At 32.3% G+C, this 72,089-nt stretch overlaps 1 pseudogene; it reads left to right on the forward strand.

Annotated features, from left to right (window-relative positions):
- The first annotated feature begins 31,233 nt into the window (after positions 1-31,233).
- Positions 31,234-60,116, forward strand: LOC126747073 (uncharacterized; annotated as a pseudogene).
- The last annotated feature ends 11,973 nt before the right edge of the window (positions 60,117-72,089 follow it).

Below are 72,089 nucleotides of genomic sequence, written 5' to 3' on the forward strand. Positions count from 1 at the left end.
GAAGCATAACAATGACAATAACTGCCTAGAAAAGGTGACTTTAACTGCGTCAGATAAATAAATTTATTCTATATTGTAGAGATAAAGAATTATTTATATTACCTGAAAAAAAAAATTGACTAGAAATGATGCAAAAGTCTAAAAATTACAAGAACTATTATATAGAGAAAATTACTTCTACTACGACTGACTCAAATAAAAATTAATTATTCCGGAAAGCTGCTTTTAAGACCTAAAAGTGGCTTTAATTACCTGAAAAAAAATTCAACTCATTCACTCTTTAAGGCAATTAAAATCTAATTTTTTAAATTCTTGATTCAACTGCCTTAAAAAAATTAATAATTACTTCAAATGTCTGAAAGAAAAATGAAAAATAGCTATATTTACTTTGAGATGCCTAAAAATGATAATAACTGCCTAGAAAAGGTGACTAATTGTGTCAAATTAAAGAATAAATTATTCCAGGCCGTTGAATTCTGTAGTGATATATGCTTTCAAGAATTACAACATTATTTTATTTGCTTGGAAAAAATTAATTATTGTTTTAACTAAAAGTGACTATCATTGCCCCGAAAAAACTTGACATACTGTTACAAATTAAAGAAAAAAAAAATACACCAAGCAATTGATAACGCACATAAAATTTTCTTTCAAGATCTAGAAAATGGCTTCAACTGCCTGGAAAAAAATTAATAATTACCTGAAATGTAACTGCCTAGAAAAGCTGACTTTAACTACGTTATATTAAAAAATAATTTATTCCAGGCAGTAGAACTCTGATATGATACCTGATTTAAAAAATTAAAAGAATTACTTCAACTGTTTAGAATATGTATAAAATTATTTCAATTGCCTAAAAAAAATGTAAAATCTATAAATGCTCTAGAAAGTCTAAAATTTAGAGTATCCGCTTAGAAGATGAGTTTAAGTACCTTAAATTAAAAAATAAATTATTCTAGGCAGTTGAAAACCCTGATGAGATATCTGCACTCAAGAATTATAAAACTACAAGTACCTGAACAAGATAATGGTATGGACGAGAGGGTTGTTTCAATTACCTGGAAAAATTAATAATTATTTCAACTACTTGGAAGAAAAATTATACATTGACTATAATTGCTCTAGTAAAAAAGTTAGTCTAGATATTGTAGCTTAAAAGTTACAATATCTGCCTAGAATATGACTTTAATTGCTTTAAATTTAAAGAATTAATTATTCCAGGCAGCCGACAGCTTACAGAAAATCTACTTTCAAGACCTAGAAAATAGCTTCAACTGCCTAAAAAATTAATAATTATGGTTCTAATTAAAAAATCTAATAAAAGATTTAAACAATAACGTCAGTTTTGAAAAAATATTAAAAATTGCCATATTTACCTATAAAAATCTAAAATTAGCAGTTATTGCCGAGAAGAGATGACATTACTTTTGTCAAATAAAGAAATAACAAGATATTGTAGGCAATTAAAGTTCCATATATAATTTGCTTATAATATCCAAAAAAGAGCATCAACTGCTTGGAAAAAAATCTATAATTACCTCACTTGCCTGAAAAAAAATAAAAAAATCACTAAACTTGCTCCGAGAACCCTAAAAATGAAAATAACTGCCTATAAAAGTTACCTTTCATTGTTTTAATTAAGAAATCACAGATCATTCCAGGCAGTTAAACTCCGCTTTAAAGACATGGCTTCAACTGCCTATATAAAAAAAAAATTACTAAATTTAAAAGCCTAAAAATAACAATAATTGCCTAGAAAATAGGACCTCAAATTGAAAAATAAAAAAAAATTCCAGGCAATTAAAGTTATCATATAAAATCTGCTTTACTAAGAAATACTAAGAAGTTATCACATCAGTTGAATTCTAATGTGATATCTGCTTTCAAGAATTACAACATCATTTCATTTGCTTGGAAAAAATTATTCTTGCTTCGACTAAAAGTCTCTCAATGATTGTCATTGCCTAGAAAATGACTAACTGTTTCAAATTCGCAAAAAAAATATTTCAAGCAACTGATAATGTACATAAAATTAAAGACCTAGAAAATGGCTTTAATTGCCTGGAAAAAATTAATAATTACCTGAAATGTAGCTGCCTAGAAAAGCTGACTTTAACTACGTTAAACTAAAAAATAATTTATTTCAGGCAGTAGAACTGTGATATGATACCTGCTTTAAAAAATTAAAAAAATTATTTCAACTGTTTAGAAGATGTATAAAATTATTTCAATTACCTAAAAAAAAACATTAAAATCTATAAATGCTCTAGAAAGTCTAAAATTTAGAGTAACTGCTTAGAAGATGAGTTTAAGTACCTTAAATTAAAAAAAAAATTATTCCAGGCAATTGAAAACTCTGATAAGATATCTGCATTCAAGAATTATAAAACTACAAGTGCCTAGACGAGATAATGGCATGGACGAGAGGATTATTTCAATTGCCTGGAAAAATTAATAATTATTTCAACTGCTTGAAAGAAAAATTATACATTGACTATAATTGCTCCAGTAGGCTTAAAAATTACAATATCTGCCTAGAACATGACTTTAATTGCTTCAAGTTTAAATAATTTAATTAGTTATTGCAGGCAGTTGATAGGAAAATGTTCTTTTAAGACCTAGAAAATAGCTTCAACTACCTAAAAAATTATTAATTATGGTTCTATTTATAAAATCATTGATAATTAAAAGCATTTAAATTCAGCTTTGAAGATCTGAACAATGACATAAATTACCTGAAAAAAATTGAAAGTTACCATATTTGAATATAAAATCTCAAAATAGCAGTTATTGTTTGGAAAAGATTACATTAACTTTGTCAAATTGAGGAATAATAAAATATACTTGGCAATTGAAGTTTCATATATAATTTGTTTTTAATACCTAAAAAAAAATTAAAAATCACTAAACTTGCTCTGAGCAACCTTAAAAATAAAAATAACCGCCTATAAAAGTTAACTTTACTTTTCTTAATTGAAAAGTCATCGCTGATTGCAGGCAGTTAAACTCCGCTTTTAAGGCCTGGCTTCAATTGCCTAAATAAAAAATAAAAAATTTGTGAATTTAAAAGAAATAACGATAATTGTCTAAAAAAGAGGACATTCAATTAAAAAATTATAAGATATTCCAAGCAATTAAAGTTCCATATGAAATCTGCTTTCAATACTAAGAAAATGGTTTCAAGTGCCGTAGAAAAATTAATCATTACTTCTAATGCCTGAAAGAAACATGAAAATTAGGTATATTTACTTTAAGATGCTTAAAAATTACTCCAGGCAGTTGAATTCTGATGTGATATATGCTTTCAAAAATTACATTATTTTATTTGCCTGAAAAAAATTAATCATTGTTTTAACTAAAAGTCACAATCATTACCTAGAAAATGATTAAGTGTAACACATTCAAAAGAAAAAACAATATTCCAAGCAACTGATAATGCACATAAAATTAAAAAACTAGAAAATGGCTTTAACTGCCTGAAAAAAATTAATAATTACCTTAAATGTAACTGCCTAGAAAAGCTGACTTTAACTACGTCAAATTAAAAAAAAAATTATTCCAGGTTAAACCTTGATGTAAGATCTGCTTTTAAAAGTTAAAAAAAAATAACTACCTGAAAAAAAACCCTACTTATATTGGCTCCAGAAAGCTAAAAATGACAATAAGTTTTTAAAAACTAACTTCAACTGGGTATAATTACTCTGGAAAACCTAAAAGTTATTATACTGTCTAAAAAAGTTGTCGTTAACTACGTTAAATTAATAAATAAATTATTCTAGGCAATTTAACATTGATATAATATCCGCTTATAAGAATTAAGGAAATGACTACAAGTGCCTGAAAAAAAAATAAAAACTACAATATGTTAGACCTGAGAAGCATAACAATATCTGCATAGAAAAGGTGACCTCAATTGCGTCAAATTAAAAAATAAATTGTTCTATATTGAAAAGATAAAGAATTAATTGAATTGCTTTGAAATGAATTGAAAGTCTATAAATTACAAGAACTGTAAAGAAAATTACTTTTACTATGCCTGAATAAATAAAAATAAATTATTCCAGACAGTTGAAGTATCATGAGAAACTGCTTTTAAGACCTAAAAGTGGCTTTAGTTGCATCGAAAAATTTACAAAGTAGCTATTTTTTATTTTAGATATTTGAAGTAATAATTATTTTCTTCTAGGCAGTTTAAGTTATTTTCTAGACTCTGAATGCAGATTTTATATAACTCATTAGCTATCTGAAATATTTTAATTTTTAATTTAAAGCATCTTCTAGACAGCTTTTAGGTTTTCAATTGAAAATATTCTCTATCTCTTTAAGGCAGTTAAAGTCTTTTTTTTTAATTTTTGATAGTAGATATTTCGTTCTGAGTTCAAATAGAAGAATTATTTTTTTAATTTGACGCAGTTAAAGTTATCTTTTTTACGTAGAGTAAATATAGATTTGTTTTTTCAAGTATATTAAGTAATTATTAATTTTTTCAGGCAGTTGAAGCTATTTTATAGGTCTTAAAAGTCGATCGTCATACTTCAACTACGAGTATCTAGACTAATTTATTTTTTTAGTTTGAGTCAGATGAAGTCATTTTCTTTACTGGAATTATGATTTTTTTACCTTTTTAGCAGTTATAGTAAATTTTAATTTTATTTAATGAATTTAACGACGTTACATTCAAAAATTTATTATTCCAGGCTATTGAAAATTCTGATGTGATATCTGCTTTTAAGAATTATAAAATTACAAAAGCCTGGACGAGATAGAGGATTGTTTCAATTGACTGGAAAAATTAATAATTATTTAAACTACTTGGAAAAAAATTATACATTGACTATAATTGCTCCAGTAGGATTAAAAATTACAATATCTGTCTAAAACATGACTTCAAATCCTATATTCCAGGCAGTTGATTGTTCCAGGAAGCTAAATTTAGATTCACTTCAATTGCCTGAAAAAAATATTAAAAATTGCTATATTTGCATATAAAAGTCTAAAAATAGCAGTAATGGCCTAGAAAAGGTAACATTAACTTTTTAAAATTGAGAAATAATAAAATAATTTAGACAATGAAAGTATCATATACAGTGTGTTTAAGATAAACATGTCAACCTGATAAAACCAACAGTTTTTAACCTTGGCAAGCGGTAAGTTGTCCAAGGATTCTTCCAAATCGCGTTCCAGTAAGTTCCGATACCGCTCCGAGGTAAGGAAATTGTTGTAAAAAAAGGGCCTATTAAATCTGTTCCAAAAATGCCAACCCACATATTAAAACCGAAACGGTGCTGATGTCTAGCCATTCGGTGTACTCGGGGATTACCTCTTGAGCAATAATGGGTGTTCTTCCGGTTAAAAATTTCATTAATTGTAACCATGCTCTTGTCGGACCAGATAATCCTATGGGGAAATGTTTCATCCTCCTGACACTTCCTGGTGTACCATTCACAAACTGTTCTGCGCCTTTCTTCGTCACCAGGTCTGAGGCCTTGACAGATTCTGAATTTAAACGGGTGGTATTCATGTTTTTTCAAAATGAAATGGCTCGTAGATTTTTGTATTCCAGTGGTATTTTCAATTTTTATAATAGATATTCCCGGATTTTCAGTTACAGCTAATACCACATTTTCTTTTTCTTCTTTCCAGGGCTTATTTCTTGACAATACTTCTTAAACGCACCATACTGCTTAAGATTCAAAACCAATCGTCCGAAATCCGTCTTTTGTTGGTTGGTTGTTTTCTGTCTGGATAGTTATTTAAATACATTCGACCAGCTTCAACGGCGTTGCTGTAGCATAGGATATAACATTGTAATATATCAAACTTTTCCTCAGGTAAAAAAGCGTTTTCCATTTTGTAAAAAAAAAAATTAGCAACAAGACGCAAAAACAGAGTTCAAAAACACGTTCTGTATCTTAAGTGAAATAAATAGTTTTAATTATTTGATAAATTTATCAAATAATTAAAACTATTTACTTCACTTAAGATAAAAAGAATAAAAAATAATGGTTATTATAAAAACTACTTTGACATTTAATTTTTATTTAATTTTGACATTTTCTCTACGTCATTATTTCACAGCCACAAAAAATCATTTTTTACAATTTGAGTATTATAGAAACTTATTGTGTCATACATCGTTGTAATCGTAAAAAAATATGCAATTTTATACAGGGTATACTTTTTTTACGCGCCATATAAAAAAATTAAGTTGATGATGGTCGTATGAAAAATCTTGCAATTTTATTTTTTAGAGCTTAAAAAGTGGCCATGAGAAAGTGTCTCTTACACGAAATCGGCAAATTTCGGTTTTTTTTCGAATGACTCCGGAACTACTCAAAATTTTAAAACTTTCTAAACGGCGTATTGTTAGTCTCTAAAAAGCGCAACTTTTCTCTAATTTAATCAACCTCGTATCTCCTATATCTGCCGAGATCCCCATGATAGACATCCTTATCTTGGACGCACTGTATAATTTGCTTTTAGTACCCAAAGAAACGCTTCAATTGCCTGAAAAAAAATTTAAAAATCACTAAACTTGCTCTGAGAATCCTAAAAATAAAAATAAGTGCCTATAAAAGTGAATTTTAATTGTTTTAAATAAAGAATCATAGTTGATTCCAGGCAGTAAAACTTCGCTTTTAAGACCTCTGGCTTCAGCTGCCTATATAAAAAAAATTACTAAATTTAAAAGCCTAAAAATAACGATAATTGCGTAGAAAAGAGGACATCAAATTAAAAAATAATAAGATATTTTAGGCAATTAAAGTTCCATATGAAATCTCTCTTCAATACTCAGAAATTGGTTTCAACTGCCTTCAAAAAAATAATTACTTCAAATGCCTGAAAAATTATTGAAAATTGTCATATTTGCATACAAAAGTCTAAAAATAGCAATAATTGCCTAGAAAAGATGACATTAACTTTTTCAAATTGAGAAATAATAAAATATTTTAGGCAACTAAAGTTCCATATGAAATCTGCTTTCAAGACCTGGAAAATGGCTTTAATTGCCTGGAAAAAAATATTAAAAGCTGATTTTAGCTACGTCAAATTAAGAAATTATTTATTCCAGATTGAACCCTAATGTAAGATGATGTTTTTAAGAATAAAAAAAAATAATTTAACTATCTTAAAAAAAAACCTTACTTATATTTGCTCCAGAAAGCCTAAAATTGACAATAACTTCTAACAACTGACAACTAACTTCAACTGGCTCGAATTAAAAAAAGTAATGCCAGGAAAAAAAATATACAGCTATCCCAATTACTCTGGGAAGCCTAAAAATTATAACTATGAACTGTTTAAAAAAGTTGTGGTTAACTACGTTAAATTAAAAAAATAAATTATTCCAGGCAATTGAACTTTGATAATATCTGCTTTTAAGAATTAGAAAAATTACTTCAAGTGCATGAAAATAAGGGTCTATAAATGCTCTAGAAGGTTTAGAAATTTCAATAACTACCTAGACGATGTGTAACTGCTTAAATTTTAAAAAAAAAATTATTTCGGAAAGTTGATGAGTTACATAAAATCCGCCTTTAAAACCAAGAAAATGGCTTCAACTGCCCAGAAAAAATTAACAATTACTTCAAATGCTCTAAAAAAAATTAAAAGCTACAATATGTTAGATCTGAGAAGCATAACAATGACAATAACTGCCTAGAAAAGGTGACTTTAACTGCGTCAGATTTAAAAATAAATTTATTCTATATTGCAGAGATAAAGAATTATTTAAATTGCCTGAAAAAAAAATTGACTAGAAATGATGCAAAAAAGTCTAAAAATTACAAGAACTATTATATAGAGAAAATTACTTCTACTACGACTGACTCAAATAAAAATTAATTATTCCGGAAAGCTGCTTTTAAGACCTAAAAGTGGCTTTAATTGCCTAAAAAAAATTTCTATCTCTTTAAGGCAATTAAAATCTAATTTTTTTAATTCTTGATTCAACTGCCTTAAAAAAATTAATAATTACTTCAAATGTCTAAAAGAAAAATTAAAAATAGCTATATTTACTTTGAGATGCCTAAAAATGATAATAACTGCCTAGAAAAGGTGACTAATTTTGTCAAATTAAAAAATAAATTATTCCAGGCCGTTGAATTCTGTAGTGATATATGCTTTCAAGAATTACAACATTATTTTATTTGCTTGGAAAAAATTAATTATTGTTTTAACTAAAAGTGACTATCATTGCCCCGAAAAAACTTGACATACTGTTACAAATTAAAGAAAAAAAAAATACACCAAGCAATTGATAACGCACATAAAATTTTCTTTCAAGATCTAGAAAATGGCTTCAACTGCCTGGAAAAAAATTAATAATTACCTGAAATGTAACTGCCTAGAAAAGCTGACTTTAACTACGTTATATTAAAAAATAATTTATTCCAGGCAGTAGAACTCTGATATGATACCTGATTTAAAAAATTAAAAGAATTACTTCAACTGTTTAGAATATGTATAAAATTATTTCAATTGCCTAAAAAAAATGTAAAATCTATAAATGCTCTAGAAAGTCTAAAATTTAGAGTATCCGCTTAGAAGATGAGTTTAAGTACCTTAAATTAAAAAATAAATTATTCTAGGCAGTTGAAAACCCTGATGAGATATCTGCATTCAAGAATTATAAAACTACAAGTACCTGAACAAGATAATGGTATGGACGAGAGGGTTGTTTCAATTACCTGGAAAAATTAATAATTATTTCAACTACTTGGAAGAAAAATTATACATTGACTATAATTGCTCTAGTAAAAAAGATAGTCTAGATATTGTAGCTTAAAAGTTACAATATCTGCCTAGAATATGACTTTAATTGCTTTAAATTTAAATAATTAGTTATTCCAGGCAGTCGACAGGTTACAGAAAATCTACTTTCAAGACCTAGAAAATAGCTTCAACTGCCTAAAAAATTAATAATTATGGTTTTAATTAAAAAATCTAATAAAAGATTTAAACAATAACGTCAGTTGTCTGAAAAAATATTAAAAATTGCCATATTTACTTATACAAATCTAAAATTAGCAGTTATTGCCGAGAAAAGATGACGTTAATTTTGTCAAATAAAGAAATAAAGATATTGTAGGCAATTAAAGTTCCATATATAATTTGCTTATAATATCCAAAAAAGAGCATCAACTGCTTGGAAAAAAATCTATAATTACCTCAATTGCCTGAAAAAAAATAAAAAAATCACTAAACTTGCTCCGAGAACCCTAAAAATGAAAATAACTGCCTATAAAAGTTACCTTTCATTGTTTTAATTAAGAAATCACAGATCATTCCAGGCAGTTAAACTCCGCTTTAAAGACATGGCTTCAACTGCCTATATAAAAAAAAATTACTAAATTTAAAAGCTTAAAAATAACGATAATTGCCTAGAAAATAGGACCTCAAATTGAAAAATAAAAAAAATTCCAGGCAATTAAAGTTATCATATAAAATCTGCTTTACTAAGAAATACTAAGAAGTTTTCACATCAGTTGAATTCTAATGTGATATCTGCTTTCAAGAATTACAACATCATTTCATTTGCTTGGAAAAAATTATTCTTGCTTCGACTAAAAGTCTCTCAATGATTGTCATTGCCTAGAAAATTACTAACTGTTTCAAATTCACAAAAAAAATATTTCAAGCAACTGATAATGTACATAAAATTAAAGACCTAGAAAATGGCTTTAATTGCCTGGAAAAAATTAATAATTACCTGAAATGTAACTGCCTAGAAAAGCTGACTTTAACTACGTTATATTAAAAAATAATTTATTCCAGGCAGTAGAACTCTGATATGATACCTGATATAAAAAATTAAAAGAATTACTTCAACTGTTTAGAAGATGTATAAAATTATTTCAATTACCTAAAAAAAAATATTAAAATCTATAAATGCTCTAGAAAGTCTAAAATTTAGAGTAACTGCTTAGAAGATGAGTTTAAGTACCTTAAATTAAAAAAAAATTATTCCAGGCAATTGAAAACTCTGATGAGATATCTGCATTCAAGAATTATAAAACTACAAGTGCCTGGACGAGATAATGGCATGGACGAGAGGATTGTTTCAATTGCCTGGAAGAATTAATAATTATTTCAACTACTTGAAAGAAAAATGATACATTGACTATAATTGCTCCAGTAGGCTCAAAAATTACAATATCTGCCTAGAACATGACTTTAATTGCTTCAAATTCAATATACCAGGCAGTTGATAGGTCACACAAAATCTACTTTTAAGACCTAGAAAATAGCTTCAACTGCTTAAAAAATTAATATAAATGGTTGTAATTCAAAAATCATTGATTATTTCAGGAAGTTAAATTTAGCTTTAAAGATCTAAACAATGACTTCAATTGCCTGAAAAAATATTGAAAATTGCCATATTTGCATATAAAAGTCTAAAAATAGCAGTAATTACCTCAAAAATATGACATTAACTTTTTCAAATTGAGAAATAATAAAATATTTTAGGCAATTGAAATTTCATATATAATTTTCTTTTAAAACCCAAATAAGAGCTTCAACTGCCTGGAAAAAATCTATAATTACCTCCATTGCTTGAAAAAAGTACACTAAACTTGAGAACACTAAAAATGAAAATAACTACCTGGAAAAGTAAACTATAACTAATTTAATAAAATAATCATAGATGATTCCAGGCAGTTAAACTCCGCTTTTAAGACCTGGCTTCAATTGCCTATAAAAGAGAACATCAAATTGAAAAATAATAAGATATTTCAGGCAATTAAATATCGTTATGATATCTGCTTTCAAGAAAAAATTACTGTAACTGCCTAAAAAAAAACATTGACTATAATTGCTCAAGGCGTACATTGCTTGCTTTTAAAAGTTTAAAATAACAACAATTGGCTAAAAAAGAAAACATTATTTTCGTCAAATTGACAAATAATAAAATTACTACAAAAGTAGACTACAAAAGTAAACTTTAATTGCTTTAAATTGAAGAACCATAAAATATACCAGGCAATTGAACTCAGTTTTAAATGCCTAAACAGTAGCCTCAATTGCTTAAATAAAAAATTTCAAAATTTGTTTCTAAAAGCCTAAAAATAACAACAGTTGCCTTGAAAAGAGGACACTAATTTCCTTAAATTAACAAATCATAAAAATTTTTCAGGCAATTGAAATTCCATATGAAATCTGCTTTTGATACCCAGAAAATGATTGTAACTGCCTGGCAAAAATTTAAAAATTACAATAATTAACTAAGAAAGTTAACTTAAGAAAGTAACATAAGCGTAGAAATTCCTGAAAGACCCTTATAACAGAGAGAGAAAAAGAGGTTAGAAATGATTGGGTCAACTTCCTGCAATTAAAATTTTTTTTTCTCTTTTAGGCAGTTGAATCAGAAAGAGACCCAAGCACAAAAAAATTTAATTATTTAAAGATTCGTTTTCTAGAAAATTCTAGAAGATTAGAAAATTAATTTCGTAGACTGCCCGAAATCAGTAAAATATTATTTATCACTATCTCGTCCAGGAACTTGAATCAGAGAGAGAGAGCAAGAGACATAAATTCAAATAAATAGTCTAAAAGAGAATTTTTTTTGGGAAATTTAATACAGGTTATTCCATCAAGTGCCTGTAATTAACAAAATATTTGTATCCGTTTCAGGCAGTTAAACAAGACAAAGACATAAGCCTAGAAATGCCTGAAAGGCGCCTTTTTAATAAGTAGGATGTAAGAAGTCAAAAAATGATTGTATCAACTTCCTGGAATTAGAATAAAGTTTTTATCTCTTCTAGGCAGTTGAAACAGAAAGAGATCCAAATACAAAGAAGCCTGAAAGACACTTTTTTAATAGGTAGAGTGAAAGAGGTCAAAAAATGATTGTATCAACTTCCTGGAATTAGAATGAAGTTTTTATCTCTTCCAGGCAGTTGAAACAGAAAGAAACCTAAACATAAAAAAATTTAAATAGGATTCGTTTTCTGGAAAATTCCAGGAGATCATAAAATTAATTTCGTAAACTCTCAACTGCCCTAGGAGTAAAATTCTTCCCCTATTCTTGCAGATGAAGGACGAGAAGCTGAGCTATTTGCCACCATATGCGGGCTTACGCAGCTTGTGAAGGAACCTCCTAGAATCCCCGATCGAGACGGCGAGTTCGCGAGTCTCCTAGATCTGGTCTTGGCTTCAGACCCTGAGTTGTACACTGTATCAGTACATGCCCCCCTAGGAACATCGGACCACAAATTGATAACAGTCTCTTGCTAGTTGGAGGTTAAAACGCAGGATCTTCTGAGGAAGGTATGGCACTATAAATCAGCAGAGTGGAACTATCTTCGGAAATTTTATCGCTCATTCCCTTGGAAAGAGGTCTGCTTTAGAACCAATAACATCTCAGAATGTGCAAACCAAATTACAGAGACGATCTTGGCAGGAATGGAAGCTTATATTCCTTTTTCTACTAAATGCGGATCAAGCAACAAGCAATGGTTCAACCTGAATTGCAAAAAGGCAGTAAACACTAAAAACGCAGCTTATCGCAAATGGCGTCAACAGCCTTCCATCGAAAATCGGAGGAACTTTTTAGCCTCCAGAAATAGCTGCAAGCGAATTATTGATGAATGCGAAGAGAGTCACAACAACAGGATCAAAAACAAACTGCTAAACTGCCCAAATGGAACAAGATCTTTCTGGTCGGTATCGAAAGCCGTTAGTCAAGGATTTGCTAAGTCGGCCTTGCCACCCCTAACAGCAGATGATGATTCTATCGCGGTAACAGCAAGGGAAAAAGCCAATTTACTGGGTAAACTCTTCGCGTCCAATTCTACTCTGCACTCGCAAGGCAAAACACCGCCATATTTGCCAAGGGTGAATTCATCGATGGGAGAAATTTCGTTTCCCCAACGAATTATAAAAAAAAATCTTAAAAGTTTAGACACCAACAAAGCTTCTGGACCCGATGGAATTCCAGACCTAATACTAAAACGTTGTGTAGACGAATAGACTCCTCCCTTATGTAGACTGTTCACGGCATCGTATAAACAAGGCCAATTTCCCACAAGCTGGAAAACTGCTCGAGTGCAAGCTGTACCCAAAAAGGGTAAGAAGACGATGCCCTCCAATTACCGCCCTATTGCACTAGTTCCAGTAATATCGAAGATTTTGGAGAAAGCAGTCAACCAACAACTGTTAAGATATCTGGAATCATCTGGACTAATTAGCGATCATCAATACGGCTTCCGAAAGCTTAGATCCACCGGCGATCTTCTGGCTTACGTCACACACTTGTGGACGGAGGCCATGGAGAAGCACGGTGAGTCCCGCTCAGTCGCTCTTGACATTTCCAAGGCATTTGACAGAGTGTGGCATGAGAGACTACTAACCAAGCTCTCCTCAATCGACATACAAAACTCATTATTGAATTGGATCAAAAGTTTTCTTGAATAACGAACAATCAAGTAGCCGTCGATGGATACCTCTCCGACAAATTTAACATTAACGCTGGAGTCCCTCAAGGATGAATTCTATCCCCCACCCTTTTCTCAATATATATCAACGATTTGCTAGAAACCACTGTCAATCCAATCTACAGCTTTGCGGACGATAGCACACTAATTTCCACATTTAAGTCCGCCAAACCAACGACAGCCGCAAGTTCTCAGAATCTTAGGCAACAACAAGTAGCTTCAGTCAACAACGATATTAGAGCAATCTTGAAGTGGGGCGGTAACAATCTGGTCAATTTTAACGCTAAAAAAACGCAGTATTTACGATGAAGACTAACCTTGGTGGCCCGGAGCTGGTTATGGCAGGGAAAACATTACCAATGAAATCATCTTTACATCTTCTAGGAGTCGAGGTCACCAACAGTGTGTCCTGGCATGACCACGTTGCCGAGGTCGCCAGGGCGGCTTCCAAAAAACTCGGAGTGCTTTTCAAAACGAAAAAACTGTATACAGCAGAACAGCTGCTGACTCTTTATAAAGCTTAAATACGCCCTTCTCTCGAGTATTGCTCGCATGTCTGGAGCTCTGCACCCAAGCATAGTTGAGGAGCGATCAAGCAAAACCAGATAAATCCATTTTTTAATAAAAATTATTTTATCATGAATTCCTATTTCATTTCGCCCGATAAATCCAATGGTAAACTCAGATTCGAGCAAAACCGGTTAAATTCCCTTTTAAATGGAGCCCAAATTCAGGTCAATCAAGCAAAACCAGATAAATCCACAAAATGATGTTTTGTTCGAGGTCATAGTTTTCTCCCTGCGGATAGGGTTTTCGGTCGTCTTGAAAAACGTTTACGAAGAAACACAACAATAATAAGCAAAGACGAATATTTAGAAATGTATTCTCAATTTGGAACAGTAAAACAACTTAGCGTTGAATGGTTTCTGTACGACATTAAAAATTTGCAACATTCTCTAAAGAAGATCACAGGTATTGTTGACTACAAGCGAATTTTAATCCTGAAATCTCAAAACAAACAAGGAAAAAATACTGTAAAGGTACAATGTCATAAGAATTTTAAAATGGCATTTTTAGATGAAACGTCCCATCAGATTCTGAAGGCAAAACATGAAGTTCCAAGTGTATTGGATGAAATTAGTTTATCGCGATCTCTACCTGAAAAAAAGAAAAAATCCCTAGCTCACCTGATGACACAACAGTTTGGACCAACCTGGGAAAATGATGAAAGTCTAGTGTGGTAAAAAAATATATTGCTTGAACCAGTCGCTGATGCTAACTTTTATATCATTACGAAGACAAGTAAATTTAAAAACCCTATTTTTTATTATTTTTTCATTTTTATAATAAAAAAATTTGTTTCTTTTTAATAAATTAATTAAAAATACATTATATTTAGCTTAATAAATGTGAATAACTACATACCCACAATAAAACAAGCACTTTTACATTATAAAATATCCAATATGTATTTAACTCAAGCAAAAACAGATAAATCCACTTTTTAATTAGCAATTATTCTTATGTTAATTATTTAATAAGGTCCAAAATATGGTCTACGAGATCTATAATATTAAACCTTTCACGTACACCATAATTTATTTTGATAAGTTCAGGGACACGCTATTGGCACGTTTTTTGCAAATATCTCGGAATGTTATAAATTGGATTTATCTGGTTTTGCTTGATCGCTCCTCAGTTTAAACCTGCTGGATTCTATACAGAAGAGAGCTATTCGTCTTACCGACAAACCAGAACTGACAAAGAGTCTGGATAGTCTGGAGCACAGGAGAAAGGTGGCTGATCTCTGTTTATTCTACCGTTATTATCACGGTAAGTGCTCCTCTGAGCTGGCAGGCCTGATTCCACCCAGGGCTGTTCCGGCAAATAGGACGCGTCTAGCAATTGCGGCTCATCAACATCGGGTCCACCTGCCTACCACCCAAGGACGTCGCTGTATCGAGACTCATTTATCTGGAGAACATCTTCTTTGTGGAACGGGCTTCCACCTCACATATTTCCCGACGCATATAACCTACAGCGATTCAAGATAAACGTCCACAAATATCTTCGCGCAAGCACCACTCCAAGAGTGACATAGGACTTTCCTCTTGTGCTTGTGTTTACCATAAAAAAAAAATATATTATTTACTACTATCTCGTCTAGGAACTTAAATCAGAGCGAGACATTAATCCAAATAAATGGTCTAAGAGAGATAATTTTTTTGTGAAATTTAAAAGTGTTTCCATCAACTGCCTATAGTTAACAAAATTAATAATTATATTTTGTCATATCTACTTTCAAGAACTATAAAAGTATTTCAAATGTATGGAAAAAAAATACAAAATTAAAAAATAACTGCTAATATGATGACGAGTTGCCTCAAACAAAATAAAATGATTCCAAGAAATGCGAAATTTGCTTTCAACAATGCCAAAACAACGAAAAATATTAAAAATAATTCCCGAAACTATTTAATATGTATCTCTGTCTATGATGCAAATAAATTACAAAAAACATAATATTTTCAACTTTAGTCAAATCGTCGATCATTTGCCGGCTGAATCCCGCATTAATGAAATTTTCCAAAAAAAATCTCCCGAATCAAGGTCTACCGCTTGCACGTTGTTCTACAATATAATATGCTGGTGCACCTCGGTACTTTTTTTTCAGCTCATCCTTGTCTAATTGCGCTCTTTATACGAGTTTATTGAAAGAGTTAATGGGACATATTATTGGCACGCGTCTTGAAGGCTCAGTACCCGTATTGCGTTTATTTTAATTCATAAAACTAGGGGCACCTGCTGAATACATTGTTAATTAACACCACAAGGTTGTTGATTTTTCTCATTTGTTTGTTGTAATAGTTGCGATCGATTAATGCGTTTTTTACCATAACCGCAGGTATGTAAGGTGAGGGATAGACGTTGAAATTTTTTGTTGGCTTTAGAATGTCGGGCCTTTGTGGTTTTAAAATAACTCGTCCCATTTTTACTAACTATATATTTTCAGAGCAAATTTGAACAATAATTTTTTAGCTCAGAGCAAATATAGTAATTTTATTCCAGGTAATTGAAGAAATTATTAACAGGCAACTCCAACAATTCTCTCTCTTCCAGTTATTTTTTTAATTCTCAAAAGCAAATGGCACCTCGGATCAGCACACTGGAATTATTGTTTTATTTAATTTGAGGCAGCTTTTTCAATTTTTAGGTTTCTCTCGACAAATATGGTCCAAAGTTTTTTAACTTTTTTCCAAGCAATTGAAGCCTTTTTCTAGATTTTGAAAGCAGATTTTATATGGCACTTTAACGACATGGAAAATTTAGTTGGTTAAATTTATTTTTTAAGCTATTGTTAAAATTTTCAAGCTTTCTATAGCAGTAAATATCAATGTGTATTTTTTGCCAGGCAATTGAAACAGGCTTGGTATAACTTATTTTTTAATTTGACGTAGTTAAAGTTAATTTCCTAGGCAATTATTGTAATTTTTAGGCTTCTCAGTGTAAATATAGTGATTTTTTAAATTTTATTCAGGCAACTAAGGTTAAATCTGATTTTTTCCAGGCAGCTAAGACCTAAGTTAAGCTGCTACTTAGGTTTTAACAGCCAAATTCAACTGCCTGAAATAATTTATAATTTACTGTTAATTCTAGTAGTATAGTATTTTTTATTTTTTCCAGTCAAGTGAGTTATTTATTAACTTTTTTCAAGGAATTAAAGTCATTTTCTAGGTATTAGAGAACAATTACCAGGAACTATTTATTATATTAGAACTTTAAGAAGTTATTGTATTTTGTTAAGCAATTATTATTCTTTTTAGGCTTTCAGAAGCAAATATGGTTATAGATAAACCAAGAAAAATAGCCAAGTCACGGTCTCACAAACATTTATTATCGACGACACGTGTTTCGCGCAAAATACACATCATATTTCTTTTTATGTGATGTGTATTTTGGTGTTTTAGTTTTAGATCTGATGATGCTCTAATAGAACGAAACACGTGTCGTCGATGATAAATGTTTCTGAGACCGTGACTTGGTTGTTTTTCTTCGTTTGTTTATGTCGTACCTGGTCTCTTTGAGAAAATCGATGAAGCCTTTTTGTTGAAATATGGTCATTTTTAATTATTTCAAATAATCAAGGTTATCAATAATTTTTTCCAGGCAACTGAAGTCACACCTCAACTGCCTGGAATAATCTATGCATTTTTAATTTCAATTACAAAAAAATTTTCTAGGCAATTGGTTTTGACTTTAGGCTTGTAATCGAATAAATTTATTATTTTTTTCTTCCATACAATTAAGGTAACTATGGATTTTTTCTAGATATTTATACCAAAGATTTTTCTTTTTTTATATTTTTACTATGTTTTCTCTTTTATGAGAAGATGATCTTAAACCTCTTAAATTGGTTTTAATCATTCAAGATATATCATCCACTAGGCATCTGGCTCGGCATGAAGTTGACCTAGGACAGTTATTTGCATTGCTTCATTGACAAGAACAGCATTTTGAACCTCATGCTTTTTATTTAAGACACTGCCAGATTCCCTAAATTTAGCAACTATTTCTAGAACGTATTTTCTGTTGACTCGTTTTTCTGGATGAAGGTCATTAAATTCTTGTACCGTTCTATTGGCACAATTGTTATGCCGAAAGAAAAACTCTATCATTCTCTCTGCAGTAGAATAAACCATTGCTAACAGTGTTTCAACACGTAAAAGACTGGGTAATAATTTGAAACTATTTAAATAAATGCTGCTTTATGAAAAAAGTACCAATCATATTTAGCAAGCTAAATAAATTCTTCAGATACTTGTGTTTGCATTTTATTTGGTATTTTGTTTTTATTTATGATATGCTGATAAGGTGTAATAACAATAATATTAACAATACTAATAAATTTTTAATCATGTTTTATTGATCCAATAAAAAAAATTGTAAGAAAGGGTTTCAGGCATAAAGGTTTATTTAAAGCATTTTTTCCAGAATTTTATTTGGCTTTCATATCCAGAAGAAATCCATCAGTCACTCAGAAGTCACCATTTAAATTTAAAGTGAAAACGCTTTCAACATAAGGTATAACACGATCCTTCTTTCTGTTTAAGATTTAAGGGGTGCTTTCAACCCCTCGTAAAGGATTCCAAGTATTAGGTGGCCTCTTAATTAATAAGTGACCCCTTCGAAAATAGGATTTCCTTGTTCTTTTAAAAATATTATCCAAAAAAGAGTCCATAATACCTTTTTCATTCTCGCTGTTTCCGCAATTTTGACAAGCTGTTTTATCCAGAGAAATAATTTTAGCCACTTCAAATTTGGCAGTTATATTCAGAATTAAAAGACCTTTAAAATAAGGTATTATACGACCCCTCTTTCTATTTAGGATTTTAGGGGTGATTCCACCCCCTCGAAGGGGGTTGCTGGTATGAGGGTGCCTTGGTAAGGAAAAGTTGTCCCCCTCAAAAATAAAATCGACGTGTCCGAGATTTTTGAAATTTTTTTTTTTTATACCGAAAATAGCTCTGTTTCGTTTTCGCTGGGACACCCTGTATATTATTTGCTTAATCAAGTTAATTTTTAATTTTTGACATCACTTGATTTAAGGAGCTAATAAGCAGCCTCAACTTCCTAGAAAAAATCAGCATTAACCTTATTAATCTGGAGAACATTTTAAAAAATACTATATTTTACCCAAGAAGCCTAAAAATAACAGTAAATTCGTAGAAAAAAGAAATTTAATTGTTTGAAATTAAAAAAATCATAGATTATTCAAGGCAGTTGAACTCAGCTGTCAAGATCTTCTAAGATTTTCAAGATCAAGTAACAGCTTAATTTAGGTTTTAACTGCCTAGAAAAATTGATTTTAGGTGCCTATATACAGGGTGATTCAAAAGTAAGTGGCATTCTTTCAGGGGCGTAATCCTTGTATGAAAATAAGGCAAAAAGTTCATATTAATATGGGTCCGAAATTGCTTCCTAAGGGAGCTACGCCCCTTTGAATAGAACCCGTTGAAGACAATTTTTTCTCTATAACTTTAAAACCCTTTAGAATTATATTTTGAAAATTGGTGTACTGCATAAACATTTCGTTGTGAATAAGATTCTAAATTCAAATTTTTTAAATTTTATTCAGGTGCGTCACATGCGGGAGTTGGTAAGGGTAAAAACATCCCTTTTTCTTTTACTCTTTAGGTCATTGTGATTTTGTTTGAAAATTATAGAATTTTCGAGTCTTATACGTAAAAAAGGTACTCTTAGTTCAATTCGATAGAGCGTACCATTTACGAGAAAAGCGACTTTGAAAATGTTCTGATTGCGTATGTTTATTCATGAAAATTAATTCGCATTACGATCGACAAAAAAGACACTTTTTACTCACATTTTATTTAACAATTTATAGAAAGTGTTCAAAATTATTACCATTCGCGTCACGTCAAGCTCTTAATCTTTTTATTAGATTATGGTGCACACGTGGTAGAATTCTTGGATTGTTTTTAATTGTCTGAAATCCTTCCTCTATTCTTTGCCTGAAAACATCAATATTGGGTATAGGGCGGGAATAAACTAGTTGTTTTAGGTGTCCCCATAAATAAAAATCAAGGGGGCTTAGGTCAGGAGACCGTGGTGGCCATGGCACTGGACCCCCACGACCTATCCAGCGGTTTTGATAGGCATTATTTAAATGTTCTCTAGCGACAATGCTAAAATGTGGGGGAGCACCATCGTGCATAAACCACATTTGTGCTCGTAATTGAAGTGGTAGATTTTCTAATATTTGTGGTAATTCATTCTGTAAAAAAATTGTGTACATTTATCCATTAAGTCGTTGCGGCATAAATACAGGTCCTTTTAAATGCCCATCGATTATTCCCGCCCACACATTTAAACTAAACTGCTGTTAATGTGACTTCTGTACCGTAGCATGGGGATTCTCATCCGTCCATAGGTGGTTGTTGTGGAAATTGAAAATTCCGTTTCTTGTGAAGCCGGCCTCGTCAGTAAATAAAATTTTCTTCTCAAAATTTTCAAAAGCAACGCGGTTTTCTTCTAGCCAATTACAGAAGTATACACGAGGAAGAAAATCTCGCCCTTCCAAAGCCTGAACCCGTTGAATACGATAAGGGTAGAGTAACATATCGTGCAAAATTCTCCATACGGTTGACTGAGAGGACCCTTCTTGATTTGCGATGATGCGAGTGCTCAAAGATGGATCTTCTTCAATACGATCTAGCACGCGTTCTTCTAATGCTAGGGTTCTGGCATTTCTTGGTCGCCCAACAACTTCCTGTCTTTGAAATGTTCCTTAAGCAAAATTTAAGTAGATATTATGCGATATTACTCACATTTTTGAATTTACCTGTTTCCCTTAAATTACGATCTACTCTTGCGAAAACCGTACGGTGTGGCACTCATCGATTAGGAAATGCCTCATGATACAATCGTCTTGCTTCAACACAATTACCAAATACTCTTCCAAACATAATGTGAATATCAGCTTGTTCTTGATACGTAAAATCCATGTTTGCTTTTTAAACTTAGAAACACAAAGTACCAAACTCAACAAAGGCAATGCCCTTCTTATTAATAATAAATAGTAATTTGTAAAACACTCTATGAAACTAATTTTACTTTGACAAAGTAAATTGTATTTTACAATGACATTTATCAGTCATTTAAATGCGAAAAACCAAAAAACAACCGCCAACTTCATTTTAAATGCGTATCCAGTAATTTTATTATGTATTAAACATACGCAATCAGAAAATTTTCAAAGTCGACTTTCTCGTAAATGGTACGCTCTATCGAATTGAACTAAGAGTACCTTTTTTACGTATAAGACTCTTAAATTTTATAATTTTCAAACAAAATCACAATAACCTAAAGAGTAAAAGAAAAAGGGATGTTTTACCCTTACCAACCCCCGCATGTGACGCACCTGAATAAAATTTAAAAAATTTGAATTTAGAATCTTATTCACAACGAAATGTTTATGCAGTACACCAATTTTCAAAATTTAATTCTAAAGGGTTTTAAAGTTATACAGAAAAAATTGTCTTCAAGCGGTCCTATTCAAAGGGGCGTAGCCCTTAGGAAGCAATTTCGGACCCATATTAATATGTACTTTTTGCTTTATTTTCATACAAGGATTACGCCCCTGAAAGGATGCCGCTTACTTTTGAATCACCCTGTATAATTTAAAAGATTACTATATTTACACTAAGAAGCCTAAAAATTACATTTTCTGAAGAAAATTAACTTTAACTACGTCAAATTAAAAAATTAATTATACCAAGCCTGTTTCAATTTCTGTCTGGCAAAAAATATACTGCTATAGAAATCTTGAAAATTTTAATAATTAGTTTAACTGTCAAATTAAAAAACTAAATTTGCTAAACTGCCTGAAATAATGTATAATTTATCAATTTGAGGGAACTAAAAGTACCTTGTCTAGGTAGTTATTGCCATTCTTAGACTCACATCAAATATGGCATTTTTTTCAGGCAACCAAGCTATTTATTAATTTTTTCCAGGTAATCGAAGCCATTTTCTAAGCACTAAACGCAGTTCTATTATGAAACTTCAATTGCCTGGAAGAATTTATCCATTCCCTTTTTAACAATCACTCGTTAAGTCTTTTCTGGCCAACTAATAGTTGGCATTGGAAAAAATTAACATATTTAGGTTTTTGAAGTTTCGATAAGGTCTATATATTCCAAATTTAAATATATAGATATATAAGCTTTGGTTTCGACATATACATTCAACTGCATAGTGCTTAGCAGTCAAATAAGTACCCTGCAAATTAAAGAAACCCTTCATAGCATAGCGAGTAAACTTGCATCCTTAAAAAAAAAAGTGAAACCGGGCCCACGCCCAAAAAAAAACCAGTTATAACCCACCCATAATTATCTTCGCAATAACAAAAAATCCTTCTAAATACCAAAAAACAGCAAAAACTCTCTCTCTCAGCCACTGTGTGCTGCACTACCAAAAATAATTCTCTTCTAGTTTATCGATGGTACTACCAAAAGAGGCAGGGGCGGCTAAAGAGCCAAAAGAGAGAGAAAAAGAGGTGAAGAGAGGAGTAAGAGGGGAGCGACCTCGCAATTTCGGTAGGAAGGCTTGGCCCTGGGTCCCCCGAGGGGCAAGAAGAGCAAGAGGGGGACAAGCCACAAACAAACATGAGGGACAGAGAGAAAGAGAGAGACAAACCAACATTGCATAGTCCGCGAAATAAAAGTGCAACCATGCGTTCCTAGCAGACACCCGAATTGCACCACGAGGTCCATGAACTTCGGTCGGGGCAGCGGGTACCGGGTACCCCCCTCCTCCCTGGTGTCCCCCTTACCGATAAAATAAAAAAAGTTGGAACCGCCTGCGTATATTTGGCGGATGTTGCTTGGGCCCCCCTCGCGTCACCGACCATCGGTTCCTTTCTTATAATTTTCGGTTTTTCTTTTTTTTTTTAGGTTGTTGCAGTGTATGTACGATGAGTTAAATAATTTTTTATGCGGCAGCGGCAGTTAGCAAGGTCGTTTTCGTTTATTTAAATTATTTACCACGTGACGTGGACCAGTAATTATTACAAATTTTGTAGAGGGAATTTGGATTAGAATCAGTTTGAACTATTTTGAATGTATTTTTAATGAAAATGTGATGACTATACAAAGTGTGATGAGTTTAACGGCTTGGAAAACTCATTTTTTTTTTCTTAATTTAAGGCAGTTGACAAAAAATATAATCAATTTCGGGATTTTTTCATACAGTTTGGTCTTAGTTACTTACTGCTTGCTAAAAAAAAATACCTACTACGTGGACATTTTTGAATTTAAATAAGCATCCACTGATCAAGTTACAGCCGCGTTAAAATCTATAATATCGGAGGCTATTGGAACTGATGGGCATTTTATGCTAAATTACTGTTTTGTGAAAAAAAATGTATTGCGAAGTAAATGTAACCAAAACAAGCTACATTCCCAAGCGTCTTAAGTATCGTTGTTTTAGAAACTTTTGAGTATACAGGGTGTCCGCTAATTAATGGTACATGGAAAAACCACGGATTTAACTAGGGTCAGTTCACTGGTTCTCGGCCTTTTAACGGAAATTTTGACTTTGTAACCAAACTAAACATAGAAGGAGGCTTTGAATTTTAATTTTACCCAATGCAAAATGTTAGTCAAAGTGTTTTTAACAATTAAGAAATTTGTGTAAGTTTTTTTTTTCAAAGATTTAGCGTAAAGCGAGATAAAACTAAAAAAAGTGCCATTTCACTGTTTCTTGGCCCCCCCTCACAGTTCTCGGCCATTTTTGTATCGGTTCTCGGCCACCCCAAAACCTATTTTATTTAAATAATATTCTAGATTTTTCTACGTAGGGTTACACATTTTTAAAATAGTTTTTGTTAATAAATACTTACCCATCTTTAAATTAAAGAAAATCAGTGTAAAATTTTACTTTTAAACAAGTTTTATTAAAAATAAACAGTTTAATTTAAATAAAAGACTTTAAAGATAAATAATTCCTTTTTAACTAAAAACAAACAAAACAACTTATTCTTAAATATTGAAGGTAAAATGAGCAATTATATATTAGTCTCAACAAAACAGGATACTCTAGTATAATTATTCACATTAAAATGCAAAGTAATATAGTACGTTATAGATAAACTTATAATAAATATATGGAAAACTTAAAACCTAAATACTTCATTGCACGTGCATTATTAAGCGTCATCACATTCATCACACTTGTATTCTTTGCCTGCAGCAACACTATAGGGAACATTATAGAATTCCTTACATTTTTTGTGAAACCATTTTGCGCAATAGTCACAACCAATGGTTTTATGATCTTCTTCTTCCATGTCACTATTAAGAGTTTCTTTACACATATCACATGGTATCTTTTCTTTGGTTTTTGTTTGTTTTGTTTCTTCTAAATCCGGTTTTCTCTTATTTTGTTTCTTATTGTTTTTCTCAATTTTTGTTTCTTCCTTCCTTTCCTTTATTCTCCTTCTTTCTTCTTTTCTTTTTTCAATTTCAGCCTTTTTAAATTCTTTTTCCTGATCTTTTTTTTTTAAATATTCCCTCCGTTTGTCACTGCTAATTGCACTTGGTGCTCTTTCATTTTTCGATAGGTTTGTATTTTTGCTACGTTTAACTGGTTCAGGATATACTAGATGTTCGGAAAATGCACCATGCATTCTATCAATGTTTTCAGTACCTTGAACCGCAGTTTTTTCGTTTTTCTGGTTCTTCCCATCTTCTTTTGAAATTTTTCCTTCTGATTTATTTTGTTGGAAACTATTGTTTTCACCTTTATTTTCGTTGATATTTCTCTCCGACAGTATTCTTTTGTCTTTTTCCTCGTGGCACTGTTTTTCTTTAATCTTTGAACTACCTTTTTTGTTTATGTCAAGATTATTAGTATTATTTTCATTACCACATACGACGTTTGGGACATTTCCTACTTCAGTTTTAAAAATATCATCATTAAATGTTGTACCGCGTGTAGGAGCCGCTAAAATTTCAGAAATATCAATCAATGGAAGATCATCATCTTGATCATCTTTACCATTATTTAGAAAGGAGCTGGTCATAATATTTTAAATTTTTACTCTGTCAATATTCAAATTATTATCAACAAAAGATGAAAAATTTACCTGCTGATTTTCGGAAAATTCAGTCTCCATGTGAATTATCTCCACGTTTTCAGAAAAGTGTGTATCTTTATCAGGAATACTGAGATCTGAGTTGAGATCAAATATTAATTTGTCAGTATCAAGGTCGTTGTCTTGAATAATAATATCTGATTGATTTTTGTCATCAATGTTAAGAACACCTTTACTTACATCTATTAATAGTTCTAAACTGGCTTCTGATTTATTACTCTTATTTTGGTTATCTTTTTTCGAGGTTGAAGAACATCGTGGTTCAAGTAAGTTAATTTCGCTTAACACTACGTCCACATTTATACCGTAGGATGTTAAATTGTCTTTTATTTTATTAATAACTTTTTTGCAATAAGTTATGTCACGCTTCGTTATATTTTCGATTGATTTTCTTTTACTTTTATTTATCGCTACTGCTTTATCAGCCACACATTTGCTGTAATCTACGGCATCGGGATTTAATGGAAATAGTCCCGATTTTCTGAAACCATTTTTTACTCAAGTTTCGAATCTCTCTGGTTCAGAGAGTATCTCGTTAAACAGGCTACAAAAATTAATTTTGGTTACAGAGCAGTTCAGATTTTCTGGTTTTCTTTGCCAATTATGTACAGTTTTTTTTCCACTCCGATTTCATTGGCTTAAACACGCTAAGATCAGCCGGCTGGAGCATGTGCGTAGTGTTGGGAGGTAGAGCATATAGAATAATTTGGTTTGCGTCACACCATGTACTTATTGCCATATTAAGGTGGGATTTATGCCCATCCACAAATAGAATTACAGGCTTTGGAATTTCTTCTTTAATTAACCAATTGTTAAAATCGTTACATATAAATTCAAAAAAGACATCCGATGTCATCCACCCTTTTTCAGACTTTCCCAAAACCCATCCACTGGACATATTGTCAATGACAGACCTAGGTGGTCTTACATATGGGAATAGAACAAGTGGGGGGGCAAAATTTCCATTAGCGTTGAAAGTTATTAATACAGTAATGTTTTCTTTTTCGTTTCCTTGTTTAACAGTCAGCAAATTACGAAAACCTTTAGGACCCAAAACTTTCCCACTGGATGGACACAGTGCGAATCCCGACTCATCACCATTGAAAATCCTCGTTGGATCATTCATTATGTAAGACAAATTATTACTCTCTAAGTACTCCTTGAGGTTATGAAACCATTTTCTTACGGATTGTTCTGTAACTGCAGCTCTGGCTTTATTTATTCCCTCAGCTTCTCTGAGGGATATCTCGGGATTTCTTTTTGAGTACCACGTTTGTTTTGGTACACCTTTCTTAAATAAACACTTACCAGAATCAGTGTTAATTTTTGACACTGTATCAAAAAGCATCTGCTTCGTAATAGGGAAACCGCATTTTGCCAGATTAACAATCTAATTTTTAATTTTTTCTTCACCATCAACAGTTAATAGAGGAGGTGGTCCGGGCTTTCGCAGGACGCACACAGGCGAAAATCGGGGAAAAGCCGGCCATAAATAGTAGTAGTGCTGATATGAACCACAAACATATTTAATCATAAGAAAATGTTAAAACTAAGATAACACGTTCATTTTAAAAAAATTTTTAAATCCCCCTTGCCCCCCTTGGGTTCATTTATTGCATTACATAGGCGCTGCGTAAGTACGCATTTCCTTAAAAAAATTTCAGAATGTTATTATTTCAACAATTTTTCAGTTAAGAGTTTAAAATTCATAATACGGAAAATTTTTGAAATGAAATTCAAAATGTTGAGACTTTTGATAATATAAGTACCTGAGTTTAATAAAATTTCTTATTATAAATTACTAAATAAAGTTGTGATTTGTTTGTTTTTGTGCTATTTAATTTTATAAGTAACCTTTGCTTTGTGTGTAAAAATAAGCAATTAAAATACATGTTAAGAGTAATATATTTAAGTATGTAAAGTATATACTAGAGATATATAGAGCTTACTTAACAATAACTTTGTAATAATAGTAAAGCCTAACCTATCTTAATAATAATTAAAATCAATCAATATCTTCACTATCACTTTCATCAGCAGAAATTGTTGATTCATCAAAAAATGCCAAAACTTCCCAAGGGGACTGTTTAAGCTTTTTAGCAGATGATTTTTTCATATTGGAGATTAAAGGATCAGAAGATATTAAGAGATTACAAAATATATCTTCCATGTTTTGTTTTCTTGAAAACTTCCGTGCATGAAATTCTCTGAATCTTTTAATATCTTTATTTCTTGATTCCTGGGCTTCTTCGCCAAGTTGCCCAATTGGAACCAAAAAATATGATATTATATCAGAACTGTGCATTAAAATTTTATGCACGGAAGTTGGCATATTGTACCACGGACACAATTCTACAAATTTTCTGGCCGTATCATGACAGTAATCCTTAAAACTATCGATTTTAATATGAAAACCACTAGAAATTGTTAATAAAATTACTCTGAATCTAAATATCAAATCTTAATTAATGCCTATAATTTCCGAAGTTTTAGCAGCATTCTAAAAAAAACGGCGAGCAGTGTTGGCGTCATTAGTACTTCCAAAACCAGGTTTTGGTCGGTCAACCAATAGTCCTATTTCTTTAAAAAATAAGTCTTGGATTCGTTTTTTGGCATTTGCAAGTTTTTCTTTGTTTTCCTGGCCTCGCGCTTGCCATTGCTTAAATTCCATCTTATAAGATAGATGCAGCAAACACTCAAAAAAACGAATCCAAGCATGTAAAGATGACAAACCAAATTGAAATCTAGATTCGTCAGCAATTTTTTGTTTTAAACCCTTATCGATATTGTTAAAATCTTTGGATGTTAGATTACACAAATAGCATCTCTGAGTTGAAGTATTTTCAGTAACAGCATTACACAATTTGCCATCTATCATTGTAAAATATAAGATGTGTTTTAAAAATACATTGTTTCCTTGAATATCAAGCTTTGTTGGTTGCAAATCTGAAATTTGTTGGTCAAAATATTGCTTTTCTCTCACTGATAACCCTGTTGTTTCATGCCTAAACTGGACTCTAAGAGGTCTACAGAATCGTGTGGAGGAAGTTCTGGGATCTTCCCAGATTACAAACTTATCTTTTGATTTCGGATCACCGTTAATGAGCTGAATTGGTACCATTGATGTTAAAAAGATATTAGCATCTGAAATATTGGACTCAACTTGCAAACTGCTGTTTGTATTGACTCATCCCAGAACTCCCGTCACACCCCCATTTGCAAATTAAATTTAAATTATTATATTTTTCTTGGTTTAAAGAATTTAAAACTTCTTTTAGGGACTCAAATAACCTTAAAGATGTATGATCCAGCAAACTTTGAAGAGAGGTTTTCTGGGTAACACCTTTTTTTTGCGGCAGTTATTGACTCATAATTAGGATAAAGATTTGACCTGTGGCTTTTTGCCGAATTTCTTATAAGATTGTATTGAAATTTCGTCAATTTAGCCTCTACAAAAAGCGATAAGGCTTCGTCCGCTGAAAATGGTATTTCACATTCTTTTTCAAGAGATTTTTTATATTTTGATTCACGGGTTGGTGATGAGAATGCAACATTTTTTAACACATCTGCTTCATCCACTTTACCTTCGGACCTAAACTTCATTTGAGCAGCAAATGTTAGTTCTTCAGGGCTTCGATCTGCTCGCATCTGTTCAGTTCTTCTTCTTTTTGATCGGTCACTTAAATCTAAAAATCCAGTGAATGGCCTCCCTCTACTCGATAGAGTTGTATCCTGCATTTCGGCTGGTTGAGCTTCATTCATTGCAGAAGAAAATTCCAACTCAATATTTAACCAATCTCGATTTTTATTTTCAAATGCAGTTTTATTTCTTGATGCTGATGACCATTTTGTGTCATATTTCTCGATGAATTTATATATGACTTTTGAAGACTCTTCTGACAAGCGTTCAACTCGCATGGTAGAGGTCACTTTTTCTGCCAAATAATGGCACTGCTCCATTCTTTTCTTGGACTGACAAATTCCTAATCAACTGACAAGTTGGCTTCTTTTAAATCAAGCAGATTTTGTTGCTGTCCCCGAAATAATAAGTAATTTTGTTAATTATTTTTTCATAAGATTTTGCCATTTAAAATTGGTTGCCATATTGAATTTTAAACCCATATGGCAATTTTTTTATTTCTATATTAAATTTTCTATTAAATGATGTTTTATTTTATAAAAATTAATTTATTCTTCAAGTTACTAGCAGAAAATTATTTCTTGCGTTTTGGACCTATAATAGCATTTTATACGAATTTGGACCCGGACTACAAATCTTTAAAAATATTTTTTCATCAAGATCGCAAATTATCGCAGCAACTTAAGATTAGATCCTTCAAAGGACTTATTAAGCAATAATTTAAAACTAATTTAAATTCGGGAAATTACGCGAAATCATACTTTTAGTTTAACAGAAGATCAGAAATTTAATTTTTTTTTAATTAACTGTTAACTTTTCAAAAAATCAGTAATAAAAAAAAGTAAAGAAATATTTTTAATTAATATAATTTTTAATATTCTACTTACCACTAGCAATAGGCTCCATTGCTGCTTTACAAAATTTTCACCCACACTTTGCCGAAAAACTAAATTTAAATTACTACTTCTTACAGGCGCTTTTAAATCACAATGAAATAGTCTCTACGAACATCAACTTTCAACTAAAATATTTCTGCAAGTGACAAGACGAAAAACAAAAGGGTAATTGTTTATTATACCCAGGTAACTAGATAATTGAATTATACTCAGAATAGGCCTTAATTGGGAAGTTGGTATTTCCGATTTATGGCCGGCTTTTCCCCGAATTTCGCCTGTGTGGGACGTCTGGTACTCTCCCTTTTATCCTATCTTGGATGGTCGCCCTGGGAACACCAAATGTTCGACTTGCCTCCCTTATTGGCATTTTGTTTTCTCTAATTTCAAAAAGTGCATTTTTCAAATTCTCTTCACTGTACTTAAACAGTTTCCTTCGAACCTTCGATAAATTGGGTCGAATAACCTTGGTATTAGTGGTTCTTTTTTTCTTCGATCTAGCCACTGAAAAAAAAGTTAGAATCAAAACTTTTAGAATTGCGTTTAGGCCGAGAACCAAAATGACTTAACTCTACAATGATTTTAATTCTCGGCCCCCGCCATATTCACAATTGCCGAAAAATGCCAGATCTCGGCCCTTATCTTTCAGGATAATTTTATTATTAAAATAAACACCATCTTCAATTTAATTTGCAGGCCGCAATCTAATATCAGAAAAGAAGCATTGTTAATCTAAATGTAAAAACTAACAAAAACCTTATAACACTTATTTTTTACAGTTTTATTTAAAAATGAAAAATAATCTTTTAAACTAATTTTCGGCCCGTCTGGCCGAGAACTAAAAAAGTTAACTTTTTTAAAACCGGATCGCGGCCACTTAATATTTTAATTGTAAAATCATTTTAAGCTAAATTTTAGCAATAAATTTACACGTTTTAACCCTTCCCTTATAATCTAATGTATATTACATTCACCTAAAACAAAAAAATTGTAAGAGACTTACTATTTATTTGGTTCACAACACTAAGCAAAATTGCACTTTTCACACACGTGTGGTCTATTGCTTGGAAGGTCGACAACTAAATGATTTTTCGCACGCTTGTCATTTGCAATGTCATCTTAAGCCCCGGCGTTTTTGACAGAAAAAAGATGCGGGAAACGATTTTATCATTCAGAGTAGGCCAATAGCAATAAATTTCCTTAATATTTGGCTTTTAGTCACAAAAAGGCCGAGAACTAGTGATGGCCGGATAACCGGTGAACTGACCCTATATTTACCTATATCCAAAAGTTGATATTAACTGAGGTACAGGGTGTTAAACTTAAAACTTCCTTGAAAAAGTTTTTCCCCAATAACTTTAACAAAAGTTAACTTTTTTTCATAAAAATTTGTTGTTAGGAGTTTTTTAGGTCGAGAAATTCATTTTTTTAACAAATTGAGTGTGCAATGTAGGGAGCGCTGTCTGCGACATCTTTTTCTCTTTCATAAGGTCATAACTTTTTTGTGCTTAACTGTATTTAAGTTTTTATTGAAAATAATACTTTTTTCGTATTTTTTACCTAAAAAAGGTATACTAAGTCGAAGTCGCTCAGAGTTACCGTTTTGGAGATATTTGTATTTAAATTATTTAGTGCACCATGCACTCGACCCCGGCTGAATAATTAATATAATCGGGAAATAATTCGCTTTTTTAAAATAAGCTATGAGAAAGCAAATGAACTTTAGAGACGCAGTTGTTAGGAAACCGCCATGTTGTTGTTGTTTGTTGATTAGTTTAAAGTTGTCAGAAAATATTTAATTAGTGTTTTCTGTGATTTTGCATCCAGTTTACTGTTTTGTTGAATTTTTAAATTTTTCGTAAGTTGAGAAACAATGCCGAGGCACAATCTTTTTTCAAATGCCGAAATGAGGGATATGTTGTGTGTATATGCACAGGCAAATTTTAATGGACGCGAAGCCTATAGACGATATTCAGAACTCTATCCAAATCGAAGACAACCTGATTTCAAGATCTTCAAAAATCTTTACGATCGATTAGGAGAAACAGGTACATTTCGTCCTAAACGGAATTCCACAGGGCGCCCGAAGGTTATAACTCCAGAACAAGAAGAAGAAATTCTGGTCAGCGTGGCTGAAAATCCGGAAATAAGTGCAAGACATGCTGCTGCGGGGCAACTGGAGTAGCCAAGTCATCCACTTGTAAAATATTTCACGAAGAGGGTCTTTATCCGTATCATTTCACTCCTGTGCAAAGTTTATTAGAAAATGATTTTGCGCCCAGGATAGAATTTGCCCGTTTTTGCCGTGCCCAAATAAATGCCGACCCCATGTTTCTGAATAAGATACTATTTACTGATGAAGCAACGTTTACACGTAGAGGCATTTTCAATTTTAGAAATAAACACACATGGGCATTACAAAATCCACTTTCAGTACACGAACGTCATTTCCAACATGAATTCAAAATTATTGTATGGTGTGGTATAATCGATAATCATTTATTGGGCCCTTTCGAACTACCGCCCAATTTAAACGGGGAACTCTACCTTGGGTTCCTAGAAACATATTTACCAGATTTTCTCGATGATTTTTCGCTGGACATAAGGCAACATATGTATTTCATGCAAGACGGAGCGCCAGCACACCTCTCTAGAGCTGTCAGAGAGTACCTGAACAACCGTTTTCCTAATCGCTGGATAGGTCGTGGGAGCCAGAGGCCATGGCCGGCGCGAAGTCCCGATTTTAACCCGCTGGATTTTTATGTATGGGGCTATATGAAGTCGCTCGTTTACAAAGATATAGTGAATTCCAGAGAAGAACTATGGCAGAGAATTTTATATGCTGCACAAAAGCTACGAAACGAACAATTATTTTTTTAAATTAGGAGATCTTTCAGCAAAAGAACTGTTAAATGTATTGAAGTGAATGGTAGACATTTTGAACAGTTTTTGTCAAAAGCAGATCTATTTTCTTACTAAATCTCGTCACAGTTTCAAAATGGAAAAGTTATCAGTCGCATAGTTAAGTTTGTTTTCGTTAATGTTATTTTCTTTCAATAGATTTTCTAGTGTCATAGTCATTTTAAATAAAGTTAATTAAATGATAATCCAATTTTTGTTTGCATTATTCTCAATGACTTATACTAAAACATTATTTATGATGTAAAAAATGATTGGTAAAGAGTAACAAGACATTATTGCTTGCTTGAGCTGCTGTACTAAATAATTTGAAGGCAGATATCTCGAAAACGGCGACTCTGAGCGACCCGAAAGCAGTATACCTTTTTTACGTAAAAAATATGAAAAAAGTATTATTTTCAATAAAAACTTAAATACAGTTAAGCATAAAAAAGTTATGACCTTATGAAAGAGAAAAAGATGTCGGAGACAGCGCCCCCTACATTGTACACTCAATTTGTTAAAAAAATTAATTTCTCGACCTAAAAACCCCTAACTACAAACTTTTGTTAAAGTTATTGGGGAAAAACAAAAAAAAAGTTTTAAGTTTAACACCCTGTATCTCAGTTAATATCAACTTTTGGATATAGGTAGATATAGTTAAATCGTAATATTTTTACATCAGGAGTCTGTAGTTTTTCCATGTACCATTAATTAGCGGACACCCTGTACAATGCCGTTTAATGCCGTCAGGCACCATTTGCGTTAAAATGATATATTTTATTAAAATAACATAAATATTAATAAATATCTGACAAAGGTGAAGTATTTTGACAGTGGTTCTAGGTGTATTAATATGAATCATGTAAACATACGAAGCATACCGGGTGACACAGAAAAAAGGGAACACTTAAAAACTCTTTTAGTTTTCAAGATAAACAAATGAAATTTGGTATATCGATAGAATAGATATAAGAGCATCTTTTGACATATTGTATTGTTTTTTATCACTTCCGGTTTAACAGGAAATGACACTAACTTTCTTATTTCAAATGGGACACTCATGGGTATATTATTACGCATTTCGATAGAAAATGATATTCTGAAAACAATGATACTCTATTTGCTACTTTTTGTTTTATACTCATAGAAAAAAATATTTTTTTTTAAATTATAAAATAGGGTGCCGTGAATGCCTTGAAAGTTTTAGTTTTTAATCAACTTATCACGGAAAAATAGTTTTCATGGCATTTTATGACTTAAATCGTTTACACGCCTATTTAAAATGTCCAAACTATTAATTTTGGCATTTACTTTATTTTTTTTTATACCACTTTTGAAATGCGGTTTCTTTTTTCCAATAATTTGATACGATTATTTTTTAAATCGGTTGATAAATAAGCCTATAAGAACAAAAAACTAATTAACAAAAATGAACGAACAGGAAGCATTGTAATGACACGCCTGTTTATTTTTTTCAACTGACTTAACACATCATATTTTGTCAAATTTAATGTCTTATTACTATTTGAGAATAAAAGAACACATTTTTCAATGCAATTTTTTTTTCAGTAGGTATCTTAATACTACATATTTTATTTAACATTTACCTAACATAACATAGGTACACACAAGCGGTAAACAAACAGAAAAAATTTGAGGTTTATAATTTATTTTAATATAAACTTTTTACATGTAGGGGAAGCTGGCCTAAAATGACATACGCTTCTCTAATTTGAGACGTAGCAACGCTCTCCCGTAAATGACAAAATGTAATTGGTTTGCAGCTGTGACCTCAGTCGAGTCTACTCTGCGGGGCAGAATACACGTGTTTTTAAATACCGAAAAAAACTTTTTCCGAACCTGAAAACATTGTTCTGTGGTTTCCTAATTTCTCGATATCACTTGATGAGGTACAATAAGCCTAAGTACGGTTAGTCCAGGTAAAAAAATAGACTTTTTTCTTTATTTTGATGTGATTTAACCCCGGTTTTTTTTGTGTTTTTAATAAGTATTTGAGTTATATCATACACAGTGTTGACATACACAGTGTTGGTGTAAAACGACATAGGCATTAGGCTGAAACCTATACCTATGTTTTTATGATTTCAGATAATATGGTTGGAAAATATACGCGTAAATCGACGCGTCAAAATTGGGGTGAGGCAAGCATGAGCGAAGCTATTAAAGCAGTCCAAAACGGTGATCTGGGCTGGTTGGCGGCGCGGCGTCTAAAAGATATGGTGTACCGCAAGCAACCCTTAGACGAAAGGCACAGGATAAAAATAAAAGAATAAAAGGTTCTCAAAAAGGCTTGGGTCGTTATGGACCTACATTTTCTGCAGAACTTGAACGCGAGATATTAGTGCAACATATTAAGAAATTGGAAACATGCATGTTTGGCCTGAACACAACAGAGGTCAGGCAATTGGCATTTGAATTAGCTGAAAGGAAGAAGTTACCCCATAGACTTAACAGGATTAAGAAAAAGGCTGGCTGGGATTGGCTTGTGGGCTTTAGGGGGCGCAATTCTGACATTTCACTCAGAACACCGGAAGCCACTTTGCGCAGGGTTTCAATAAGCCGCAAGTTGAAAAATTTTTCAATTTATTGGAACATACAGTAGCGGAACATAATATAACCTTTGACCGTATCTACAATGTTGACGAGTCTGAGCTTTCTACAGTTCAACGTCCGCAAAAAATTTGTAGCGCGTAACTCGGTTCAAACCAATTTATTTCCAACCCGTGTGAGTCATACCTACTATCCAACCACAAAAAAAATTACTAAGTCCAGACAAGCAAATTTTGTTTTAAAAGATTCAGAGATTTGGTGGCCGCCAGCTTTTAGACAGTGGAGAAGGTAGTGGGAGAAATTTTAATAAGAGCGCCACTTGATTTAAATATTTTACACCAAACCCTGATATATTATGATGATAATATAAGCCCCCCTTAATCAAGAAAATAATGACCTATATTTATGCTTGTACCTAGATCCTAAAAGCTGAAAATAATTTGGGAATGGTCCACCAAAGGTCCACCAGATTGATATAATCATCCAAGAATTTACATAGTCACTTCCATTTATATAAAAAAATTAAATTCCACTGAGATATTTAAATTTAGATAATTATTCAAAATGTAATACTGTAGTAATTTTAAATAAATAAAAAAAATTGATAAAAGAATTGAAGAGTTACTTGCGGTATGCTTAAGGCGAGGAATTAGTAAAAAAAAAAAAACAAATCCGCACTGAACTACTGTTCAAGGGGAAAATCCAAAACGTGATCACGTGTTGTTTACAAGAAGTATATGTTTGGAGCCTAATTCACAATAACTCACTGGCCCTAAATACCTTTTACAAACTCTAGTCAAGTCACATTAATCTAAATAAAACTTTTAAATAGTAAGGTTCGAATTTGAAAGCCTATTAATGGTATGTTCGTGCAATAAAACCTATTAACCAACAACCAACACTATGACTAAATATGTTATTTGTAGCAAATAGCCGATCCATTACAAGGTGATCCAGGCTCAATGTCAAAATCAATTATGCCGATGCTCGACTCAAATGGAAACCCTCAGGTTAATATTAAAAGACTTAGCAAGAACCCCTTAACGTTTTTGTTTTACATAAAATAAAATAAACCCATAAAATTCAAATTAATAAATTAACCCCCAATCCTAAATCAAACCGTTCAATAAGAGAAAAATAAAATAAAATGTGCAAAAACTTGCATGTCCTCTAATCTCTTGTGTATTTTGGCTAAGTTAGCTTAACTCGACAGCTCTGGAACCAGTCAGCTACAGCCAGGGTAACGACCAGATGGGCAAGTCGATTTCAGGCAAGTTCCAATCCGAAATCGCAGAGCCACAGTACAATGCTCAGTCCAGGCTGTGTTAAGGCTCACTTTAGCCGGTTGCCAACAGTGTTGGGATGACCAGAGAATAGGAAGAGACCAGAGAATAGAGGAGAGAATGAAAAAAAGGAGAGGCCTCTAAAATAGAGGACAAAAAAAAATCAGTAAAATAAACACACAATCAATTCTATGGCAATTACCAACATGTTGCTACATACCTAAGGTGGTGAGCGAGGCCTAGAGTCTCGTTTTGTGGTTAGAAAATTTCAAAATCCCATAAATGGTGTGGGAGCAGCCGACCAAATCCAAAAATATCAGGTCAATCCGAGATCCTCTCAGCTACAACTTCCCACTAGATGTTCATCAAATTAAACCCCAAAACTTGGGAGGAATATTTTTCCATTCAACCGAATTACCGGCAAGATTAACTTAAATTTTCCTTAAAACCACAAAATGTCGACTGTTCTTCTGATAACGGGATGGCTACAGGCTGGACAAGGAACTGACAACTCACCAGACAGTGACAGGTGACACTAGCAGTGAACTTGTCACTCTCTCTCTTCGACACGATCTGACCCTGCCTCTTGGTGCAAACTACGTGGAGCCTCACTCTATCAAAATAGAAATTCCGCAATACCACAGCAAAATGATACTGCTCGGATACTAAAACATGGAAAACTAGCAAAATTTTCCCAACGGGCTACAAAATTCCAATTTTCCTCTTACGTCGCTCTGCCTGATTTATGACGCTCCGTCATCCGCCAAATGGAAACCAAACTTTAGTGGGAAACAGCAACGCTGCCAACCTCCACAACAACAAGTGTGTCAATAGTCATTACTGACAATCACAGTCATTGTCAATCGGCTAGTAGGGTTAGAAACCAGATGTCAAGGCACGTTTATTTACTAAAACTTAACCTGAAGAATTGAAGGGAAATATAGCAAGCAAAACTGGGGAGGCCAATTTCAAATCAATTAAGATACCTTGCCCAACATGATTCCGCTATAGAAGAAAGTATTTTTAAGTTTTCCTACACTAACGGATCACCATCTAAAAGGTCTTATTTACTCCACTCATAGCGCAATCTGTGGCACACTAGCACCCTCTAGAAGTCCCTCCATACCCCAGACATATACCGGCCTCATAGAAACTCTTGACAAACAAACCAAAGGTCAGAAGGTTCCCAACACCAGGTACATGAATAGGGACTAAGGAAACATAATACGACTAACTCCACAGAGGTGTGCTGACAGGATAGGGTAGGTAAATACATTCCTAAAAATAATCAAACCCCAAAAGCCTTTAAAAAAATAAATTGCATTACTATCAAACCCCAAATTCCATTTATAAAACTGTAAATTACACAACCCTTTCAAGCCGATACCAAAACCCATAAACTTTTGCCCGAATTTATATGAAATCCCATGTTACATGCTTAGGGCAAAATCTGCATGTAACATTTCATGGCCACAAAGGGAAGAAAGCAGGTTGGTGCCATTACAAGTGCAGAACGGGGCGCACACACTTCTGTAGTTTGTGCTATGAATCCAATAGGTAATTTTGTGCCACCGGCTCTGATTTTTTCTCGAAAAAAATGGAAGCCAGAGTTAATTGATGACGCACCAGCTGGGATATTGGGCTTGTGTTAAGAATCAGGCTGAATGACAGGTGACCTGTTTTGTAAGTGGCTGAAACATTTTATAAAGTTTACACATTCATCTCAAAATAACAAAACCCTCTTACTGCTTGATGGTCACGTTAGCCACAAACAATTGGAAGTTATTACTTTGGCTAAAGAAAATGGTGTCCTAATGATTTGCTTTCCTCCGCACTGCACACACCGATTACAACCCTTGGATGTGTCATTTTTTAGTCCTCTATCTGCCTATTATAATCAAGCGATTACAAAGTGGCTCAACAATAATCCAGGTCGCACTGTATCTCCTTTTCAAGTAGGAAAGCGATTTTCTGAAGCCTATGAACGCAGTGCAACTATGGAAAATGCCGTTGATGGGTTCAAAAAAACCGGAATCCATCCGTTCAACGCCAATGTTTTTCCCGACTGGATGTTCGCTGCGTCATTAACAACCGCCATCCCTGAACAAAATGATCCCGAATTACAAACACATCCCCTCCACCATCACAAGCCGACAGGGACAGACCTGGACCATCCCATATAACTCCAAATAAAGAAGAAGATAATATACTAGACAGTAGCCGGGTTTCCGTGGAAAGCATCATTCCAATACCCAAGGTATCAGCATCTTTTAAACGAAAAAATCGGAAAAGACAGGGAACGGTTGTGCTAACAGCTACACCTAACATGGAAGAAATCAAGGCGAAAGAAGAAGAGAGAGTTTAGTCTTGGAGCGACGTGCAAAACGTAACCAGGTTAAAGTCAAATTGTGGACCGATGATGAAGATGCTGCGTGTATCTATTGCAACAGCCTTTATTCCCAGTCGAAATCAGGCGAGCTTTGGCTGCGGTGTCAAAAATGTGAAAAGTGGAGTCACGCAGAATGCGCAGGGGTCTCCCGTCGCACTAAGTTTTTTACTTGCGAACTTTGTAACTGAATAGGCATTTGTTTTTTCGTAAGTGACCAAAGCATTATATTTTTGTATTTCATAATAAAGGTTTTTTCAATATTTCTACCTTTTTTATTTGCAACATTTTCTATAAAAAGGTATATGTGATTTTGCCCAAGTATAAGCCTACAATGACATACTGCACATTTTTTTTTAAATTTGGCATCAATATTTTAAAGTGAAAAAAATTAAAGCTTTGTGCGTTCCATGGGAACTGGCATAAACTAACGAACTCACTGAACTTGAAATGAATGGTCATCAATAAATATTCCTAAGTTTTGTGGAAGCTTTTGTTTAGGGTATGTCATTTTAGGCCAGTTTCCCCTATTGTTCGAAACAACCACCTTCTTATCTAGTGAAAGTACGTATGTGCGGGAATATAGCGTATGGCATATCAACTTTTTCTTCATTGGTAAACATTTCAAATATTAAAAAATATATTTAAATAACAAATAATAATTGCGCTTAACAAAATGTCATGTATTATGTCAATTAAAAAATAATTGAAGAACGCGTCAAAACGAAGAAAGAAATTCCTGTTAAACCGGAAGTGATGATAAACAATAGAATATGTCAAAAAATGCTCTTGAAACTATTCTATCGATATATCAAATTTCATTTATTTATCCGGAAAAGTAAAAAAGTTATTAAATGTTCCTTTTTTTCTGTGTCACCCGGTATATCAGAATTTCGATCAATTTCTAGTGTTTATGGAAGGAACAATGGTATCATTTGACATTATACAGGGTGATTGATGGTTGATGGTACCTTAGATATTTACGGAGAACGGAAAATAGAACTTTTTTGAAAATTTCGCATTATGGATGTTAGTTAGCGATGCGGCGTTGCCGCTTATACCAAAAAGTAGTAGCAACTTTGTTATTTTAAATGGAATACCCTATATATTATTTTATTTTCTGATCCACTATTACTTTATGATTGTTTTTGTATAAGGTGTTCCTATACCTATTTTTAGTGGTTTTCGAGAAATTAATTATTTTTTTTATTTTTTGACCAAAACATAGCTCTAAATTAATTTCTATTACTACGGCACGGGAACTCGCAGAAAATTGAAATTATGAGCGTAATTTACGGAAGTATTGTACACTAGTCTTCACTATAAAAATTTGTTCTACATTATACAGGGTTGGTTAAAATTAGTGATTTTACCGCTAGATACAAAAATTGTGATAAGTGCTTTTTTTTTAATGAAACACCCTCTATATTATAACATATTCTAAAAGGAAATTGAAATCTCTTTCTAATGAGGTATCATGTTCCTATATCTCAGTAGTTCAGTTTCTGAAATAAAAGCAAGTTTCTGCAAAAATCGGAATATTTTGACATTTGCTTTAGGTGGCCATGAAAGGTCATGACGCAACAATGCTATGCTATTGATGTTTTGGAAAAAAATAAAGAAAATAATTAATTTCTCGGAAACCACTAAAAATATGTATAGGAACACCTTATACTAAAACAATCATAAAGCGATAACGAATCAGAAAATAAAATAATATACAGGATATTACATTAAAAATAACAAACTTGCTACTAGTTTTTGGTATAAGCGGCAACGCTGCATCACTAAAAATATTTTTAATGGTTATATCACTAGCTAAAACCCACGATTCCAAATTTAAAAAAAAAATATATTTTCCGTTCTTCGTAAACGTCTACCATCAACCATCAATCACCCTGTATAGTGATGTCCGAGACACATAATGTTGTTGACATGTCACATTTCAATACACCAGGTTACATTGCCTTTTTCAATATTAATCTTCTGAACAGATGTAATGGGTGTATTATTTATGTCAAACACGAGCTATTCATTTTGTATTGGTAAAAAACAAATTACACATTAATAAAGTTACCGTACAAATAAACAGCAAAATTGTGGATATCTTGGGTGCATACAGATCTTTCGCTACAAGTAAAGAGGAATTTGTTGTAAATTTAGAATTAATATTACAAACAATAAGTTCAGACCCTAACCGTATATATGTGATTGTAGGGGATATAAATATAGACTTGTTGGAAACAGAGTCACCAACTACAAATGATTATCTGAACCTTATGCAGGAATATGATTTTGTAAGCAAAATAAACAAAGGAACAAGGGTAACTGAAAATTAGGTTTTTTAAATGACATTAGGCCTGTAATTCTGGAATCGGATCTGACGGATCACTACCTGATCCTAGTGAATATACAGTTGGATGAGAGGTTAATAGAATGTAACAAAAAAAGATAAATAAAACATGGCGTCAATGAAGGGTCTGCTGGACAAGTGGACCCACCGAAGATGGACTGAGTCCCCTGGTATGAGACAGGCCAAATCGCACATAGGTAGGCCCTCTGCCTGTCTCACCAAAAATCTACTACGCCTAAAAAGACGCGAAATTCGGCTAGTGACAGGTCTTTTAACCGGTACTTAAGAAGCCATCTCCATACTATCGGTATTGCGGACAACCCGGAATGCCGATGGTACTGTGAGGAGGATGAAACCGTTGACCATGTAGTCGGGGAGTGCCCAGCACTCACGCGCGCCAGGTTCAAATACTTGGGTAACACTTTCAGTGTACCGAGCGACTTTAAGTCCATCAGACCAGAGAGCCTTATCGGTTTCTCTAAGGCCGTTGGGCTCTGGTAACCCCCGGTGGGGCATGACGGGTCCATCAGGAGACCTATATGCACAATTGCCTTGGCAGCCCACTCTTTCGTCAATTCGTCAATTCAATAAATAAAACATAAAGTGCTAAATTATGAAAAATTGTCAACCATAATGTCTCGATTAACTGATGTAAATGTATTTACAAACAATTCTATTAATTTGATAAAAAGTATGATTCAGGAATATTCTGAGGTAAAATTTATATAAAATAGAAAACAAAGATTAAAACCTTAGTTCAGCAGAGTACATCAGATCTAAAAAAATGTGGAATGTCATAAAAGAGGTCACTGGTGGCCAAGAATGAAGAACAACAGTAAAATCTCTAATAAAAAGTGAAAACATAAAAATAACAGACTCTAAACAGATTGCCAACGAATTTAACTCTTATTTTACTTCAATAGGAAAAAAGCTTGCACAAAAAGTTACCTAACTCAACCTAACAATTCAATTTTTTTCTATGCAGTTCAAATAAAATATAATTATTTACTAAATTTTTCAGGCAATTTGGTCTAAATATTTAACCAGTAGAAGAAATTTTGCAACTATTTATTCCAACAATTTTTTCTGGGTATCTGGAAATCACTTTTAAATCCACGCCACTGGATCGGGTACCAAACCAAGAGAAAAAAAAAATAGATTCATATGGATGAACTTTGAATATTTACTTTATAAAAATCACTTTTAACTTATTTAATTAACTATTTAAACATGTATCTTTAGATATCCCAATGGCAAATGCTCCGTTGATACAATTTTTTTTAATATCATCGACGTTTTATAACCTTTTAAAGCCTTTAGGTACATTAAAACTTATATATTTAGATATTTAGACAAATAGTGTCAGATCCTGCTCGAAGGACCATAACGAAAAAAAGGTTTTTTTACTTAAGATGTTAACACCCTGTAGCTCAAAAGTTAAAGGAATTAGGATCAAGTTTAATTTAAACTTTTCTTCTTAAAATCACCTAAGGATCAACATGCTTAAGGATCAGCATCTTATTCTATAACACCCTGTATAGGAACGGTACCAACTGCCCACATTTTTTTTTTCAGTATCAAGTAGTTCCTACTTTTACAAGTAGTTTTTTTCTGAGTATCTGGAAATCACTTTTTAATCCACGCCACTGGATCGGGTACCAAACCAAGAGAAAAAAAATATAGATTCATATCGATGAACTTTGAATATTTACTTTATAAAAATCACTTTTAGCTTATTTAATTAACTATTTAAACATGTATCTTTAGATATCCCAATGGCAAATGCTCCGTTGATACAATTTTTTTTAATATCATCGACGTTTTATAACCTTTTAAAGCCTTTAAGTACATTAAAACTTATATATTTAGAAAAATATTGTCAGGTCCTGCTCGAAGGACCAAAAATAATTTTTTTCCGGACAAAATTGCAAACAGCTTTAGGTATTTTTTTTAATAATAAGCCAAAACAACGCGGTTATATCCTCACTGAGCGATATATTGGGGTAGGTTAACTTCATTAAGCTCTCATTCATTCATTCATATATAATCGTTATAAAAAAACATTGATCCAACAAATACTGATCTGGCCACCGCGAGATCTTATCTTGCGATAAGCGGATTGTTATTGCAAATAAAAAAAAATCCCTCTTGCGCATTTTTTTTCGTCTCGCTCTCTCGTATATTTACCGAAAATTATCTGCTATAGTTGTTTGAATTATAAAAATTATCGCCTATACAAATAAGAAACTAGAGTTTGATGCTGGCCTTGGTTTTTTTTTTGATAAAAATGCGATAGTATATACGCGTAGCAACAGTGAAAAAAATGCCTACTTTTGAATGCTCAAGATAAAAATTGCATGATGATCTTTCAGTTTCAAGGAGATTGAGAGGACAGTAGCGCAGATATGGCAACTTATTTTATGTTGAGTCTCTTATAAGAAGTGGAAATTTTAATAGTAAACATCAGAATTTAGTTTGTCTGAGCCTAACGTGGACAGGGTTGTCGGTCAGGGATGATCAGGGTGATTATAATAGATGTGGTAGTAGAAGATTGGGGGATCTTATAGTATGGTTACTTGTCACAGTAATAATATTTTTTTTTATTTTGATAGTTATTGAGACTTCAGAAGTGTGGAAGTAAGATCGTTCTTAGTTTCATATCCTTACCCAGATACAAATCCATCCAGTGAATATCCATTGGATATCAGCTTTTGGATAAAGGGACTATCCAATGGATATTCATGTAGGGACATCAAGTATCCACTGGAAATCAGAGACACATAATATTAGAAAAAATAAATAGCAGTTTAATATAAAAAAGTGCCAAATAAATTTGTGCTATTTTAAATCTTCTATATAGTTATTATAACATCAAAACAAACATAATTGGAATAAGAGAGTTTAATTTTAATAACTTGAATGCCTTTTTTTCTTTAGGCCATCATATGCTTATGTCATTGCAAGTTCTTCTGCCATTATTTCGGACATGCATCTTTTAATGAATACATGCTCATCTCGTCCTCAAATCATGGTTATTTAGTAAAAAGACAAAAGTACCCTATAAAAATTTGATACGGTAAGTAAAAAATCGTTTTTATTATACAGGGTGTCCCAGAAGTCGACGATCAACCTTAAGGAAGGGTAGGAGGAGGTCATTTAGAATCTAAATATCTATATATGTGGTTATCAAATTATTGATGGGTAAAAAGTTATTCACCTTTTTGTATTTTTTTTTTATTGAATACTGCGAACAATAAAAGAGTTATGCAAAATAAACGCGGTATACCACTGTTTTATTTTTGATTATGTTTAATTCTTAGGGATGTCCTTTTAATTTTAAAATAGTTTCAAAAACTCTAATGTCTTCTAGTCCAAAAAAAATTCATTTCAAAAAATCTTAGTAAGTTTTTTTAATGGATGGTGATAAAAAGAAATTACCTTTTAAAAAACTGACCCGCTCTTAGAAAATCTTGAGAAATGATTGCAGATTCTTAACATAATTATAAATAATAAAAACAGACTTGTTTTACCCAATTTCTAATAGAAAATACTTTACTTGTAGAAAAAAAAATATCGGCCGGTACATTTTTTGTAAATATGATATTTCTTTTAAATAAAGCATCTAAAGATGAAACTTTTTTGTCTCTTAAATTTTTTGCGTATGCCATAGAATTTTTTGTTTCGTTTAGAAATAAATAATTAAAAATCATATCTCAGTACGTCTCGGGCCTCCATAAAAAAAATAAAATGCTTTAAAATTAACTGACAAATTACCAGCATGTTTATTATTTAACAACTAAGAAAAAACCTTAAATAATTTTTTTTTGCAAAACGCATACTTGACCGAAAACAAAAATTAATAAGATGCTATTTTTGATGTTTCAATTTTAATGCAATGGCCTCGCAAATGGTTACCTATTTAAAATTTATTTGTTGTTTGTGTACGCCACCATTTTTTTCCTGGTGTGTTGCGTATGACATTAGAAGAGTTTACAATCCGGTTTCTCAAATCGTTTTCATCCACAACTGGCGTCGCATAAACAAGCGATTTCAGATATCCCCAAAAGAAATAGTCGAGAGGATTCAAGTCTGGAGATCGTGCTAGCCATAGCTGAGGTCCCCCCCGACCTATCCATTGCTGAGCAGAAGTATCATTTAGATAGTTTCGAGCGACAAGACTAAAATGAGCAGGAGCACCGTCGTGCATAAACCACATGGTATTTCTTATTGCTAGTGGTACGTCTTCTAATAAATCTGGCAATATTTCTTCTAAAAATTGTCTGTAAGTATCACCATTCAGCCTAGGAAGGAGAAAATGCGGTCCGATAAGATGACTACCGATAATTCCGGCCCAAACATTCACGGAAAACTGCTGTTGAAATCCACCTTCTCCAATGGCATGGGGATTTTCAAAGTCCCAAAGATGGTTATTCAGTTATTTATCACGGGAAGCCATCAGACAGTTATCTGATGGCTTCCCGTGAAAAACAGGCCTCATCTGTGAAAAGAATTTTAGCCGTAAAATTTGGATTCTGGGCAGTTTTTTGAAAAAACCACTGGCAAAACTCTAATCGTGCAGCAAAATCTGTTGACAACAGTGCTTGCACCAGCTGAATGTGAAATGGATAAAGTAAATTTGTGTGCCAAACCCTCCAAACACTTTCGTGGCTGATGTTAAACTGTAACGATAATCTTCGAGGGCTAGTTGACGGATCGTCTTCCACTGCTTGCAGAATTGCTTCCTCTAGTTGTGGCGTCATTATTAACCTCGGTCTACCAACGCGCTCAGCATGAGCATTGACAGATCCAGTCTCACATAGACGGGCATGGAGTCTTATGAAAGTTCTTTCTGCTGGAATTGGTCTATCGGGAAAGCGTTTATGATAAATTCGACGGGCTTCTGCACCATTTCCATCTGCAAGGCCATAAATGAAATGCATTTGAGCTAATTCGGCGTTGGTCATAGTTATCTGCACAGTAAAACACATTCAACTAACAGTATCCAGTACCTAGTAAATGTTAATGTAAGACATAGGAATGTTCTTATCAGATAAACTTTCATACATACCTGCATAAATATGTAGTATTCCCAATAAAATCAATTTTGAAGCATAACAAAGCAAGATACGAAAAAAAATTAAGAGACAAAAAAATTTTCATTTTTAGATGCTTTATTTAAAAAATATATAATACTTACAAAAAATGTACCGAGCGATTTTTTTTTTCAAAAAAATAATCCGACTTAGCCCGTGGGCACGCCCCTGAAATTTCTAAGCCAGAAATTTCAGGGATGTGAGAATTTTAAAAGGTACCTTATAAAGTGACTAACAAAATGTAACTATTTCAACAAATTCGGTAAATGCGTTTATGAGATATTAATAAAAAATCGATTTAAAAAAAAAGTTTTACACCCTGTATCTCGAAAACGAAGCGTTTCCGGACATATATTTATATGAACTTTTTTACTTAAAAAATGACAAGGAATCCCCTCTTAAAATTAAAGTCATCACTTATGTTACACCCTATATATCTGCTTACAATTAAGTAAGGTGCCTTAAGGATAAACTAAGTTGGTAGTGGTCAAGAGATGAAAGCAATATATGAAATAATCGTATATTCAAAATTCGGCTTGATCCAAAAATGATGTTTATCAGGCGCCCATATGGTATCCAACAGGATTTCAGGGATTATGGCTTGGTATCCAGCGAATATACACCACTGAACAGGTTTTTGCTGCTTTTAAAAAATATGCGTACTTTAGATATTTAATTTAAAATGTGAGATCTACGCACCATTTATTGCTCCCGAGCAAAAACTTTTTTATTTTAAGAATTTACATTAGTGTATCGTATTCGTAGTGTCCACTAGATATCTAGTGAATACTTACTGTCCCTACATGGATATCTATCGGACAGTCCCTTTATTCAAAACGTGATATCCAATGGATAGATTTGTGCTATCTGGGTTGCAAGGGCCAATTGCTAGTTTTTCATTGGTGTCGGTCTGAAGTGGATCAAATAATTCTTCGAAGATCTCAAAGTGTATAAATTACATATTGGTCAATGATTTATCTTCTTTAATGTCTGGCAGTGGTGCTACTTTCGTTCAATTTGCAGACGAAACTTCTTCAATTATAAGCCATAAAACTTTACATGCCTCCCTGGATTTACCACATCGTTAATTATGTACAATTTTTTAAAACTGTATCTAGTCAAGTTCTTGAGTTATGAATATTTTGTGAAATCTCCAAAAAAAAAATTTTGTGTATATTTTAAAAACACTAAAACGGATATCCAATAAAATTGTTCAGAGAATGTGTGTACACATTTTTAAAATTATATCTAGTCAAGTTATTGAGTTATGGACATTTTGTAAAATTAAAAAATATTTTATTGCCTGTATTCTATGTATTAAAGTAATTTCTATGTATAAAGTAAGCCTGTATGTATATATTAAAACACAATAAAAATTTTAAAAAATGATGTCCAGTTATAGAGATGAATTACTTAGGCCAAAAAACACTTAATAACCCAGAAATCCAAAGCTTCAAAAAAACGTAAAAAAAGATACATATTAGACAGAGATGAAAATAGAAAATAATAAGGAAAAAACAATTTTTTACAGAGTTTCTATAGAAGCAGCACAAAAAATAATTACCAACTTAATACGGATGTAAAATTATAAAAGATCCTTACTTTTAAAACCTCAAGGTCTATCAAAATCAAACATAAATCTATCCCTGTGAGAAGACACTGACCGACAAATAACCAAACTATACGATCCCAAACCTTCTATTACCACCCCAATTTTATTCACAATGATCATCCCTGACCTACAACCCTTGTCCGCGTCTCAGCAAGGGGTCTTAGAAAATCCCTCAACTATTCGACTCTATGCAATTTTTTTCGCTCAAGAAATTGCACCCAACTACTACTGACAACCGGTTACACCGATTTTCTGACTCGTATTCAAATACAGGACCAGACCGAGATTTTATATTCAATAGGAACTCACTGGATTCTTATTTTTTTACTCTAGACCCCCTTTTTAATTTTTCGCAAAGGGGTCGGTCGGTCGGCTTGTGCCCTTTTGTCTATGAGACGATCGCTACGTTGCCGATACCCCCATTTTTGTGTTTTTCTAGAATCTTATAGAAGTTCGGTTCTGGATGAATCCTTGCAGGCTCTTAAAGTTGTTCGTAAATTCTTTCACAAAACTACATTCAATTCGGTTTTTTCCAAGCAGTTACTCAGTCCTTCCTAAGTTATATGTGATTTCTTATAGGAAATTTAACTCATTTATAATTTCTTTTTATGGATGTGTTTTTTCTGGTATTTTAAATGAATTAATCGAGAGACTTGCTTTATTTAAGCCAATTCAATTTGACAACCCTGTACCGAACGAACCATATGTCGCGACGATTAAATACCTGTTTTTATTTGCGTATGTATGCGCAAAAAATATTAGCAAACCTTTGTGTGCAAACCCTTCTTTTATAGAGCTACAGGTTTCTTAATATAATACTATTGAGAATCAAAATCCATAGTGAATTCCCCATATGAAACTTGCCACGAAGGTCTTCCATTTATTCAATATTTCTATAGGCAATTTTAAATGAATCGAGAGGAATGATTTAGGATCTAGGAAGAAATTTACAAGCGTTTTCGTGGGAATGAAAAGACTTTTGCCCCCCATCTAAATCTTCTAAAAATAGGGAAAAAATCTCACCGTTATGATAACCTAGGCTAACACAAGATAAATCGTTCTACAGAGAAATTCAAACATCAACAAAACATATAACAACCTAGGACAACATGCCCGGAGAAAAGCAAAACAGCGCCGACCTGCTGCGTACCCTTATCAGTTTTTAGTGCTAATATCCGAGTATATTTACAATAAAAGGTAGTTGTCTAATCTGTGGAACACAAAAAAATATACAGTTCGCCTATAATTTTTTTTTTCGGTTTAGTACGCGCTAGGAGACTGAGCCTACCTATTGACTGACTGACGTGGTGATAAAGTGCTCATTAGGTTACTTTTTTGATTTCATAGTATAGTGTTCGTAGCATGGATTTTTTCAGTGTGTTTTTAGATACGGAATATTAGTGGTAAGTGAAACTTAAATACTCTGTATATTCGGGAATTTATCGCGAAGTCTTAGACACTGATACAAACTATTAAGGATTGCGCCATTTTATTCTTATCTTTGTTTTTTCATAACCTTTATGGTTATTATTTGTGATATAATTTAAGATAAAATTGGAAAAAATAAGAGGTTTGCTTGTATTTACTTGAAGATAAATAGACACTTCTTATAGGAACTTAATGAATATAGAAATAAATAATAATTGCATTAAGAAGGAAATAATAAAGAATTTGTTGAAAAAGCTTTATCAGTGTTAATTAAGTGATTTTGTCTTAACAATTTTCTTAAAAAAAGCGTTATTTTCAGATGATAAGGCATTTCTCTTTTTTTACTTTAGATAATTTCAATTGAAAAAAAAATTTAAGTTCTTAAGAGATTTGCATTATTGCTCCTTTAAAAGCTCTTTATCTTGATTAATCCAAAAAAAAAACAAAATTCTGAAATTTGAGTTGAAGTGGTTAAAAATACTTCATTACTTATGCCTCAAATATCTCAATATTAGGGCATTATCCCTTATTCTCCATTACTTCAAAAGCTCCAAGTTTAAAGGAATGGAAGTGAATTTGTTAAGGAAAGTTGATTATTAATTTAAAAAACCCAGTTTTTCTTAAATTTTAAGTAAAGCATTTTAACAACGTTAATATTGATGTTTTAAAAGTTGATGCTTTTATTCCTCATTACTTCAAGAAGTCCCAGTTTCCAGAATATTAAGGTGAAAGGCTTAATTGAGAAAGCTTCAATATTGATGCTTCAGATAATAATTTCCTTTATTTTGATTAATTCATAAAATCCCAGTTTTAAAAATTTCAAGTGCAGTTTCTTAAAAAAGCTTTATAACCGATCCTTTAAAAAATTATGCCCGTATGCTTCATTACTTAAAATAGTCATGAAGAGTTTTCAGGAATTTTTAATAAAGTTGTAGAGAGACCTTTAATAAGTGATAATGACTTTAATCTTTATTTAAAAAAAAAGTCTCAGTTTCAATAAATTGAAAGTGGATTTATTGAGAAAGCTTCATTATTGATACTTAACCTATTTTTTCCGAAATTTTAAATGAAGTGATGCTTCAAATTTTAATGCTCTCGTTCTTCGTTAATTAAAAAAATCAGAATTTCCAGGAAGTAAAATTGCATTTACTGAGAAAACTTCAATATTGATGTTTCAAATGATTTCTTTATTAATTTCGTAGTGCCCAATTTTCAAAAATTTTAAGTGAAGTTGTTAAGAAAACTGTTGCTTCTATTTTATTTTTTATGTTTTACGCTTTATATGATAAAGCATTAGTTCACTTAAAAATTCCAGTTTCCAGTAATTTTTAAGTGAAGTTATTGAGAGAGCTTGGTTATTAATGCTTTAAATTATAATGCCCTTGAATTGATTAATTCATAAAATCCGAGTTTTTTGAAATATCAAATGAATTTTTGAAAAAGCTTCATTATTGATGCTTCAGATGTTGATACCCTCTCTTTTTGTTACTTGAAAACGTCTCGATTTCCAGAAATTTTAAGTGAAGTTATTAAGAAGGCATCATTATTGATGCTTTAATTTGTTTTGATTAATTCGGAAAATCAGATTTTTTAAAAATGTTGTGTGAAGTTGTTGAAAAAGCTTCATTACTAATGCTTCAGATGATAATGCCCGTGATTGTCATTAATTCTCCAGATTTTAGTTATAGAAAATTCAAAAATATATTACATGTTAAAATATACAAAAGTAAAAAATCAGTTTTAAGAAATTTAATGTGATTTTTTTGAGTAAGTTTTTATTATTAATGCTTTAAATGATAATGCCCTTAATTTTCATTAATTTACAAAATACCAGTTATTTAAAATTTCAAGTGAAGTTTTTGAAGAAAAGTGGATTTAAAGGTATTAAGGAAGCTTCATTATTGATGTTTTAAATGATAATGCTTATTAACTTTATTAATTCAGAAATTTCAGGTAATATTGCTTGCAAAAGTTTAATTACTGATGATTGAAAATCTCGGTTTTCAAAAATTTGATATGATTTTATTAAAAGAAAGCTTCATCACTTGTACTTTATATAATTACGCATTGCTGTTTATCACCTCAGGAATTTTAGGTCTCCAGGAGTTTAAATGAATTTGCTTAAAAAGCCACATTATTGACGCTTTCGATGAGAAGAACCAGAGCTCTTTATTAATTGAGAAAATCCCATTTTTCTAAAATTTAAAGTGAAATTGCTCACAAAGCTTCATTATTAAGTAATGGCCCTTGATGTACATTAACTGACACAATCTCCGTTTTTTGAAATTTTGAGTGAAGCCGCTTAAAAAAGCTTCAGATACTTTAAAATCTTAGATTTTTTAAATTCAAGTGAACTTTCTTAAAAGAGCTTTATAACTGATGCTTTAAAAATGTATGTCCTTAATCTTCATTGCATAAAAAAGTTCTACTATCCAGGAATCTGAAGTAAGAAAGCTTAAATAATCCAGAAAATTCCTGTAAAGTTGTTGAAAACTCAAACTCAAACTCAAAATGCTCTATTGTCAATATAAACATAGAAGTTGTAGACAAAGCCAATAGACTGTACATTAAAGGAATAAAAAACGAGAAACTAATTTAAAATAAAATTATATAAAATTAAAAAAAAAATTAAATGCTAATCATTAAAAAATTCACCTAAACTTATAGTACGCTTTACTAGCAAGAAATATTTTCGTCCTTATACGTAGGCTTTTTTCAGTCTTAAGTTGTCTTATTTCTAGTGGAAGTTTATTAAACAGCTTTCTACCTCCATATATGATAGAGCTACTTCAAAATGAGGAATGGGTAGCCTCAATAAATAATTTTGTCGCGTATTATAGTGGTTTCCTAAGCGCAGTTCCTGTTTATATTTTCTAAAAACTAAGCAAACTGTTTCCAAAATAAAAATACAACACAGGGTTTAAATATTATGATTTACAAAAAGCGGGCGACCTGAGTCACGAGGCTTGGCCCCACAATCCACATAGATATCTAATGGCCCTTTTCTGGAGTACAAACACTGAACTAAAAAGTGAATTTGAACATGAACCCCAAAAGCAAATTCCATATCGAAGGTGCGACTCGACAATCGCGAAGTATGCAGTTCTGGCGATGGAGAAATTAAGACTGGTGGCAATAACCCTTAGGGCGTAGCAGCCTGATGAGACTTTTCTACATACATTTACAATATAAATAAATAAATAAATAAATAAATAAATAAGGTCTTTAATAAGTCAAACAAAGTTACAAAATCTTTTTTTTTTAACAAATAATAATATACAAAATAATGTAATTTAATGTAATTTAAATAGTACAGGAATGGCGAAGTCTAGCAAATAAATGCTATTCTACTTAACCATGTGCATGTACCTATGCTTACTAAAAGTAAGAGAAGAAAAAAAGAGAATCAATCCCTAAACTGTTAGCCATATTACAAACAAAAACATAACAGAGCCATTCAATACACCATTTCCAGTATCAATGTGAGGGGAGACCCATATACAGTTCTGAACAATCTATGAAGCAGCAGCGAGAAGCGTCTTAAAGATACAAGAAAAAAGAACAAAAATAAATCAGATCATAAATTCACTGGACGATTTTGTGTATCTAAAAGATAATTTTTTACTTTAAATTTAAATTTATTAAAATTGAAAAGTCGAAATTCGTCAGGAAGTGAGTTAATCAAGCTAATTGCATTATAAGAAAAAGATCTAGTATAGAGAGCAGTTCGAAATTGTGGCATTGAAAACTTTAACTTATATCTTATATTGACAGAGTGAGCAGAACGTCTTGTTTTAAAAATGGTACGCAAGATATTAAAATTTTGATCTTGGTTAGATAAACGTTTATATGTAAAATTACTTAAGTGATGTTTCCAAATATTATCCATTCTTAACCATTTTAAATCGATTATTTTTTGAGAGATGTGATCGCGTTTTTTAAGATCAAAAATTAGACGAGCGCAAGCATTTTGCATTACTTGAAGCATATTTTTGTGAAGCGAGTCAAGGCATGGAAAATAGATAAAATCACAATAATTAAAATTTGAAAGAACAAGAGATTCGGTTAATATTTTTCTAAGTTTAAAATTTAAAAAGTGTCTATTTGTAAACAGAATCTTTAGCCTCGAGAAAGCCTTACGTCTTAACATCTCCACATGAGAACTAAAACGTAATTGGGAATCAATAATAATACCAAGATTACGGGCTACCTCTACAAAGGGCAGTTTGTTGTTATTTACGCAAATATTCATATTTAATTTGACTATTTCTACCGCGTTCTTGTTACCAAAGACCATAAGGTGTGATTTTTTTGAATTTAAGTTAAGGTTATGTTCAAACGAGATCTTACTTAGCAATTCTAAGTCTTCATTTAAGTGAGCAGATGCAGCGTTAAGCTCATTGGGATGAAAAGAAATGAAAAGCAAGGGTCCCAAAATAGACCCTTGTGGAACACCAGATAAAATATCCAGCTTGCTAGAAGACTCATTATGGTACCGAACTTTTTGATATCTATTGGATAAATATGATTTTATTAAGAATACTGAGTCGGCAGAAAACCCAAAGTATTTTAGCTTAGATATTAAAAGTTTATGGTTAATTGTATCAAATGCTTTGGAATAATCAAGCAGGGCTAGCACTGTGACATTGCTGCGATCCGAATTTTCAAAAATGTCATTTGTTACTTTAGTAAGCGCTGTAGATGCACTTAATCCTGCCCTAAATCCACATGCCAAATAATCAGGCAATAAATGTTTAGATAGGAAATAGTCATAAATTTGTTTATACATAATTTTTTCAAAAATTTTAGACGCTGTAGGTAAAATACTTATGATACGCAAATCGGAAAAATCATTAGGATTTGAAATTTTTGCTAGTGGGATTCCAATGGCACTTTTCCATGCAAGTGGAAAATAATTTTGCTCAAAACAACAATTGATTATATGAACCAGGAAAATATCAATGTACGGGCTAAAATATTTAAGCATTCTAAGAGAAATATCGTCATCTCCCGAGCTATTCTTTTTTAAATTATGTAATATTTTATTAACTTCCGCAGCATCGGTTAACTCAAATGAAAAGTGGTTAGCTGCACTAAAAACGTTTGTGTCATAAAAATTTATTTTGTTGTCACAGTTATTATTAACGATTTGAAAAAATTGTGCAAAATAAGCATTAATTGCATTAGGATCAGAAACATGAGGTGGTAAATCTTTTTTTGTAGTATCAGAAAAATGTACGTCTAAATTTCGAAGTGTTAACCAGGTTTTATTGCTATTATTTTGTGATGTAATATGATTTAGATAGTTTTGTTTTTCCCGGCGAATCATAGTAACACATAAATTTCTAAGTTGTTTATAGTTGTTCCAATTTTGAATGCTTTTTGTGGATTTAAAAGTTTGTAATGCTTTATTTTTGTCACTAATAAGCATTCTTAAATTGGGTGTCAACCATTCTGCTTTTGGTTTTGTGATTTTTCGTGTTTTTAGTGGAGCATGCTTATCAAACAATGTTAAGATAAAGCTATTTAAAATATTAATTTTAACATCAATGTTGTTCTCTGTTATTATAGAGTGCCATTCCAAAGACTGAAAGTCTTTAAGAAAGTCTTGATAATTGAAGGTATTAAAACAACGGTAATTTAACATTTTTGGGGTGACTTTAATTTTAGGAGCACAAATTTCACAGTATGTAAGTCTATGATCGGAAATTAGATCTGCATTAACTGTTCCACAATCTTTGAGACTCAATGACTTAGAAATAAAAATAGGATCAACCAAGGTACTTGAAGTGGATGCTATACGAGTAGGTTCATTAATAATTTGTATTAAATTGTATGTTTCCAAGCACGTAAGAATTGGATTAGGAATGTTAAAAAAATTTACATTAAAGTCACCAACACAAATAACATTATCAAAATTTGTACATATGTAAGACATAATATTATCAATGTCTGATACAAATGATGTTATATTAGACTTAGGTGGTCTGTAGCAGACTCCAATACAGTACTTTTGATTGCGAATTTTTTAACTGTATAAATAAATGCTCAAGAGAATTACTCACTTGAATATCAAAGTCTATTTTATTATAGGGAATAGTATTTTTAATATATGCTAAGATTCCACCTCCTCTACCATGCTCTCTATCTTTACGAATGGCTTTAAAACCAGCTATATTAAATATTTCAAGATTTGTATTAGGCGTTAACCAACTCTCAGTTACCATGACTATGTCGAAGTTGTTTTGTTGGACTAAAAGGGAAAAATCATGAAATCCAGTGAATATGGACCGGACATTTAAATGTGCAATCTTCATTGTCAGTTCAATGATATCTTAAAAATCAAAAATAAAAAAAAAACAAATCGCCGCTGCTAGAAATACACAATAATATAATAATGTCTCGACTCACAAATAAAAATCAATCAACAAAAAAAAAAAAAATATATATATATATGTATCTATATGTATACCTTTGTAATCAGCTGCCCCTCACACAAACAAAATTAGAAAGAATTAATAGTATTAAAAAGGCTCAACAATATTTGTCTATACCAAAATCTACTAATAATATTACCTAACAGCAGAATTATAAACAATCCTGTATGACCCCAATCAGTTCTCTCCTCTTTCTCCCTACAATCGATAAGTTTATTTCATGCTGCTCAATGCTTCAAAAAAAATATATACAGTATATATTCCTTCAATTCAAAACAAATATAAAGATTTTCATTTTAGTGTTTTACATATGGTCTTCAAATTTAAGGAATTTGTCTATGAAAAGACCCAAAAACTTACTGAACTGTGGCATGGTGATGGCTTCATTATTTAAACATATATCATTTGTATTACATTTAAAATTTGTTTTGGAAACATTAAATGTCAAAAAATTTGCATCACACCAGTCTTTTATTTTTAACAAATCTGCACGTATATTGGCTTCCATTTGAGAAACCTCAGAGTCGTGCCAGAGGATGGTGGTATCATCGGCAAACAATGTAAATTTGCCAGTTACCTGCAGTTGTGGCAGATCGTTCACATAAATGAGAAAAAGTAAAGGACCAAGTACTGTTCCTTGCGGAACACCCACATTTATATTAAGTTCCTTAGAGATACCACCATTAAATTTGACAGCCTGGACACGATTTGATAAGTAGGAACGAAACCACTCAAGGGCAGTTCCTCTGAAAACATAGAAATCATGAAACTCCAGTTTCATTAGCAGCACTCTGTGACTCACGCAGTCAAATGCCTTGGACAAGTCACAGAATACCGCTGCTGCAACTTCACCAACATTCAGTCGGTTGTACAGGTGCTCTAGAAAGCTAAAGATAGCATCATTTGTGCTCACAGACTCACGTAAGCCAAACTGCTGAAAACTCAATAGGCCAAACCTATTTAAAAATGAAACCATCCTCACCTTAACGAGCCGTTCCACTATTTTGGCTAAAGTAGGCAATAACGCTATAGGTCTAAAGTTAGAAGGACAGTCGCGATCGCCACCCTTGTAAAGAGGAACAATCATTGCTCTTTTTAAGCACTTTGGGAAAACTCCAGACATAAATGAAAAGTTAATTGACTCGGCCAAGACTTGCAAAGCAACAAGAAGTAAAGCAGAAAATATTTTGAGAGAAAGCCCATCCCAACCTGATGAACTCTTATTCTTAATATTAACCATTAACTGTTTAAGCTCTTCTACACTTGTGGGGGTAAAAAAGAAAAATTCGGCTACTACCACATTGCTGAAATAGCTCCTGGGATCTATTTTTTGTGAGAGATTGGCTGCAAGGTTACTAGTAATATCATAGTAAAAGGAATTGAGGACATTGGAATCTAAGGTACTTGGTGCCCCTTAGCTCATTTAAAATCTTCCAAGACTCTTTTGCTCTGTTAAAGGAATTATTTATCCTCCTTTGAAAGTAGGTCCACTTAGCCATTTTGATTGAGTTTCTGTAAATCTTGCGGTATCTGTTATAATAATTTAAAAATGTTGCATTGTTCATAGCGTAATTCCTAATGTAAAAAAAGGAGCGCATATTTTTCTCAGATACTCGTAAACCCTTAGTATATCAAGGTTTTTTATTTCGTTTCTTAATATTGACAACAGGAAAAGCAGTGTTAAAATGGTTTAATACTATTTGATGAAAGCTATGCAGTGGGTTAACAGTAGTCAATACGTTATTCCAACTTGACATATTGCAAGAGAATTTGCGGAAATTAGCTCTAGTATAAAGTCTATTGCGTCCAAACTTATTCTCATTAGCTGCACTATTAAGCTTTACTAATCCCACTATTGCCTCATGAGGAAGAAAATGCTGAAATCCGGGTTAGCTGATCCACGTGCATCTTAAAATTAAATGAGTTTAACAGATTAAAAAGCATTCGATTTGATCCATTAGATTTGTCTAAAAAATTTACATTAAGATTGGCAGTCAAAATCAACATCGCATTAACCGAAATTTTAATTAAGAAGATCTCCAACTTTTCTAAAAACAAATCTAAATTACCAGATGGAGATCGATACAATTCTAAAATATACAAATTTAACTTACTGCTAAATACAATAGAAAACTCGCACACCTTTTCAATCAATAGATGATCAAATCTTTCAATAGTAATAAACACAAATTTAGTTAAAAAAGCTTTCTCTAACATAATAAGAGTACCACCATGTGTATATTGCTTGCGTGAAAATTTGGAAATTAGTACATAACCAGGGATATCAAAAGGCTTCATCATTGATATTTCAGATGATGAGACATTACTCGTCATTACTTTAAAAAATCTTAGTTTCCAAGAGTTTGATGTGATTTTGTTTAAAAGTTGCTTCATCACTTGTACTTTAGATAAAGAGCCACTGTTTTTTATTACATTAGAAAATTGTCGTAAATTTAAAATAAATTTGTTGAGAAAGCCCTATTATTGATATTGCACGTATGATAAAATTCCAGTTTCCAGAAATGTTTAGGTAAAGTTATTGAAAAGTCTCCTTATTGATGTTTCAGATAATGACACATTATGTATCATTACTTAAAAAAATCCCAGTTTCCCGAAGTTAGAAGTAATTTTATTAAAAAAAACCACCATTACGGGTGCTTGACATGATAAAGCATTTCTCTTTATTACTTCAGAAAATTTCAGTTTCCAGAAAATTAAAGTGAAGTTGTTGAGAGAGCTTCATTATTGATGCTTCAGATGATAATGCCCGTGATTGTCATTAATTCATAAGGTCCCAGTTACAGACAGTACAAAAATATATTACATGCTAAGTGTACAAAAATTTAAGTCAAAAAATGATACAGACATTAAAACATGAATACTAGATATAAAATTCGAAACAAGTCTGAGGTACTATAGAACGCCTTCTAATTAAAAATCACTTTTGATGTCCTCATAAGTTTTGTATTTATTTCTATTAATTTTTATATACAAGTCTGTTAAAAAAGCTTTATAACTGATGCTTTAAATATTAATGACCTACTTCTTCATTACTTCAAAAACTTTCCAGTTTCCAGGAATTTTTAATGAATTTGTTAAGAAAGCTTCATCATTAATGCTTCAGATGATACGACATTGTTCTCTAATACTTCAGGAAAATTCGATTTCGAGGAATTTAAAATTAATTTGTTGAGAAAGCTTCATTATTGATACTTCAGATGATAATGCTTCATTAGTTTCTAAAATCTCAATTTTCTGAAATTTCATGAAAAGTTTTTGAGAAAGCTTCATTATTAATGCTTCAACTGATAATGCCCTCTATCCTAATTATTTCAATAAATTCCAGTTTCTAGTATTTTTAAATGAAGTTGTTGAAAGAGCGATTGATCCAATCTTATGATCCCTTTTAATGATAATACTTTTCCTTTTTACTAATATCACATGATTTATAAAATAACTCAAGCTCTACTGAAATGACAGCCTCCTTAATTCACGTTATCACAACAGCGATCACTTATGCAGCTCAGATTTATATGAGTCAATGAATGAAATAAAAAATCTAATATTTCCTTATCAAACGCCTTAGAGAAGTCTATATAGATAAATTCACCCTAAAGCCCCATCTGTACTTTCACTAGAACCAGCACATTAACGGTGGTTGGCATTTTCTTCCAATTTATATCCGGAGAATTACATCCTCGCTTCCATCCCCTTCCCCCTTCCCACCCTCATTCGCCCTGTTAAGAAAAGTTTTAAAATGTAGTTCGTTCTGCGTATACCTTCTAGCTCTATCGATCCCATTGTAACTAAGAAATTCTTCTCTACCCCGTACGAAAATTTAAGTTTTAAAACTAAGCGCGCCCCGGGAAATGCAAAGAAAATGAGAAGGAAAAGTGCGTGGAGGCAGGGACGGATTAAGGAAAAAACGATTGGCTTCATTAAAGTACGTTGTTTTTTGTAATTTCTTTTATTTATTGATCGGTCCTGGTGTCCCGAAGTACGTTTCTGCGATATTTCTTCAGTAGTGTTTTGGCATATGTTCAATGGAATATTTCTGTATAAATGGAATCTAAAGCGAACTGGAAAAAACCACCATCGAACAGTTTTTAAAAATAGGAAAAAAACCAGGCGACCCCACTTTCCCCCCTCCTCCCACTCGCTCGAGGGTCGCACGTGATGCCAGAAAGGGAAACCCCGGAAATTTGAAAATATCCGATCATTTTCACTTTCGCAAAGCCGCCTCTGGCCGCCGCGTTGGGGTGGTTCGGAGGGCGGTTGGGGGCGAGGAGGAGGCGGGCGGGGGTACGCGCTGGGGGGTTTTTGCCCTTGGGTTTTTCACTTTCATTAGGGAGATCCGGGCGGAGTTTTATGAAATTTGCGTAAAGGAAAATTTTATTATCCCCGGATAGAACATCTGGTTTTTTGGAGCACCGCTTCATTTACGCTACTGCCTTGGAATTTTTCGGAGGATTTAGTGGGTTAATATATCACAGTATCATATTTGTTTTAATAAAAAATAAAAGTCGCAAATGGTGTCGAAGGCCTCTTTAGAGGCCAAAGGTATGTCACCTAGATTATTGTAACTGGTTAAGTACCAGTCAGTGAAATGAGATGGAGAGTTGATAATTTCTTGTGATTAAAATTGAAAATGTATGATCAGATTTCAATCAAGACAAGTTTATAAGAAAACCATATAAGTTTATTATAAACTCTTTGCAAAAATAAAAGAGTCAGTTTAAGGCCCGGTTGTACAAGCAGTGGTTCCACTTAAATTTTACTAAACTGCAGTTCTTCGTTGAACATAGTTCATATATTGTTGCAGTGCAAGTTTAGTTAAACTAGGTTCTATTTAAAGTCTACAATAGCCACATAAAAAAGAAAAAAAAAGAGTATGCCACAAACATATTTTCCTAAAAATATATTTTGCATTGTTATATGTTATATTCGTGGTCATATATTATATTATTTAAATGCACTAGTTAACCCCTTTAAGTTTAAATACAAATGTTCTTTTTGGCTTATTATAAAGTCAGAAAATGTACTTGTATCGTCCTCGATGGATGACTCTGTACTGAGTAGCCCGTATATTAACCTGGAACGGGGGGCCAGTGACTGACCTCCCCTATTTTTTTTAGCATTCCTTAGCTGTTTTTAATTTCTATCCAAAAATATTTTAGGACTTTTAAACTGTGTATTTTTTTAACTCATAGACATAACATTTGTTAGTAATGGTAAAATGTTTAACCTTCGGCGTACGTTTTTATAATGCATAGTACAATCCACATGCCCACGCCTTTGTAAAAATACCGATGTGCCCGAGTGTGGCGACTATTTACCAGTAGTATCGTTACAGTTGTTGTGTAGTTACTCAGTGATGATGCAGTTTTTTTATAGTTTCTAACTGTTTCATTTTGATATTAGTGGAAGATATTTGACTGATCGCGAATTGGAAGAAGCTCTTTATGCTGAGAATCCAGATTTGAAAGTTCAGATAAAGAATACGATCAAGGTGAACAGCAGAATCGCTTTTGTCAAAATACGCAAAATATCTCATTATCTAGAAAAAAGAAAATGTGCTATATTACGTAAGAATAATCTTGTGTACAAGCATCTTTTAAGCTAAAAAACAAAACAAAAATACAATTTCAAAAATTGACAAAACAATGAACAAAATTAAACACAAGAAGACAAAACTTTTTGAACATACTTGAATTAAAGATAACTAAATAAAACAATCAATTACCAAATAAAGGTAAACTGGTTGACAATACTAGAGAAGAAAAAAGGAAAAAAAAATTTCCAACATGTCCAAGGTTAAAACCTATCATTAAAAAAGTCATCCAGGTTATAATATGCCTTAGCCAATAAAAGCGTCTTTAATTCTCTTTTAAATTTCTTAACATCCAATATATGAATAACACATAGAGAAACATGATTGTAAAATTTTTTACTTATGTAAATTAATGAGTTTTTGGTAAGGGAAGACGTAGGAATAGGTAGGGGAACATCATTTACACGACGAGTCAAATGGCCAGTGTCAGAGGGTAGTTTGGGCATTTTGTGAATAAGAGCAGCTGTTTTTAAGATAAAGAGTGAAAAAAGAGTTAGGATCTTTTCAGAAATGAAGAGGGGTTTGCAAGAATTTCTTAACTTAGCAGAACACAGGTATCTAGCTACTTTTTTTTGAATAACAAAGACAATGTTAAGTAGCCCCTTATTGGTTAAACCCCAAAAACGCAAGCCATACCAAATATGAGATTCAATAAGTGAAAAGTACACTGAACGTGCAACCACCCCTCCCAGCTCTTGTTTTGCCATTCTTACTGCAAAACATCCAGAAGATAATTACCCAGCTAAATGTAAAATATGATCTTCAAACCGAAGGCAACCATCAATGGTAATTTCTAGGAACTTGCAGCACTCTTTATTCTGCAAGACGGAATTTTCGTCAAACATCAGACCTTGAACATCGCACTTAAACCCCATAATAGACGTCTTTCTTACATTAAACACGAGCCTGTTGGAAGCACACCACCCTAATAAAATCTGAAGGTCTTCAAGGATACAAGTCTTAATATAACCAGATTTTTTATGGCTCCATAGTATGGTGGTATCATCAGCAAACTGAACCACCTTGCCCTGCAGTTTCAATGAAGTCAAGTCATCCACATACAGTAAAAATAACAGTGGTCCCAACACTGAACTCTGGGGAACGTCGCATTTTAGGGATCTAGAAGCAGACAATCGGCCAGGCACTGTAACCTTCTGAGTATGATTTGATAAATAGGACTCAAGCCAACGCAACGCTACGCCCCTAAAACCATATTTATCGAGCTTAGATAAAAGTATTCCACGATCCACACAGTCAAATGCTTTGGATAGATCACAAAACACTGCCGCCGATGACTCTCCAGAATTCAAGGATACATAGACGCTCTCCAAAAAGCTAAAAACAGCATCATGAGTCCCTTTACCGGCTTGAAATCCAAACTAGACAAAATGCCATTATGATGTAAAAAGGACAAAATTCTGCTTTTTGCAAGTTTTTCAACTATCTTAAAGAGGGTAGACAAAATAGAAATGGGACGGAAATTACAAGGCTGATCCAAATGTCCACCATTATGAAGAGGGATAACCACTGCCTCTTTTAAACATGAAAGAAAAATGGCAATATGTAAAGAATTGTTTATGGCAGAAACTAAAGCATTTAAGGGTGAATTAGGCAAAAAGAGTAACAACCTCGAAGATATCCCATCAGCTCCAGTTGATTTATGGTTTTTTAGGCGTTTGATTTCATTTTTTACTTCGGTAAGGTCGACAGGATGAAAGAAAAATGAATGTTCAACCGATACTTGTTGAAGATAGTGTATGGGATCAATGTTACTACGAATGCTCTTGAGCAAGATATTAGGTATATCACAATAATAGTCGTTTAAAATGTCAGGTCTTAACTCCGGTTCAGATACTTTTCTATGACAATGTCTAAAATCATTTAAAATCGACCAACACTCTCTTTGCCTGTTTGATGACATATTTAAGCGATCCCTATAATAGTTAGATTTTGCTGCTTTAATTGTCTTTCTGTACAGACTACGGTATTTCTGATGATATACAAGGATATTTTCATTTGTGGTATATTTGCACAATTTAGTAAAAAAACGGAGGTTATTAGCGGAAATTCTAAGGCCTCTTGTAACCCATAGTTTTCGTTTCTTAGTTTTAAGCCTCATTTTAGGAAAGCACTGATTGATCTTATTACACAGAACTTGAAAAAATAAAGTAAGTGGGTCAGAAGCCGTTTCAAGTGCATACCAATTTACCGAAGCTGTAGCAGCAGAAAAAGCATTGAAATTTCTCCTGCTGAAAATTCTTCCCATATAATGAGATGAGGATAATACAGTATTATATGGCATTTTAGCAAGAATAGCTTCATAGTCGGAAATACCCGATATGGGAGTACTGTGCATAAAACGTCATCAAAATTTGTACAGAAATAGTCAATTGTAGTTGCAGATGAAGAAGTTATTCGTGTGGGAGAAAGAACGTGCATTTATCATAATAAAGCCTGGTCAGTAAAAAGGACATATTTTGAAAATTGAGGTTCTTCTGTACACCGGTCAAGAAACCACTGGCAAAAATTCACGCGGGGCATAAAATCATTGGGTCCTAATGATTGCACCTTTTGCAGGTGGTAGGGCCGAAGAAGCTGCTCATTAACAACGTTCCAGACCCTAACATGATTTATATGCATCGCATCAGTTACTGCTCGAGTACTTACTGATAGATTATCTTCAAATAGCTGAAGCACTTCTTCCTCAAAATCCGGGATTCGGATGTTCCTTTGCGCGCCATTATCTTGGCGTTTTATTTTAACGGAGCCAGTCTCTCTGAGCCGTTGATTGATCCTTTCAAAAAGTGTGTGAGCTGGGACAGTGGCAATGAATTAGCATTATTATTATTATTAAAATAATTAATTCAGGTGCTGTATCTTAGTTTGGTTTTAGTCAATTTCCACAAAAACGGTGAAATTTACCGACTTTTACTAAGAGCACCTTTTTTATGTAAAAGCATAGGAACATCCTAATCTAATGCCCAAATGGGCAGAAATTAAAGTCTTAAAGAAATGGGCCTAAATTTACCAAATACCCCCCTGATTCTGAAGCCCCTGGTAAATATTTTTTTTATTTAGTAGGTTCAAAAGAATAAACGTACTAACAATAATTTACCTCCCAAAATTGGTTGCGGTAACTAAAGTAGTTCTGGAGCTATTAAAAAAAAAACTAGTTTTTAAAGGTTATTTTCAAAGAGCTTTAGCTCCCTGAGGAAGCTTTTCCGGACCCATGTTTATATGAACTTTTGTTTTTCTTTTGACGTTTTCTATCTGCCCTAGAAGTTTGTAATATGATCAACGGAACACCCTGTATATTATAAATCTCAATCTAGTAAGTAACATATATTATAAATAAGTAATTAAATAACTAGTTTCAAAAAATCATAAAAACGTAGCGCGTTGTGGCAAATATTTTACTGCGTTTATATTCTATATTTTTTATATTCTTTTAGCTTCAAATATTCAATCAGAGCAGCATGGATCTTTTGAAGAAATTATGGATGAGGAATCAGATGAGGAAAGTAGTAGTACGGAAGAAAATAATGGTACTTCTATCTTCAAAATGGTTTATTAGTAGTTTTGGTTGTTTTTTTTCTAGATTCTATAGCAAGACGTCGGTCGTTGGATTTCTGGTTTCAGGTTCCTAACCCCCTTCTTCCATATTCTCCGGGTACACTGTTAGGGTTCCAGTGCGACTGTTAAGGGCCTATCCTTTTTTTTCGGAATCTGCAAATTATGACAAAAAAGTTAGTTTTTTGGCGTCACTCTCTTAAGATATTATATTATTACTTTGATTTTTACATATACAGGGTGCTTAGATTTTTATTTTAAATGGAACACCCCATATATTTGGGCAGTTTTGGTTTTTTCGGAAAACCTTCGAAATATTTTATGCGTAATGTTCTATACAAAATTCTATACTATACAGTTGATTTTTTCCATTCAGATAAAAAAGTAATTTGTGATTTCAATTTACAGTTAAAAATTGGTATTCATTTTTTTTTATGGTAAAATTTAAATCTAGATGGATTAATATTAATTTTTTTTTTTTTTTTTATATTTTTCTATGTAAAAAATATTGGCAAGGAAACAACAAAAATATATTTGAATAACGATCAGATCATAATTGGCCACTACTTAAAAAAATGATATTAAGGCTTTAAAAATAATAAAAAACTTACATCAAGACGAATTAATAGAGAATTTTTCCACAATGATAAAATTCAAATTAATTTGAATTTAAAGGTACCTAACACGTATGCCATACGAATACACTGATTAAATACGCTCTAAGAAACTAAATTATTAACCTTTCGGGGTCATCGTGAGGATATAAATATCTTGGAATAGATTGTGTGCATTTTATAGTACATGATCTGTCTCAAACAGAAAAATAACACTTTTAATCTTTGGAGGTCACGGGGACATCTCTAAGAAATGCGCAAACAAAAAAATATTATTTTTTAGTTTATTTATTTGCTCGCAATAATAATATTTATAATCACGTTTAAAAGTGTTTCTATTGGTATCGGACGTCTCCTCGCCTGATTATGAGACAAATGTGTGTGTGTGTTTTTTTTTTAGTTTTTATCACGGCATTTCTTAGTAGGCAACAAAGAGATATAATCCTTTAAAATGCACTTCTTAAGGTCAACTTAGTACAAAACAATTAAAACAGTGGGGTTAAAGAGACAAAGCACAGGGGCATTTTTGGAAAATTTTCAGATTATTTCAATCCTTCTGAATCTTGGTACCACTGGGCCTGTAACATTATGGACCCAACTAAATCAAGGTGCTGAATTACCTAATAATTTTTTTCTGGAAAAACTTTTGGTTTTTCGACACTTTTAGAATACCTGGAATCTTTTGAATCGTTTGGTACCACTGAAAACGTCGTGCCCCCTATAGGTTTTATTCTAATTCTATTTTTTTGTTATTATTCTAAGTAGTGGAGGATATACAGGGTGATTTTTAAGTTGATACTGTTGAAACATTTTTTTCAAATAACTTTATTCAAAAAACCGAAAAATAAAAAAATTGCATTGCCAAAATGTTATAAAATGAGTCCAATACGGTCCTCTCTAATTTAAAAAAGTTGTTCAAAGTTGTCACCATTAACTTCAACACAACGATTTGCTCGACGTAACCACTGTTCCGTAACGGCACGCAATAGAGAAATCGGTTTTGTCTAACTGTTGCCGCAGCCTGCTCAATACTTGATATTAGTTCTTCTTGTGTGTCGATAGGCGTCTTGAAAACTAAACTTTTCATATACCCCCACAAGAAAAAGTCACATGGATTTAGGTCTGGCGACCTTGGTAGCCATGCAACTAGTCCATTTCGGCCAATCCACCGATTTGGGTAACTTATGTCCAAAAATTCGCTTACTTCTCGTCTAAAATTGGCAGGTGCTCCATCCTGTAGGAGCCACATAGCTTGCCTGATGTTCAGTGGCACGTCTTCTAACAGAACAGGCAGATTATTTTGCAAAAAAGTCTAAATAAACATCGCACGTCAAACGGTCTGGTAAGATAAATGGTCCAACAAGTATCCCCTTCACAATTCCTGCCCACACATTAGCATAAAAGCGGTGTTGAAAATTGGTTCTGCGAATTGCATGGGGATTATCAACAGACCAAACATGCGTATTTCGAAAATTTTTAATTCCGTTTCGGGTGAATGTTGCCTCGTCCATGGCTAAAATTTTGTTCGAAAAATGTCAATCATTTTCATGTAGTTGTAGGAACCATTCACAAAACTGAACTCTGCGGGGGAAGTCTTCAGGCAGTAGCGCTTGGACTCGTTGAACGTGAAAGGGATTAAATTGATTCTCGCGCAATGTTGTCCATACTTTTGTTTGACTTAATCCGACCTGCCCTGCAACAACTCGAGTACTTGTTGTTGGATCTTCTTCGATGAGATTTAAAATTTGTTCTTCCCTATGAACATTTTGTGCATGCCCTCTACGATGTTCCCGTAAATCGCCGGTATCCCTAGCCCGTTGAATAAGATTTATGAAACTTCTGGGCGTAGGATGATTCCGCAAAAGAAAGTGGTCTGCGTATAATACCGAAGCAGCAGCAGCACATTGAAGACACTCTCCATAAATAAGCAACATATCCACAAGTTCATTGTTTTCATAACGATGTGCCATTTTTAAGATTTGCAAATTTAAAATTAACAACAATAAACTAAAAGTGTCTAAGACTAACTGATCGGTACAATTCGTGATCGATAATACAAAAATTCGAGCAAAAACTAAACATAAACAGACGATGAAAAACAAACCCATATTCATTTTTTTTTATTCTGTATGTCCCTTGTTTTTGAGTGTATCGAAAAAAGTTATTTAAAAAAAATGTATATTTTACCGATTTCTATACACAGTTAAAAAAAAGTATCAACTTAAAAATCACCCTGTATATTCTTGAAATATTGGAAAAACTAATTGGACTATCCAAAACAGTGTTCTATATAATCTTTATGAGGGGTTCAAATTAGTTCGAGAAATAATTTTGTAAATATTTACGTTTTTGTGGGGTAAAGTTTAAAGAAGACATCTGATCTTTAAGGTGTTTGGTTTTAAAGTTCAGTATCAAAAAAACTATTTTAGCTGTCTTTATGAAACATGAAGCATGATATTCCAAAAAGTATTCTTTATAAATTATGTTTAAGGTTTAAATCAGTTAAAATAACAATATTTGATTTTTAATCAGGGGATTCCAATGACGGAGTCTAATGTGCAAGTTCGCTCACTTTAAAGTCCAATATTTAAAAAACTTTTTGAACTGTTTTAATAAGCAATAATATTTATAAAAGTATTGTTAATAAATATTGTTTAAGATTTAGGAATTAAATAATTTAAGGAAATATACCCATTTTTAAGCAGTTAAAATCCAATATCTAAAAAGCTACTTTGACTATCTTTATGTAATAAAAAATATGATATCTAGAAAAGTATACTTTAGAAATAATGCTTAGGAAAACCAACTTAAAGAATAATTTAAGAAATATTCGTATTTTTAAGCAGTGGAGTGCATGAACTGTCTGCAAGTTAATGACTCACTTTGAAGTCCAATATCTAAAAAACTACTTGGGCTATCTTTATGAAGTGAAATATATGGTATTCAGAAAAGTATTCTTTTTAAATATTGTTTAAAAGTTATAACCGTTTTGGAAATAATTTAAGGAATATTTGCACTTTAAAGTAGTGGAGACAATGGACTGTGTCTGATCTGCAAGTTGATCACTTACTTTAAATTCCAATATCGAAAACGCTACTTGGATTATCTCTATAAAGTGAAAAGTATAATATTTAATAAATTATTATTTGGAAATATTGTTTAAGAGTTAAGCCAGTTTAGGAAATAATTTTAGAAACAGTTGCATTTTTAAGCAGTAGAGTCCATGGACCTGTGTTCCTGTTTGAGCTACCTTTATGATGCAAAAATATAATATTTAGAAAAGTATTCTTTAGAAATAAGGATTATGAGTTAAACCAACTTAAAGAATAATTTAAGAAATATGCGTATTTTTAAGGAATGGAGTGGAGTGAATGAACTGTCTGCAAGTTCATGTCTTAATTTGAAGTCCAATATCTAAAAAACTACTTGGGCTATCTTTATGAAGTGAAATATATGGTATTCAGAAAAGTATTCTTTTTAAATATTGTTTAAAAGTTATACCCGTTTTAGAAATAATTTAAGGCATAATCGCATTTTTAAGCAGTGGAACTTATGGACTATGTCTTATCTGCAAGTTGATCACTTACTTTAAATTGCAGTATCGAAAAAACTACTTGACTTATCTTTATGAAATAAAAAACATGATATTTACAGAAGTTTTCTTTAAAGAAAGTATTTAAAAGTTAAAGCAACTTAAGGAATAATTTAAAAACTATTCGCATTTTTTAAGTAGTGGACTAAATACTATGTCTTATCTGCAAATTAGTCACTTAATTTAAAGTCCAATATCTAAAGAACTACTTGGATTATCTCTATGAAGTGAAAAACATAATATTAAGTAAATTATTATAAGGAAATATTATTTAAGAGGTAAACCAGTTTAGGAAGTTATTTCGGGAACAGTTGCATTTTGAAGCAGTGGAGTCCATGAACTGTCTGCAAGTTAATGACTCAATTTGAAATCCAATATCTAAAGAACTACTTGTACTATCTTTATGAAGTGAAAAGTATGGTACTTAAAAAAATATTTTTTATAATATGAAGAACACATGGGAAAAACGATGAATGTCCAAAAATAAGAAATGTCCAAAAAAGCGTTTTTTAATCAAAATTTGCATTATTAGCAAGTCTGTTATGTATTTTTACCAAATAATAAACATATTAACTTAACTTTATATTCTATTATTCATGTAAACATAGTTTTTAAGCCTTAAGATCTGCCGAACTGAAGATATTCCTTAAAATGCAATGTATTTACCTGTTTTTAATGGGAAAAATTATGAAAGTCCGGTTGTTCTGTATTAAATTTAATGGCAACATAGATACATTTTTGTGATAACTTATTCTAACTTATATTAATGTTTTTTATTGAAGCGGTAAATTTTGTACTTATTGAACTCGGTGATATTTTAATGTAATTTTTCCATAGACAAGGTACTTGCTGAACCTAAAAATAATACAACATTAAATTTGATTTTAATCTTCCTTTTTTTTTTAAAGTCATACCTTGATTAATTAATCTAGGAGCCTAAATTCGCCTCCCAAGTCCAAAATAAATCATTTATGGGGTAAATTTAATAGGAATTGCTGCGACTTTTCGCTACAGTATTTCGGTAACTTTGTAATATCTGCATATTTTTCTTTAGACAACGGCAATAAATCTAAAAGAGGAATATACATTTTTCTATAATATTGGTTTACCTTTAAAAATTTCCTACCTTGATATAGATGATCCGGAAGTCTAAATTCACCACCTTGATTTGATGTGAAAGGTTTTCCAACAATATCAGCTGATTCCCATAAACCATTGTATGAAACGCGATAATAAGCTAGTCTTGGATGGTCAATAGAAAATTTTATTTCCTTATTCCTTATAGACCTGCAAGGAAAAGGAATTTTTTTTCTATAAAGCAGTCCTAAGTGTTTCCCCCAACAGCGAAAATATTGTTGATTTGTGTCTTCTACATGAAACGGAGCTGGTTTAAGCCTAGATGATCGTAGGACATCAATCCAATCGGAAGGAGTTTCTGTTTTTGCCAAACCAAAATCTTTGTCACACTTCATGTATGAGTGGCCACGTATCGGAAACGTCATCTGAACCTCTTCCAACCTTCTTTCATAGTATATGATATGATCCAAATCGAAAAACAGAATAATTTTTATTCTGCCCTCCGCAAGAATCACAAAAAATCTGAAGGCATTTAATGTTAGCAGGTAAGTAGTTGTAAATATAATAATGTAGAAGGGAACAGACGTTGTCACTTCCTTTTCTTCCTATTACTTCACTGTATGCATAGAATACGCTTTGCTGATTTAAGAGAACATGAAAATTAAACAAGTAAAGTGACAGTTTCCGGCTATAATATACATACATCATTGGTTGAAATGTTAGAGATTGGCAAATTTGTTGAGTAATCCATACAAATTGATTCCAAGTCTGCTTGTTGTCTTGCGGATTTTTTAGATGTTCTTTTTCTATCATGAAATGTGGTAGCTCTAGCAAGGCGTATTTTTTTTCTGTTTCAAGTTTTTTCAGTTTACTCAAAACCAATTTCTTGTCGTGTTCGTTTGCCTTAGACAACTTTGACTCTAGATTTTTTATTTTCACAGTTATTTCATCACACTCAGAGTAAGTGTCCGAGCGTAGGTAACCAAAGCTAATATTAAATTTTTCATTTATTGATTGTAGGATATTTTGACCTCTGGATACTTAGTTTTAAATAGGTCATACATTTTAGAAACATTAAGTTCCTCAGAAAGGTATGTCTTTTGGGCTTTAGCTATGCTGTAATGGCTAGATCTGCCTTTAAATGATAAAATATGCTCACATACCTTAGTAATCGTAGCCTCTGACAGTTTATGTGGTCTGTTTTCGTGACCGCCCCTGGCATCCTTGGGGGCTCCCCCACCATATTTCAAATTAGTCTGAATTGTTTGTATTCTGCGGGGAGTGATTCCGTGCAACGAGATAAATGCCTTATAACATACCTGAATGTCAATCTTATTCTCATTGTCCTCTAAATTACATCTTATTATGTAAGTATATGAAGCGTCGTTAAACTTGGGTACTTGAGCTTCAGCAAGTCTATTATTAGACCAGCTAAATAGGAGTTCTGTTCGTCGAAGGCTTCAAAGTTATTAAACATTTTAAGAATTTCTTTTCTATTACTATCACTAATCCTTGAAAAACACTTGTAACGTTTGCACTGACAATCAGGTCCAGTTTCACGGTTATGCACCCTTAATTTCTTCGTAACATTCACCATTCTTCCATGTCTTTTACGGTTTTTTGTTTGTGTATCCATAGCACAGGAACAGGAATACTTATTAATTATTTAGCACAACTAACCACATTAATTTATTCACACAAGAAACAACACGTCTATGTAACAGCTGATTCAGAACTGACGGAAGTCCGTTGTTTCTAACGGCTGATAAGTGGACTTTCATCATTATTTCAAATTACGCATGGACTTTCATCGTTTTTCCCGAATATGCGATATATTTAAATGCATGTTTCTGTCACTGGCATCGATATTCCCGTTTATTTAGGTACCAAAAGATGCATCACTTTAAAAAGAAACATT

Source organism: Anthonomus grandis, chromosome 18, assembly GCF_022605725.1.
Source record: "Anthonomus grandis grandis chromosome 18, icAntGran1.3, whole genome shotgun sequence".
Lineage (NCBI taxonomy): Eukaryota > Metazoa > Arthropoda > Insecta > Coleoptera > Curculionidae > Anthonomus > Anthonomus grandis.